This window comes from Amblyomma mixtum, chromosome 6, assembly GCF_055824585.1.
Source record: "Amblyomma mixtum isolate Tamu chromosome 6, ASM5582458v1, whole genome shotgun sequence".
NCBI classification, from domain to species: Eukaryota; Metazoa; Arthropoda; class Arachnida; order Ixodida; family Ixodidae; genus Amblyomma; species Amblyomma mixtum.
The window spans coordinates 83,618,388-83,690,476 of NC_143017.1; the positions used below are offsets into that span (position 1 = coordinate 83,618,388).

Consider the following 72,089-nt stretch of genomic DNA (forward strand, 5'->3'; position numbering starts at 1 on the left):
AGGTGCTAAGTTCGGCTCTATACTTTTACATTTCTGGAAGGCCCTAATTATGTTCATCATGCGCTACTGTTACAATAGTATACCTCATCAGCTTAACAATAATCATAAAAGTTTAAAAAATATCTGTATAGTTATAGGCGGTTAGCGTTGATCAATGTGCCCGCTCTATCAGGTGTTTCGCAGTGGACTATTTAGTTACCTCTGTTTGTCTTGGTTTATTTGAATGATCTTTCTTACCGCACCTCCACCCGAGTTGGATTTTTCGCCGATGGCTTGCATATACTGCGCAGTCATTTGTCTAGTGGAGTGTCAACTAATAAAGAATGACCTGAACTGCGTTTTTGTGTGGCACCACTAGTGGAGGATGGCTCTTAACCTGTCCAACTGTTATCTCATGAAATTTACCGCAAACCAACAGTTTATGCTGGCCAATTATGTCAGGGATGAAACTCTCCTAACAGCTACAACGAAGTACAAATACTTATGAGTTTTCTTTGGCAACTTGTCTTGGAATTGTGATGTTCCTTACCAGATGTTAAAACCGAGTCGTGTGTTACATTTTCGCATAAGGCAATATTAATCGAGGAGGAACATTACATGGGCAATTTGTGCTTCCGTTTTCACTAAGTCAAACGCATAAGAACATGAACTCATTCAGGCGCTTGCTGCGCGTTTCGTAACCGTTAAATATGACTCCTCGAACGTATCCTCTGGTATTTCAAGGAATATTTCCTAGCCTCCATCTGAATGAAGTAGAAATGACCTACGCTTATTTTCCTCGATTCTAGAAAATGCATTAGCAAAGAAACGTATTTAGAAAATCCAACGCTTTTATCTAGAACACATTCATAAAAACGACAAACGCACTGAAGGACAGTTTTTTTTCCACGACACAATGCACAAGAGGAATGGGTTGCTAGAGAAAATTGCCACAACGCCTCCTTGATCTTTTAGCCCATTCAGTTGTGAAGTTTCCTTCTGAAATGGTTCAACTATCTTCAATTTAGGTTTTGCTACCTACAATTCGCCCGAGCTGCTGTGATTTATTTTTTACTGGAGGCTGCAAATCTCGTACCTAAGCAAGGCAATTCTTTTTTATCCACTTGTCGTCAATAAAAACCTGTCTCTGTGATATCCTCAGTGCTTTAATTTCTCTTATTTCCTTCTCTCCTCACAAAAACACTCGTAAAGGCGTTGTAGGCATCAGAACATATAAATAAATCATTTGAAGGCAGTTGAACACGCAATAATTATTCACGACGGATAACCAGGCGGACTTCACGCCGTGTACACGAGAGCTGGACCGTGCCCCTTTGAGCACGTGCTCATTTAAGAAACGTAAGGTCGGACAGTCGGTCCCTTTCCTGCACTGTTGGAATCGTGATCTCGCCTGAAGGGAACTCACTCTTTGTTATTTCTTGTAAAAAAAAATAAGCCATCGCATCGTGGGGCCTCACTTACAAACATGTTTACCGGACGAAGAGGAAGAAAGGACGAAACGATGAAATATAAGATATAAGCAGAGATGAGTCATTTTTCTCCCGTTTCTTTTTGTCATAAAGCTCTCTTTGTTCCCGGTGACAGCAACAACTGAAATAAAAGACCAATTTCCCAAATGGCCCTGAATAATTTGATGGAAAAACTCCACCATATGTACCGAATTTATTCACTGGTGGAGACGCATGAGATGTTTATTGTTTCGCTTTATTTGATGGCGGCGAAAATGACAGTGTCGAGCATCGTGCTCACTACTGTGATCGCATCGTCCTATCTTCACCAGACCAAAGCCATAACAGGTGCCGTTAAGATAATCACTCGACGCAGTAAATGTTCAACAAACACAAACCTTTTCTTTCAAGTTCCCAAAAAGGAGCAAAATGTTCGCCACCATCAATCAACACGGTTGCCCGAGGGGCCAGAGGAGACAACGGGGTCGCCGAGGGCGTATCGATGCTATCTCTCAAACGAGCCCATTGCGCAAGAGCGTATTAGGGGCATCAATAATGCCGGAACTGTCACCTCTGCGTTTGGGCGTGTTATCGACGAGGCGGTCACGCGTGACACCGAACGGCAACTTTTCGAGCACGTTCCCGACGAGGGTGGAAACGCGTCCTCTTGGAAAACTCATGGGAAAGAAGAAGCGTCTACGTGTTTGGTGACAGCGGTCGCGTGGTTTATTCTTCCAGCGAGCCTCAGGCAGAAAGTTAGAAGAGTTTGCCAATCATTATCACGACGAGACAGGCGCCAACACGCAAGCGTGAGCTTTTAGACAACGCTGTGATTTTATCACCAAACATTTGAAGATTGTCACTGGCAATGTCTGTTTGTCTTGTTGAGCAGCGTTACTGCTGCAAAGATACAAGTCAGCTCCAGCTTTGAGACCTTCTATCCCACCTTTAACTGTGAAGTGAATTTCAGGGCAATTGTTATTAACGTGCACCGCAGGAAATAAGCATAGTTTAAACATTCCTTTAGCCGGAATGCGTTAAGCCACACCTACTGCCTACAGAGCTTCGAGCACATGCATTTTTTACTGACAGGGTTGTCAGTCTTGCTCGCATGTTTCCATGAAGGGCTGCGTAAGCGGCCGATCCCTTAAAAAATCGCGTGTTAGAACAGGCACATCACTAAATGAGTTCAAACTATTGCCAAACTTTACATCGCTAGAAGCGTCTTCTTTTATCACCGCTAAAACTATCGGTAGCAAACTTGATCAAGGAATATGAGGTTTTGAACTATGCATTTTATACGCGTAGGTGATGGTCTCACATCGTGATGTCTGGTCAGGAAACACAGCTAAAAAGACATTCATAGGTCAGTCAACAGCGTTCAAAGATAAAATTTAGGCGTCTCGGGAGAGTTGCGGCAGCTTGTTCCAAATGCAGAAAAAGACTGGACGCAGTCAGTAATATATGCATTTATTTAGCACAAATGGCATGCAAGCTGCTATTGGTCCTGCGTAGTGTGTGTTCGGCATGGTCTGGTTTAGGCGAGTGGATAGGTATAGTTTTTTTTTTATGGTCGATATCTTGGCGTCGTCACACTTGATCTGCTGACCACTTACTCTCGCATGTTCGACGATTCCTTTCGTGTTTACACGCTTGTTTCGAGTTGGAGTCACCTGTTTGGTGTCGTATCCTTTCAGAATATATCGGACACGTCGAACAGTGTTTTTTTTACAACTATTCTTTTACTCAGGTGTTCGTTTATTTTTTGTGACGGGCGGCCATACCTCCTAAAAAAGGGAATATGTATACGTTCTTGTATTGCCCCCTTTCTTAGTGATTTATATTCAGCATTACTTGGCAGAGCCCTTTCCTGCCGCCTTTTTGACTTAAAGGAAGGCAAAGCTTTTAGCTATATTCACGACTGTTCACTATTTCTCGAGTGTGATTTTGGTTCTTCAGCGTCACTTGCCACTAACACACTAAACTTCGGTCACGCAGGCTTTTCGTCTCTCATGAGTTGTCATCAAGGAATCGCATTCGATTCTTTTATAGCAGCCCTTTATTTCACGACAGTGAGATAGACTGTAAATATGAACCACGCGCCAAAATGCATCTGGTACTATATAATTTTGTACATCGCAAACTCATCTAGAGGGCAATTGCGAAGTAATGCCTCTAAAATGCCAATTAAAAAATCCAGTTCCCTGCTAATAACCGCAAGCTTTGCTACTCAAGTACAGATGCTAACTGAAGTTCCTTTGCATGCCTTTGTAAGTGTTGCCAGAATGCTTCCAAAGGACATCTGTTCTTCTCAGCTTTTTTTCACCTCTACTTTGTATGAAATAAACTGTGTCACTCCGTACACTCACGGCTTGTTCCATCACTTGAAGAACATTGGTCAAGAGGCACACGTCAAAGGCGTTTTTTCGTTCCCAGAAAAACAGCAGAAACTTCGCAAATTTACAAACCCAGGCCTTGCAAAAAACGCTGGGTGTGCGATAAAACATGCAGCGAAGTCTGTTGTGTGTACGGAATCGCTTGTGTGTAGCATAACATTGACTTGAGAAAAGAAAGATATTGATGAAGGTGGAAGATAGCTTAATGAACACATTTGGGAACATCGTTACAATATAAATTAAAAGAAGCGTGGTTTTCTTGTTGCTCATTGCAGGAAACGCTAATTTAAAAGCAAATCTAACCATGATGCATACAGTATCGTCACCAGCAATGCTTGCAGAGTTACTCGCGAAATCATTGAAGCTGAAGTCATAGATACGTTAAGTGACACGTGCATTCGGATACCACCTGTCGGGTTATCTCGAAAAGAATTAGATTAAGAAGCCTGTGCCTGCCCAATGTTTCGCATTTCGTCTATAGTTATCGCAAGGCGGTTTACAATAAATTGTTTTGAAGTTAGCGCTCGTGTGTGCTCTTTCTTGTCCCTCTGTTCTGTCGCATTACTCTGTATGTCTTTTGTTTCGTCTATGTACTATGATTCCCTCCTTTACTTGCTTATGGAGCCCCGCTACCAAGCTACTCAGTTTATCGGTGTGGTAGCCAGTGTAGCTTAGAGTAGCGGTGAAACAACCATGAAATCCAGATCAGCACGTGAGCGGTCATAATTCTCAAGGGAGTCCGGAAGTATGGGGAGCATACTGCGCATGTCCCAGCGAGCAAGCGATGGACTGACCTCGTAAATGTAAAAGACCGACTCCCTCGAATCATGATCTCTGGGTTTGTTTGCGATACTCCTCGCACGAAAAATTTTGCACCGCTTTACAGCTCCCGTCAAAATTCAGGGGGCACTTTTTCTCTCTGAAGTGCTGCAAGGCGGAAACTTTTCATTGCGCACTGGTTTGCTTTGATTTCTTTATTTTTGTATTTTTTAATTTTCAAATTTTTACCTGTTTTATGTAATTTTCCTCACTTTTTATTTCTTTACTTTTCTCATTTTTCTGTTGTTTTTTTTTAATTTGTCCGTCAGGGAAAGGAAGTAGGTGGGAGTGAACGAAAACACCGTATTCATCTCACTCGTCTTTGTTCATTCCACGCCATCGAGCTGGCATGGCGGAGTGGTTCGCGTGCTCGTCTCCCACTCCGGAGACTGCTTCGATTGCCCAACTTGACAATTTCCTACTCAGTTTTATTTATTTATTTATTTTACTTTGAGCATCCCTGTACCATCCCTTTAATTGGTTGCATGGTTACTAGCCAAAGTACAATTGTCCCCGTTTGAAATTCGCGCACTGCGATATCACGATCATTTCGACCAAATAAAAGCGTGATATTTCTGTCGACAACTCCTGACGTTGCTTTTAAGCTGTTTAACAAGGCTACCTATCACTTATAGCAGTCCAAAGCTTGGGATGATTGAAGACATGAAGCAATTGCTTTTTCAAAGGATTAATGCTGTGGATGCATAATATGGCAATACTGCAGGCCTCACATGCGAGCCCCTTCGGCTGTATACTTGCGAGGGGGATGTCATAAGGACAACAAAGTTTTTGTTGAAAGGCCTTAACCAAAACCAGAGGGACTAGTGAAACAAGAACGCAAACACGAACGCAATCGCCTCCAGGTAAACTTGAATGATGCGAAGGAAATGACAACGGGGCAGTACTTTTAAACTCGGCTAAATCTGGGTTCTTTAATTATCCAGTCAGCATCAAGTGCAATAAATGGAGCCTATGACAGTTCGTATTGTATTTCTGTCAAATTATTAAAGACATTCCAAAGGGCTACAAATCCCGGATGCGTCGATGCAGCTCCTTCATTGCAAAAGTGGAAACCGTAACGCTGCCGAAACCCAATTTCTTTTAATTTGATAGATGCTAGTCACCTATGAATGCCTTCATTGCATGCACGTGTGGAGTTCTAGAGAGGCAAGGGTGCGAAAAGGCCCTCAGTTTTTGTAACACGGATTGCATTATTTGGTTTTGATTTTTTAGAATAAAGGCTTACGCAGGGGCAGATATCCATTAATTTATCTGACTGAATCAATGGTCCGAACCATGCCCGGCATTAGATCAAACGATCCACTTCATTCCGACCAGCGGGCGATATTATGCATAACGAGCAGCTGCTTTCATCCGGGAAGCGCTAGCTTTGGGCATGACAAAAGTTTTTTGAAACCCATGGGCCGCCTTATTGGCTTAGACGTCTTACTAGGGCTGCAATTTGAAATAGCCTGACATTTATTTCCTCCTACGCATAATTAAACCTGTCTCCTCACTTCGCCCCCCTCCCTTCTGCAATCCCTTCACCGTATGCTACTTCCTTTATGCTACATCCTTTTTCCACCCCTGTTCTTCTTTATAACTCAGCCTTCTTGGCTCGAAATAATTTTTGATAAGTCAGCAGAACGCCCACTCTTCACAAAATCACGAACCCCGCGTAATGGCTTTTGTCCCTACTCCTTTACAAGTCAGTGTCGTTTATTAAGTAATTATGGTTAAAGGCACACAAATACTTGCTCGTTCCTATTTTTCTGAGCACGCTGTCTGTTCCGCTCTCTCTCATTGACCTAATCCATTCTTTTTTTATGTTCAGGCTAAAGGACCCCAACACCTATTCCGCAGAAAACACTCCTTTCTAAACTTAGCCATAGTTTTTACATCCTGTTTCTAGATTTAAATTTGGGAGAACAGGTGGTGCTGAAGAGACAAAAACTTGGGGAAGCGATGGTCTCCTGTGACTGCGCTCTTTGTTATCTGCATGATGAAGACCCAAAGCTGGCAGGCGGGATCGTTCCACACGGATAAGGAAATGAATTGAGGTTTTTATAATAGACTCACTTAAATTAAGAATCAGTGGTGTTAGCGTATGAACGTCAAGCTGAGAAGAAGTAAGAAGCTGTGGTTTTGGAAGCAATGTACGACTGCGTTCTACTAATGGGGAGTTGCGGACACAGTTGATAGCCTAGTTACATCAGCACATGAGATACGTCCTGCGTTGCCTACAAACCAAGAATCAGAGCTTTTTATTGAGATATGTTATTGTCACCTCTTACTTGTCTTAATTTGCATGTTCTCTTCTCCTTGTTACAGCAATTTTTTAACTCCGTTTTTTTTTCTTTCTTTTCTTGAACTATTTCCCCTCCGTACTCTTTTTCTCATCTGCGCAATGGTTGGCGCAAAAGTCGGGCTGGGAGCAATACAGAACAGGCTATATCTGCAAGCAGACATTACGTAGCGCTGTAAATATTCTCGGAGGTGCGGCTCATTTCCCAAGAGGGCGCTATGTTTCTCTACAGAGGCGCAAGCCACGTGTGGAGCGGACTCACATAGACGATGAACTCACTGCAGAAGAGAAAGATGGGGGGTGCAAAAAACAATGCGTAAAAAAAAAGCGTGGCAATGTTCTCCGGAGAAAGAATCAGAAAGAAACACCTAAATAAATCGCAACCAAGGATGCGCAGCCAGCCGTCTCAGTGACAAACTGTTGCGCCACAATCCTGCATGTGTCGTTTCCAAGCCACGTACGGCCTCCGCCAGCGGTTGCTTGTACGGGGGGAATAAACAGGCGGGTGCAAGCAAAAAGCCAGTGCCGAGAAACTTCCACATTTCTTCCCGTTTCGCACCCTTACCGTGGCTCATGTACTAACGGCAAAACAAGAAATAATGCAGCAACAAAACAATGAAAAGTGGTATGTTACTGCGCCGCCACGCATGCTCGCCTTGGCAATTTCAATCGCGGCTGTGCCCTCTCAATCCCCACCACTATTCCCGCAAAACTGGCCCAGAGCACAGTCTGCCGCTGACATGCCCCGGCATTTATCAGATCTCTGTAAGCCCCGCTTTCTATCTAATCTGAACACCTCCTCAGCTAGACTCGAAACAAAAGGCGCTACTAGGATGGCTGGCTGCGGCGACGGCCGCTCCCTGTCGCCTGCGATGTTGTTTGAAGCTTCCTTGATCATCGCTCTTGTTGCTGGAACTGCGCTTGCTGCCTTGCCATTTCTGCCCACCGTTGATGTTTGAGCCGCACCACGCTTAGATGCGCTTCTTGGAGCTTCTCTCGCGCCACCTCCACCCTGCTTTGCGATCATGAAGCAGTGGCGTTCACCGCTATGCGTCCACCCGGATACTTTGCGACCTCTATTTTTTTTTCTTCCCAGTTCCAACTCCTCCTCCTTGTTCTTTCCATCCTTTCCTCGGCCAGCCCATTAGCAAAGAACGAGAACCAAAATATAGCAGTCTCTGTCATCACGGGGAGCGTGTGCGCGCGACAAGAGTTTTGTTGTATCACCCCTATTCTTCGGAAATCTTACGCCAAGCAGCCATCCGATGTATTTCTGAGAAAAGAAGGGCCGAAAGACAACCTCTATTGCCAAAGGAACAAAGCACAGGCTAGACCGGCGTGGACTGCGAAACGGCTGGTATACACAAAGTCCATTTATTCTATTTTTGTTTTTATACTACCCTAAGAGATATCGTTAAAAGACAGGGGCTGCTTTCGAGCCCGGACCTGCCACTAATTCTATGCCGGCCAGCATTTTGATTACCTTTCCCTCTCTGACTTCGTGAGGACGCGGGTTGTTCGCCGAGTGGCATTTATCAAACGGGTATTAATTACGAGTCTGTTGGACCTCGTTATCTTTTGCATGTTCTCAAGCATAGTTTAAGCAGGGTTTATAACGATTAACGAAACGCCCCCGGAACTATAGAAAGAGGAAGAGCTTTAAATAGGAGCCTAGATAGAGAACCTTTTTACGACCCGTTTATTTAATTGGCTTGTAACCTCACAGCTAATCGTATAAGTAACGCACTCTGAAGCCCACATCGAATTGATCCGTTCTGGAGCCAGTTTAAAGAGAGTTAAGGTAGTATAGCGTTTGTAGTGAATAGCGTTTCGTTTTATCTGCTGCTTCTAGGCGCAACAAACAGAGCACCTGTCAGGCTTGTACACATAAAAACAAAGTAAAGTAAAAGTAGGAGCCAGTAATTTCTTCACACTCGATATTCAAGCGCACTAGATGTAGCATGACATTGTGATAAACGTCTCTATTTTACCCAGTTTCTTGATGTGAATATTTTGCCACGAGAATCATGGGAATCGGTATATAAACCGTTATTTTATTCTTTTATTTTTACACTTTTCAGCTACTGTACAGCATCATAGCATTTTTAATATTTGGACCCCGAACATATATGAAAAGAGGCTTTAGTTGAGGCCGAGTTACTATGATATTTCTTATTTAATATAGTATCCGGTAGGGTGCAGGTAATGCCGTTAATTAAGTGGAAACACCAAAAACAACCAAAGCGCTCAAAACAGAAAGATTGTATACCTTGAAGGTGTAAGGAGGCACCCATAGGTTAAACAAGGAAGGTAGCACTCTTCACTTAAGACACGTGATGGTCATTCGTAAGGCAATAACTGTGCGGCCGTCCTTCGTCCAGCTGCTGAATTCGTACTGATTGTTAGGACAACAATTGCGGCTTTATCCTTCCGTTTGCTTTCTATATCTTTCTTGCATTTTTACAACAGTTTGACTAAGTTCTCCCTAGCGACAATGCACTAGTTTCTCCATGATGTCGCCGAAGAACGAGGTGACTGTTAACCATATTGTTATGAAGAAGACGAAGCTGGCAGTGGCGAGGGACGGAGTGCTCGCGCTAGGCCAGCGGCCATCAATCCCCCGCAGTGGGTACGCGCCATTATCTAGAGGACAACAACAACAACAACAATAAAATCACCTCTTCTCCATCGTTCATCACGCCTCATTCTTCGGCGTGCCGCCACGTAGCATTTGGTGTTAGGTGCTGGGGTCCCTTCATCGCCATCCTGGTCCCGGAGCTTCGGCGTTCTGCGCCGGCCGTGGTCGTCGGCCGTGCGAATCTGGTCCGCGCCGCCCGGCCGAGCCCAGGCCCACCCGACCTGAACCGACCTTTCACCCCAGCCCCGTCCCCACCCGGACCACAGGACATGACGAACAGACGACGTTGCCGCCACCTTAATGACCCGACCGACCCAAGACCCTGCCCACACATGACACCGCCCCATGCCCCTGCCGTTCGGTGCGTCCAAGGACCTGGGCCGTCAGCTCCTGGCACCCTGCGGCCCGAATGCTTTGTGGACCGGGACTCATCCGTCTGTCATCTCATCCACCATGGCGGCCAGCACTTCACCACCTTGCCACTTCTTTTCTGCCCTGGAAGCCATCGCCGAATCGCGCATCCCTTCGTCCATGTCTTCAGTTTACGAGCGAGACGATCGCTCGGTGGCCCCGGATAATGTTACGAACAAGACGAAGCTGGCAGTGGCGCGGGACGGAGAGCTCGCGCTAGGCCAGCGGCCATTAAAATCATCCCTTATCCATCGTTCATCACGCCTCATTCTTCGGCTGGCCGCCACGTAACAATACGAAAGGCACACTCTTACACTAGCGCACTGCCACTCTGCAAAAAGCTTGTTTTCATGACAGAGTGGGATCTAGTTTCAAAACGTCCATAAGGCTCATCATAGCTCTCCGCTCTTCTAGTTGCAGTAGAGCACATTGCTAGGCGGGTTACTGCGTAGCTTGAGAATGTGAAGTCTTTTCTGGCGTCGGAGCTTGCAGCCTGTTCTGGTAATGTTTTAGAGCGCAGCTCTTTGGCGTCCGTTCCTGGGTTTCGCGTCGTCATCGGCGTTGTCGTCGGCCTCGTAACCAGCTCCGCCCCCCTTTCATCCCCCCAGCGCTAGCAGCGACCGACTGATACCGCTGGATGCCGCTGACGCCGCTAGAGAGTCAAGATAACGTGACTGCATAGAACACCGTCGCCGCCATGCAGAAAGAGGAGGAAAGGGTCCCCCCCCCCCCCCCCTGTTCTTGTGTGGCGGATAGGGTGCTCTTCAGTTGCCGACGCGCCGGTTATTTCGCGTAGGCCCCGGCACGTCGACGAATACGTGACCACCTTCCCACGGCTAGACCTGGTTCTTAGCGCTGCGGAAGCGAGGGTATCATATTGTTTGTGTCGGCATCGGCGGCGTTGTCCCTGAAACCAACTCCGCAGCTGGGGTTGACTCACTATCGGCGTCAGCGGCATCAGTCAGTCGCTGCTATCTCTTCCCTCCTCCCTTTATCGTGTTGTCCGCTTGCTGCGCGCGCTTCTGCCCCCATCGTTTGCCGCTGGGTGTACACGCCGCCCCCCTCCCCCCTCTTCCTGCGAAAAATAAAAAAAAAATTCTGTGATAGCGCATACATGTGTTGCTCGATTTCTTTGCCTCAATCTATCGAAAAGGTGAAACAGCTTATTTGCTGCGCTCAAATTTCGCATTAGGAAGTAACGTAATCGTCGGTAATTTTTTATTTTTTACCTGTGTACTTTTAAAAACATGCCACAAGAACATGAAAAGGCAGATGCCCTTCTTCGCACAGTGAGCTGTGATGCTGCCGTCAAACAACGGCTTATAGCATCTAACGCTGGTCAAACGGAATGAATAAAGCATGTGAAACCGCAAAGAGTGCTGAAAAGGTAAATTAGAATTTAAGCCAGGCAATTTGGCCGCTATACATTGCACAGAAAAATCAAAGCAGAAGTGTAACGTCTGCATGGCTAGGAAAGACAAACAACAGGAAATTAAAATTTAAAAGCAAAAACCGCAAGATGAAATCTTTGAACCTGTGCTTTTTGTACTGCACATCCAAATGTGATGGACTGTAAAGAACGTTCCTATTAATGCTGGCCTTCATAGCGCAGTTTAACACAAGCGCTCACAATGCAGCATGTGGAAAGTGCCTACTTCTAGCGAGTAACGGAATAATAGCGGGGTTTTTTGGGTAGAGCGATCATTACCAAAATTATTTTGTTTTTGCTTTTTCACAGCAGTTTATATTTGAATAAATGATGGGTGAAACAATACTCGTTTCAAGAAATGAAAAATCACCCCAATTTCTCTCACGTCACCTTTGAAGGCCAGTAAAGATACATCTTTACAAAGTTTTACCAACAGCAGAGATTTTTCTAACCAATTAAAATAAAAACCATGAACTTTTTGGGATGTTACTTTTATATTTGTTGAGGTTAAAAATATCTTCCAAAGCAAAGTCAAGACTTGTGTTCGCAGGCAGCATTCATGTGGCTCTATAAAGGATGTTCCCTTCTACTATGATAAACCAGCGCCTTCGTGAAATGTCAAATTTATGGCTCAGAGCTCGCTCTTCTCAGGCAATATGGCAGATGAGACAAGCTTTCACTCTGCATATAACATCCATTGTCCATTTTTGTAAGAATTTTTCATTCTTGCTATTATTTAATTATTTTCTTGAGACTTGATTTTCTACAAAGAGTAGGTTTGGGAGCTCTTAGCCGGCAAGTAAAATAGCGCTTGCGAAAAGTGTGTTCTGGCATTTCACTTGAAGTTAAGCAGAGAGGCATCACTAGAAATGTTAGACAGCGCGAGTAGCTTTTAAATCAAAGGCAGAGAATTTATTCGGCGTGGAAAGAGCTCTTGCATGATAATCTGTGCTGACGGTAGGTTTGGGAAAGAGTGGAGTTAAAGTAAAGGTGTAAAAAATAAAGGTAAAAGTAAAAAAAAATAAAGATATGCAGTCATTGAACAAAAGCGAATACGGAAAAACTATACAGCTTGTGAACACGGGAATTGTTCGGGAAGTGGGAAGAGGGAAAGTGTAGTGCACATTGATTACGATGCACAAAAAGGTTTTGTAGTTGTCAGTCTATCCAATATCCTCAAAATAAGCAAACAAATATTTCAAGGAGCGGCTCTGCTATGTGAGGCAGATAGCGGGAGCTAAACCACAGTGGTCTATTATTCTCACTTGTACCAGATACTTCCTCTGACACTCGTAATATGCTCGCTTGTCTGCGTACGCTGAACCACAGTTGTCACTGTGTGGAGTAGTCGCTTAATAAAAGTGATAACAGAAGCTGCTTGTAAACGTGGAGTTCTGTCGAAGGCGATGGTACGCAAGTTCCAGGTGCTAAGAAAGTCTACGCCATGGTATAGATTTGAAGGTTTGGCTAATAGAATCAAGAAATGCATAAAAGCTGAAAACCGATTCCGCCGCGGAGGCTCAGTGGTAAGGCGCTCGTCTACCGAGCCGGAGTACCCGGGTTCGAACCCGACCGCGGCGGCCGCGTTTCAATGGAGGCGAAACGCAAGAGGCGCCCGTGTGCTGTGCGATGTCAATGCACGTTAGAGATCCCCAGGTGGTCAAAACTATTACGGAGACCTCCACTATGGCACCTCTTTCTCTCTTTCTTCTTTCACTCCCATCTTCCTCCCTTCCCTTACGCCGCGGTACAGGTGTCCGCCGAGATATGTCAGACAGATACTGCGCCATTTCCTTTCCTCAAGAACCAATTTACCAATTTTTAAAGCCGATCCGTTTCCTGAATGGGGTATTTTTTCCCATTCGGGTCGCGTCAGACTTTGTGAAGAAAAACTTCCTGAAATTTTGGTGCGTGAGAACTTTGCGAGCCGCTTCACGTGCCTTTACGTTGCCAGTAACTCCGCAGTGTGAAAATGAAATAGTGCAAAGTAGCCTGTGACTCTGGCAAGCTGATGGAAATATCCAGTGTCGAGGGGAACTAGCTGGTGGACGCTTTTTCTAAACAGGTATCAAAGGTTCTTTCGAGTGGCCTTCGAATGAGTCAATACCTTGCATTGTTTACCTGTTCGGCAGCTTGTGTGATTCCAAGCAATTCTACCGGTGTAGCAGACGTCGTTTGCTGAAAGGTTCAAGACAGCATTCGGCCTGTAAAGAGCACGTAGAAACCACAGAAGGAACTCTTCTTTCAACCTGGGCCATCGACAAAGATTTGGGGTTCAGGCGTGTATTTTCAGCAATGTACCTCCGTCATTAGGCTGATAAACTGCGAAATATGCATAGACGAGAGCGTCGAGCGAGGAAAAGACGGTGGCAATTATTTTGATCGCTATACCGAAAACACGAATGGCACCGTCGAAGGGAATAGTAGCCCGTGGACAGAGGGCTTGGCATCGGGACAGGCATCGCCCGTTTCAGAAATGAACAAGCTCGGGTGCTGATGACCAGTTTCAGCGAAGCATAACACAACTTGACCGAAGGCATGACTAATGCTTTCCTACACCAAGTGACCGACATACGCAGAAGACTAGCATAACCAAGATCATACGCTTATATACCTCTATGTGCACTTTCGAAGTTAGCCCAGCATTGCCCCAAAAGAGACCATACTCGAACAGCCGCCTTTTTCGAAAGTACAGCGACTGTTTATCTTCTTAAAAGGCTAAACAAACGTCCGCTGCGAACCAACCGATTATAACGAATCAAGGCGCTAGCCGCCTCTGCCAAAGCCCCTACAGTGTATCGACGTTAGAACGCCAAGTCATGCGTGATCAAGACCAGGAAAAGCTGCGCGAAAATGTCATGCAGCCATCGATGAACCCAAAAGAAAGACGGCAGTCATTTTTGCGTAGAATACCCCTGATTGAACAGCGAAACCAAGAGAGACGTTTACTTTTTACTTTTTATAGATCAGTCCCTCGACCGGCCTCCTTTGCGATGCCCGGTGGTTCTCGTTCATAGATGTAGAGCGGGTATTGGTAATTCGAAGTCGTTGAAAACAGTTGAGAAAAAACCGCTGTCAACGCACCAGATGGTCTGTTCGAGTTCAAGGTAATTTTCTTTGAATTTTTTTCTGCTCCAGCAATGGTATAGAGTTCCAGCAATCCCAGAGTTCCAGCATGGTCCAGCAATGAACCATAATGGCTTCCCTCAAATGGAAAATTTGTCTAGTATATTTCTCGATCGCTGCAAACTGATGATCAGCTCAAAAGGCTTCGGGCTGTAATGGAGGCCATAAAGTCGTCAGGATTAACATTGAAGCTAGAAATGCCATTTCGTTTGTGAAACGGTGGTTAAAATGAAATAGCTCCTGTTTCGTGGACACATAAAAAGTAGGATTAACTAATTCGGAGAAAATAGCTGCTGTCGCCAAATTTCCGCAACCAGAAGACAAGAAAGCAGTCTGGGATTTCCTAGGAGTCTGCGCGTATGAACGACTTTTTGCCAAGAGTTTTTCACGAAATTCCGTGTAGCCAGATGTGCCGTTGAAATTTGAAGCTCCCTAAAACAACTACAGCATTGCCTTTATACGCAGAATGTGTTTGGACACTTCGATGAAAACGCTGAAAGCTAGATACATGCAGACGCAAGGTGTGGGGCCTAGGCGCCGTTCTTCTTAAGAAGAAAGAGGGCCCCGAGATAGTGATAGCGTATGCCAATCGTACTCAGTCTTAAATTAAAATTAAGAATGGTTTTGAGGAAAGGAAATGACGCAGTAACTATGTCAGATAACTCGGTGGACATTCGACCCGCGCCGTAAGGAAAGGGATAAAGGAGGTATCGAACGAAGGAAGGAAGGTGGTGCCGTATTTAAAACCTGCTGAATAATTTCGGCCACCTGGAGATCTTGAACACGCACGTACATCGCACAGCACACGGGCGCCTTCTTGCGTTTCTCCTCCATCGAAACGAGGCCGCCGCGGTCGGATTAGAACCCGAGTACTCAATGTCAGAATTTCGCCCGTACTTGTACTGCAGTCGTTTCAAAGTCGTGAGCGATCATCGCGTTCTGTGCTGGCTTGCTGTGTGAAGGCTACATCTGGCCTCCTCGCTCGATAAAGCTTGAGTCTCGAAGAACTCGAAGTCACTGTACACTAAACACGAGTAGAACGCGATCGCTGCTTACAGAACGCGCCCCAAAGCAACCGCTTCAAGAATCACGAGTTTGAAGAACTATACGCGCTACGGTCGGAGAAGCCTGGCTTTTAGCCACCTTTAGCTAGCGGTTCATTGCACTTTCGTACAGGAGCTTAGTCAATGCGTATTCAGAAATGCGTAAAGAACCATTCAATGTACAAAATAAAAGAGAAACCCTCGTCTCAAACGTGATTTATTTTCGCATACCGCTCAGCGGACGTCTTCTGGATCTTGTACTACCTGATGTCCTGTAGCTCGACCTCTGACCTCTAAAGAATGGCACTAAGCGCGGTCAAGTAGCCGATGGAATAAAGGGAATGAAAATTAAGACAATAAACAGCTGGCATTTGGTGCATCTTCATGGCCCAGGTTTTAGCAAGGGTCGTTCGAGAACAGGGATTTGTGCGGGCAAAATAAAACGAAGTAAAAATAATACTGCCCAACCCGCCGTTTGAGAAGCTAATTTAGTTTTGGGATGATAAAAAAGAAATAAAAATGATGTTGCTCAGCCCAGTGGGCCTCTTTCTACCTTCACTGTCACCGCTTGCAATGCGACTTCTGTCTTGGCTTTTTACTTCTACCATCCGACTCGCATATGGTGATCCTTATGAACCTCTCACGTCCGCAAGTTCTTGCAACGCCGCGCAAACCAACCTAAATAAAACCACACCCGGTTCCCGTTGCCTGCCACGGGACGCAAAACATGCTGCACGCATTGAGGTAGGCTGCGGTGCTGCGCAATCCGATATAACCGTCGCGCTGTGAGAGATGCGGCAAAAGCCCAGCTGTTGAATAAGCCGCTGTACGAAAGGCAACTTACGCGCCAATGAAATAATAAAATTAGAAACCGATAGAAACTAAAAAGGAAAAAATAAGATAACGTCCTTTTCGTTTTGGTTGGTGGGCCTATTCGGTTCACAGCTGCCAAACAAATTGCGGCTGTCTCCACGCTCGAGAAAGAGGGAAATGCAAAAAAAGGGAAATGAGGAAATAAGGACAGCTGAAGTGGGCTTCAAGTTTTTGTTCCCACAGAAAAAAAGAACGATAAAGTACGGAAAATCGGAATAGGGCAGCAAAGGTAGAGGCAACAATAGCAGCAGTCGATGTCGGTGCTGCTACCAGCATATTGCGCTGACAGATAGAAACATCGCGGCGGAAGGCGCACTGCAGAGTTGGAAACAGCGGCGACGGGAAGATGCAGAACCAGCATGCGCGGCAATGTTGGTGCTGATAGCAGCATGCGGTGTTTCTACAAAGCTCCATAGGAAAGAATCTCAATATATGCGGATGACATCTGTATCTGGGCATCCGGAGTTACGCGCCCACAAGTTCGAGCGAGACTTCAAAAGGCGTCAAGTATTCTTGCGGCCTACCTTCGCCAGCAAGGCCTACAGATTTCAACCGAAAAGTGCTCGCTGGTTGCCTTTACACGAAAGAACATGTTCCTTATACCGTATGCATAAAAGGCACAGCAATACCCTACGTAAAGAGCCATCGGTTTCTGGGAGTAATCATCGACCGAAATCTATCATGGACCCCTCATATCTCATACATGAAAAAGAGACTGACAGCGATTTCTCACGTTCTCGCCTTTCTTGGGGGAAAGTCGTGGGGAGTGTCGGTGCGGTCGATGATGCAGCTCTACAACGCCTTATTCATGGGATTTCTTCGCTACAGCCTCCCGGTACTTGGAAATATTCGAAAAACAAACATACGAAGTCTGCAAAGCGCTCAAGCTCAAGCTCTCCGGATTTGCCTAGGATTGCCGAAATGTTCCTCTACGGCCGCATCTGTACTTTTCGCCCAGGAGCATCGAATCCTTACCTACTTAACAGTTGACGCACTGAGGGCACATTTCCGGCACATTTCCCGGGTTCCCTTTCACCATCTTGCCAGTCTTCCTATTACCAGGCCGCGCACATCGTTTACAGACATCATTGACGCACATCCCGCCATTCTGCCGTCCCAGTTTACACCCGCCTCTAGACCGTCCTCGCCACTTTGGAGCCTGCACAATCCCCGTGTGCTTCTTTCGATACCTGGCATCAGGAAGAAGATAGACTTATCGCCGACAGAACTACAACAAGTCACCCTTGAATATTTACATGAGCACCATGCAAACCGGGTGCACGTTTACACCGACGGCTCAGTGAACCCTACCTCTTCTTCTGGCTCCGTCGTCATACCCGCAAGCACTACAGAAATTAGAGTTAGGACAGGTCACCGCACTTCTTCGACGGGGGCAGAACTCACCGCTCTTCGTGTCGCCATTGAATACATCAGTCAGCAGCGCCCTCAGCGGTGGTCTATTTTCACCGATTCGAAAGCTGCCCTCCAAGGCTTACAAGCTCCTCTTCGACGTGGAGCCCATGAGCAACTGGTCACAGAAATTCGACAGCTACATCACTCTGCCATCGTCAAAGGACATGACATTATCTACCAATGGCTACCGGGGCACAGCGGCATAGCAGGTAATCACCGCGCGGATGAGGTCGCGCGAACTGCTCACGACGACGGCGATTTTGTGTCGATCCCCATTTCGAGATCGGATGCAGCGAGCAGGCTTCGCGCACTTGCGCGGGACATCACACTTGCCGCGTGGAATTCCGGCCAATTTTGCAATTCCCGTTTACAATCCTTGGACCCAGATCTGAAGCTCCGGCTACCATCAGGCCTACCATGACGAGAAGAAACTTAGCTGTGTCGCCTCTGGCTTGGTGTAGCTTTCACCAACCACTACTCATTCTTAATCGGTATGGCTGATAGTCCTGCATGTTCCATCTGCGGGCATGACGAGACCAGAACCCACATTCTTTGTGACTGCCCTGCCAACACCACCGAAAGGCAGTCTCTAAGCCGTGCGCTGGAGCGCCTAGATCCGCGCCCTTTCACGGAAATGAAGATTCTCGGCCACTGGCCGCGGCGGTTGTCGGCGGAGAAGGCCTGCAAGGCACTGCTCCGCTTCTTGAGAACTTCTGGCCTGCACGATAGGCTGTGACTTTAACGAACAGTGACGTTTTATAGTGACTTCAATTTTCTGTTACTCTCCTTTCTCTTTCTTTTTTTTTTATCCCCTCACCCCTTTCCCCCGTGTAGGGTAGCAAACCGATTATTCTTTCGGTTAACCTCCCTGCCTTTCCTCGTCTATATCCTCCTCCTCCTCCATAGGAAAGAAAAAAATGAGTAAAATTACACAACCCGAGCCTAAAGCAAAAAACTAGAAAATAAACTGAAGTAGTTGTGCCAATACGAGCGCGAATTCGGCAGTAGCGGGAGGGGGCGGGTGGAGGAAATTTCTTCCATGCTAACGCTGTAGGCCTCGGCCCAAAGGGACAGCAGCCATCACTCGCCTTTCCGCATGCGTTTCCTCGCACGCATGCGCGCCAAACCATCAGCGTGCGACTGTGTCGGCGGTCGCACGCGCTCATACATGGACATCCACATACGCACGCACGCACATCGAAGGGAGGCAGCTAGAAGAGAACGGCGTAAAAGCGGCTACTGCAAGCTGCTGATGGCATAATCGATAGCGGTGCCTCGCGAGCTGGACATTGCGCAATGTCTGAGCGAATATTTTGAAGCGCGCCAACGTCCTCGCTTGTACACGCCGCCCAGGTCATGTCTGGGATGCGTTCAAAGAGGCTTATGTCACCGGCTTATGTTGGGACTCTTAGCAGCGGCAGTAGCCAGGCATTGGCCTGTGAACCAGAAAGGAGGTGGGACCTCAGTCTTTAAGTCATCTAACGGGGGCAGCGGATTACGCCTCCATCGTCGACGGGGCCCGGATCGACCAAAACGGCTTAAAGGAAAGACTACTACTTTGCCAAAAGGGTAAGAGAAATAGGCCGGAAGAAAGGTGGAACGTGGGCGACAGTTTTTAGAAATGGGTTCGCTGCCCTACAGCTCGTTCTACTGATCCCGGTGGTGGTTTCGCCAGCAGATGTTTGCTTGTCCCGCGCACATGGACTTTTTGCATCCCTTGAAGCGGCACTAAAGACTTCCGCGGAAAGAAGACGGAGAACAGGAAAGTGAAGCACGGGATTTGTCGGCAGGATGTGTTGCTCACTTGATCTTACAGAGTCTGATATTGGGGCATGAAACTCGCGTTTGCCAGTCGCCGACCGCGGAATACCCTTTTTTTTTCTTTAGTTTAGTGCTATCTAAGCAGCAGTTTGAAAAGGAAAAAACAAAAGTAATGATTGGCTCTTCGTTGCTAGTAATCCTCAGAGCAGTTAGTGATAAAAGGTGCTCAGAGGCAGAAAAGGAAGCTGAATAATTTAAGAGACATGAATGATCCTATGAAATCCAAATAAGTACTAAATTTCAATAAAAGCATGTCTCCTGTTTGACTAGGAAACACCTCATTATGCGTCCTCATTCCGACGGGTCTGGATTCCTTGTATTTAACTTAAAACTTCCGGAAGAATAAGATCCTAGCAGTTGGGTTCCGTTTATTTTTTTATATTCTTCAGTAAATGTTGGCGCTTGTGCGCTGCTCTTAAAATGTGCGCCTTGTCAACAAGGCCACCGATTTGTGCTATGGGAGAACGTTTCAGGCACCTAGACGTATCATCGAGACTATCGGGGCCCCCGAGCGAAAACAAAATCTTGAGATGGATAATTTGAACAGTTGCGGCCGCAAAGTATCTTATTGCACGTTCTAACAATATTGTCGAGAAGAATATCCACATCGTTAATGCACGGAAGTTCTTACTCATATTCAGAGAGCTTCGTGCCTTTGTACACGTGAAGGGGTGGTGGAAACATGCAGCGAAACCTGATATCAAGGAAATATTTTGTTTTGTTTTTCGGCAAAGTTAGCGAGGCTTCCTCTCGATCCTTTATTCGCAGCAAAATAGGAGAAACCGGTTTCCGCAGGGTGTCTATGCGGAGACCATCAATTTCGCAGATGTTTCTCCACCAATTCTCTTCGAATCTGGAAATCCAGATTAGGGGTACGCTTCAGGGAGCGAACAACTTGCGCCTCTTCCTTGGGGTCAGTGCACCAAAAACATCGTATTAAAATCTCGATATAGCAACATTCTTATTTAACGAATGTCAAATCACGACAGTAAAGGCGGAGGAAAATAAAGCAAGACCCCCCGTCACCAGTAATTCAAACACTGCCTAAGCTTTAGGTGCTTCATCACAAGAAAATAAATTCAACAAGAGAAATCGCAAGGTACAAAAGATAAGCAGGTGAAACTTAAAGGTAAATCGCCGAGAGTTCTTTGTTTGCATGGGAATATAGTTTCTCAGCAGACTTCATGTTATTTTTTTTTTGCTTCTCCTGGCCCTTTTTTTTTTTCATTTCGTCTATCTTTCTTCGACTTTTTTGTTTCACCCGTTTTTTTTTTTTTCATGATGGTCCTAGAGATCTTGCGTGAAAAGACGGATGCACTCTGCTCGTCTTCTATGATGCACCGTGTGCTTTCCAAGACATCGTCCCATCTCGAGCGTCGGCAACTAGGTTGCGCCTGAACAGAAGTTTCTTTTCCTGTAGTCAAGAGGCAGAGACTCTCAGTCCTGCGTTGCCAAAAAAAAAAAGGAGGAGTGTTTTTCTCTACGGCTCAAGCATAAAAGTGCACTCTTCTTCACTCACGGACAGCCCGCTCTATTGCGGCGCGAAATTTATGCTCTGTCTTACGAGTATGGTTTTAGTACATTCATTGAATTCCAAGAAAGCAGTGTAGAAGGTTTTCCGGGAGAAGAAATCGGATGAAAGAGAAACCAACACTGTTCCCACTTTGAGTTATTGATAACTTCGCTCTCGCCCTACCATGAGCTTGCCTCAATTGGTAGAGCGACTGCTCCGGTGATGTGGTGGTCCCCGGTTCGAGCCCCGGACTAAGAAGAATTTTTCCTTAACTACGAAGTTTCTGAGAAAGCTGTATTGCCTTCCTTTGTAGCCGTATAGTTGCGCTCGGGTAAATGTCAATGAGTAATTACTCCCTTATTAGAAAGTATAGAGCAAAGCAGGTAGAGGGAACAAGCCTTGCGTCACTTTCCAAGAAGCAGATTGGTGAAGAAGCGTGGCTTGTGTTTGCTACATTGTTGATGTTAGCACGTTTGGGGTCTTCATTTTTATTGTTCCTTTTACATAACTTGGACTTTGTTTAAGGCTCAGCAGCGCAGTGGCCAGAGTTGATATACGTGAAAAAGCGACGGCGGCTAGTAACCATTGGATCAATGACCCCTGTTCGTTTATTGGGTGATGATTTACTATTCCTGGCCCATGAAGGTTTATTAACGCCTTGTGTGTACCTAGTGTGTACTGTTGCTCTCCCCAAGAAAGGTCAGAGAGTAGCGAGCGAAGCCGTTTTTTTGTGCTTGTTAATCAGGTTTTATTTATCACCTATTGCAGGCCAGTAAAAGTCCTAAGCAGGAGTGGGGTGCATGCAGAAAATAAGTGTTACCAAATAGCTACAAAAGCGAAATAAAAAATAAACGACACAAGGAGGTAAGAACGGTTGCAATCCAAACAAAATGTCAGAGCAAAATATTTTCTCAGCTTGTCATATGAATATGTTGTGTGCATTCTTAGGTTGTCTTATAGAAATCAGCCTCGGCGCTTGTATAATTACATTTAACAACAAAAATATCGAAATCACACGTTTATGCGGAATATAAAAACTCTGTGCACACTCCAAAAATGAAAACCAGAAAAACTTGTCCGTGACGGGCCGCTCTCTGGGTGCCATCAAACCAACTAGTGCTAGTATATACGCGTCAGATACGCTTACCTTACAGTGCACTTTTATTTTTTTACATCCTTTTTATATACATAACATCGTCTGTGCAACCTATGTGCCATCAGAAGACAGAACTGCTCACTGTTTTCATATACAGTCACCTTTTGAGGAGCTGCACAGCCATAGTGGCATGTTAAGTACCTGTGAAATTTGGTTACTCTGTCTCAATCGGCTTCCTGCTGCCTCGTGTTTCACAATGAGATTGTTAATAATTTTGATTTAAATGCGCATTTTAACAAGTACAGATAATAGATCACTACGTCGTATGAACACCCGTGGCACACAGCATGCAGGAAGATCATAGAGAAAGAACTCTTTCATTTACTACTGATAAATTTCCTGCTTATGTTTTTAGTAGTCTGTTCACTTCAGCACTTTGTTTTGCTAACACTTTTTTCTCACGTCTGAGATGTATATCAGAGCCGTTGATCTAAGCTGTTCCTTCAACACCGTAAACAAGAAACGCCTCGCATTGCAGAGATATAGTAATCGTATATAGCGAAAATTGCACTCGCTTTTTACTATAGTTCACAGTAAGTGAATTACGTTCCTGCTAGTTAATTATTTTTGTTAATGCATACTATAATAAAGCTAGTTCAAAACATCTTTCTCTGAAAGACAGTGTGTTGACTGCTCTACAGCAAAGCCGTTCTTAATTTACTCATAAAGAGTTTCCACGACCGTCTCTAATTGATTTTATTTGTCATGGTTAAACCTGCATGAAAGCGATATTCAAAGAGACCCTAGCTTTAGGCTCTTGCCACGTTTCAGCAATAACGTGCATATATTCTAGTATTGCCGTCGACTTGCTCCGCGTGGCTCAAAGCCATTACAGGCATTCACGCGCCATTAGCGGTTTCTGGAAGGTTGCGAAGAGTTAATTGACTGCCTGCCACCCTTTGATTACGCAGTCCTCTCCGGCATGGCAGTTATTGATAAACTCTTTGATTAATTGATTATGGGTTCAAGCGGCGGCATACGCCGCGCTTAAGCGCTGCATTCCCGCAGGTCCAGCCGGAAGTGCATTCTTCTCTTAAGATCTCTAAGCTTCGCTATGCAAAGTTTTTCCAAAGTTGACGGTTTCAATAAATCGACATTCACTTGAATGTACTTGTCTTTTGCTTTTAAAAAATTGTGTGTGCAACTCCATCTTATGCGCCTTCTGCTCATCATATCAAGCGGAAACAGAGTTTAGACCGTTGAGTGCACGAAGAAATTGAAACTAAGCGTTTTATATCAGAAGGGTTTGTGAGCATTAGCTCCTATACATGTCATCAAGGACACTTCAAAGAGGGGTTTTGTAAGGACACCACGAACAGACATAAGAAGCGGCTTCATGGAATAATTATACTAATTTCAGGAATCACGATGCTTATAAAGTATGTACTAACATCGAGACTGCACTGATTTACGTGTTTTTTAGTGGATTTTTTCAATTTGAAAATGCTTTGATTGAAAGATTGACAGTGAAAAAAAAATTGAAAGTGCCCAAAAGCTGTTTTATTTCTTATAAAAACCGCAGGGAATACAACAGTGACTAAAAAAATGATGCAGAACTTATGGCTCTAAAAAAGCGGATACAATACCAACACAGTTATCAACTAGCCGAAACAGCCGAACATATTTTGGAATGACAAAGCCTTAAGCAATTCGCCTAGGTAATATTATCAAGGAGTACGTCTTCACAAAGAGCGAAATAAATGTAGCATCGTCTACTTCTACCAAAGGCCCTTTGTACTCGCCAACCCTAAAAGACTACGTAAAGCGCTTGCAATTTTTGTTCATTCGTGCACGGGATCCTCTTTTAATGAATAATCCAATTCTCGGTTCCGTGCCTACCTCCGTCCCTCCTCGCTGCTTTCTTGCATTCTTTTTTTATTCCTTCCTGAGCAAAAGTTGCTATTGTGACAGTACGTGCAACTGAAACATTTCCTTTCTTTGAGTACCCTAATGCTTCAGTTGTAGAAACTGGCCTTCCTGTTTATATAACTTCTCTCCCAACAATTGCTACTTAGGTTATGACAATAAGGCTCTAGCGATCATAAAACATACTTGAAGATTTACATTTTTCGTATTAATACGCCAGCCTTTAAGCTGCCGTCTTCCAAAAACCACCCAGTGCGTCCGTAACAAAATTCCATGATTGGTCTAGAGAGTGGTGAAATCATCACTGCTGTCATATTTGATAATATGATGACTTGAATGTTCGAGTACATTTCACTCGATTGTCATAAGAGATCATAGTAACCCCACCCACTCTTTACCTTAATTAGCCGACAAACCCTTACCATTTCATTTTAATGCACCGTTTAATTCCCACTAATAAGCTCTAATTCATTTTCTGGGCTATTCTTTCTGGCGGAATTGAGGCGGGGGGTAATCACTTCAAATATTTAGGTTGGGCCAACTGCCAAGTGCTATTGTACTTTCTTCTTTAAGAATGTGGTGAGTGAAGAAGACGCCAACTTTTTTTAAATACGCTGCTTGATGTTTGCCGAATTCCTGACACATTAAACCCTTGATTATTATGTCGAAATCAATCCTTCTTTTCTGCTTTACTTGAAATGGCGAGGTGGCTCAGTGGTTACGACGCTCGGCAGCTGGCCCCAAAGACGGGGGTTCGATCCCGGCCGCGGCAGTCAAATTTCAACAGAGGCGAAATTCTAGAGGTCCATCTACTGTGCGGTGTCAGTGTACGGTAAAGAACTCCAGTTGGTCGAAATTTCCGGAGCTCATCCCTACGCCCTTATGGCCTGAGTCACTTCGGGTCGTTAAAACCCCATAAACCATGCTTATGCATAGCCGGTCGCACAGCTTTTTGCTTTAGTTTTGAAATAGGACCTACTGCATGCTATCCACACCAGCGTTTCCTGAGCGACGACTTCGAAGAATTCACGACCACGCGACATGGGAGATTGTGAATTGTTTGCTTATGTTTAAGATGAAACGATGTATTAAAAACCTATGCGGACGACACACTACTCGTACACCCGGACACTTATTTCACAGTGCCACGTAGCTGCCGATCTGGAGGTATGTCAGGGCCCTACCATGACACCAATAGGCGAAACCACCAAAAAGGAAAGCTTCTACGTGTGACACTAAGCGCGAGTACGCGCAAGGCTTTTCTCATCGCGATTGTCAGCGCGGCAGTTGACAACCAACGCGAAACAGCCTCTGGCGCAGTTGACCCGGTGTTCAACCTCTTAGCTGATTTAGATAGCAGAGGACTTCACAAATCGATTGTGCATTTTTTTTATTAAACATAACGTGCACCAAGAAAGACGAATATTGTGTAAAATAGAAAACTGTTACTTTAAAGCAAAAAGAAAATATGTCTGTGCATCATGATTTCGTTCGCGCATTGTGATTACCTGCAGTGAACGATTCACTTTTTTATTTTTAAAAATACAGGATTTTTGTTTTATTTCTCGTGCTTCTGTCGCCAGTTTGATCGATTGGCAAATTGGCCCCAGCAAGGCTAATGCTATCTGCAGACAGCAGTAGTGGCATTGTCTTATTCAGAGCATTGAGAAACCGTTTCCCGGGGCATAAAATCTTTCATTGTGCATGAAGGCAAATCGAATAGTTACTCTTTCACTGGCGTGGCACTCTTTCGCACCCGTGAAATATTTGTGACTGGCACGTGGCGAAGGGCATAGGAGTGACAAATGTCTGTGTCGCGCTCGTGAGAAGGCCCTAGTAAACGATATCAACGCTGGAGATAAACTCAGTGCGCATGCGTATTTTTCGTCTATTTTCGTGATAAGGGTTTGAAATCCACGACGATGGATAGCCGCGCAGCGGTATTAAAGGAATGCCCACGTGTACATTACCAGTGAACGCCAGAGTACAGATATACATAGTACGACTGCTGGACTGTGTCTTTATTCAATATGTTTCCTGAGAGAAGTGTGGCGGCTTTCACAATGGTTTTTTTCTTCTTTTCAGGAAATTAGCAGCAGTGTATTGGTTACTTTGTTTAAAATAAAAAATCTACTAAAATAGTAACTTGATATACGTACAACAGAGAAGTTCATAAATTTTCTTTTTAAAACCTAATTCACTTATATATAGTGTAGAGCGGTCTATTGGTTTATAAATTATAAAACTGTTTCTGTACATATATCCAGAGTCTGCTTCGAATCAAAACGTAAAAACATGTTGAAGCGTGCCACATGATAAGTTCAGACCAAGTATCAAATTAGATTCTAAAATTAGCAACCAGGCCACTCAGATAAAAAGGAAAATTAAGTACAGAAAACGTACTCTGACAAAGAGAACAATAGGCATTCTTTGGTAAAACACTCAGTTGATGGCAAAAAAATACGCAATATAGAAAACAAATGCATTAAAAAAATTACATGACTGGTCTGCACACCACAGAAGTAAGTTTAAAAAGTATCATTTGAATAAAACTAAACGCACAATTCGCCGCAGTGCATGGAGAAAAAAATGTGCCATGAAATTTGAAATCAATACTCACATTGTGCAACCTTGCAGCATCTTTTGGGTACCTCTCAGTTTTTCTCGATAACACGCTTCGCAATCAACGCCCTTTTTTAGCGAGCAAATAACGGTGGTCAGCCACGAAACTGCCTTAACCATTGCTCACCGCTAGCTGCGAAGTGACGCCTTCACCTAGGTGTCAACGCTCGGTCTACACTACCCTCGTGGTTTTCATCATCTGAGCAAGCTTGAACTCCTGCGGACTTTACACAACACAAGACGTGCCAGGCTGCCCAGCCTCTTCTGCGTTCCCTACGACCATAATTAATTGACAGCCTCCCTTAATGATGGAAGCTGCCATCAGTTCCACGTGCCGCGCATTATTGTTTAAAGTTAACATTTCCAGCCTCGTCGGTGGCACATGCAGAGCAGTTGCGCAAACAGGGCTTCCAAAAAGTTGACTCCTGAAGGCCACGACCGCACATTTGAACCATGACGACTAATAACTTAATCCCCGGAGGGCCCAAGGACTAGGTGCTCACAAAGTTTCAGCTGCACCGCCTAGCGCGGCAATATACGAATAATGCGCTTGATTGCCGGCATTATCGATCTCAGACGACTGGCGGTGACTTCAAAATTCACTTTCTGCTAGTATGCCCTTTGCATTCACAGCAACGCTAACGAGTTATTAATGTAAAACAGCCTGATAGAACAAAGTGAAGGAAGCGTATAGATAGTGCAAAGACTTGAACAACAGAACCACAATGTAAGTGTGTAGTGTACGCCACGTAAAGCTCCACGCTATTAATGCTTTCCCAACGTGGCACATAAAATATGCCAAATGTTCACACACCGAGTGAGACCTTTCGTTTATTGCAGGAAAACAAGACATTACGTCGAATATAATCAAGTGGGGTGAAAAGCTTGTTTAGTTGACTATATTATGAACAGCGAAATTATTTATTCAGATTTAGTGTTCGAAAAACAATGGCCAGCGTTTCCAGCTTCAGTTATCGAAATGCGGCCGGCAGTTGTATCAGTCTTTGCTACGGCAAGCATAACAATGTTGCAGCAAGATAAATCATTAAAAATATGGCGCTTACCAATGATTGAAATGAACCATGTATTTTTTCGCGCGTTGACTTTTTACCTAAGCTAAAGTACAAAACTCTATCCGCAAAATTTCACTTTATTTCGTAATTTATTACCATATAACTTTTCTTGTTATATAGTAACTCTTCCGTGGAGCAACAGTCATATAAAACCAAGCTTGTTCCTTTGTTTGGCTTTCAAAACGTGCCAGATATTTTATAAATTGTATTTACATTCCACTTTTGGCGCTACGAGACCCCAAATTAGACAATAGCTTACACCGCCTAGCACTGTAATACACTCAGTGGAACACACACTTGATAGATTAGCGAGTGCAACAATGTTTCGAAAGAAAAAGAAACAAATGTGAATTTTCATGAAGCATTGCAATCAACTTGACTACCAATAGACTAGGAAAACTACAAACAAAAAATAACTTTCTGGCAAAAAACCACTTGCAGTCAATTGCTCGTTTACTGGCGCGATCACGCGCCTCAGTCATGTCCGTGTATCCACTTTACTTTAATCGTCAGATTTAATAAACTTTTCTTTCATATATTTTATATAAATTCTTCTGCCCCTGTTATTCAAGAAATAAGGGGTTTAAACTGCACTAGCAGCAAGCGCAGATGCCATTGAAGATGGCCCCAGACTCTCCAAAGCAATACGATGGCAAGGAAAATGTTACTTTCAAGAACGATGTTCTAAGTTTTGATTCCTAATATTTGGCAAGAAGGCAGTCAGTTGTCAATTATAATCACTACAGAACAAAGATGTTCGTATCGTGCATATTAATTACATCGCAAGTTATTCGCATAATTCGCATGTTTCCTTCTTGGGCTTGACTATACATAAAACATGCTGCCATCTTGAATGTTTAAAACTTTCTTCTCGTTGCTGCTGACTCACTTCATCGCGCTTCTTCGTATAGCCACATTAACTATGATTAATCGATGTCTAAAAGAAAAGATCTGTTATATATTACTATCTTTTGTTTTATGTAATCCATGAAATATCTCAGAATTTCTGATACTCGGCTGCTGAGGTGACTCAAATTCTGGATGCTGGAGCTCCATTTTGAAGCGAGCAAATTTCACGAATGACAACAATGACACTGGGCTGCTCGATGCCAGGTCACCTTACAGAATTTCGGATGGCAGGCTCCTCCAGTTCTCATTTTGCCTGTATCCTTCACCTCTGACCAAATGGCATGCTTCAGTTATGCGCCAATACAATCCTCATTCAGCCCCCTTATCATTTGCTCCTTTTTTTTCAAAAACTGACGCTTCATTTTATTTTATTTATCTCCACCTTGGCACTTACTGTACGGTGTTACGATGTGTCCCCATTGAGTGCTTCAGTCTTCCAGCGGTTCTTCATGGTATTCTCTTTGATTTTTTTTACGCTGACTGCGTCAATTGTCATAACAAATTATAGATATTTCACTTATAATTTGCGGCTTTATTTTTTTCTCAAAAGACGCTGTACATTTCTTTCGATACTCATGGTCGCCGATAGCACAATAGGCCATCAGTATTTAAGAAATAAAAAAAGTAAATTGTTTAATTCGCAAAGAACACTGGAACTTTTACCCCCGCCTTTCTTTCAACATTAAAGGGGCAAGCAAACTGTGGTTCTACACAGGCGCAAGGATATCGCAACAAATGTGCATACCGGTCCCGCTGTGAAAATATGCGCCGTTCTTGCTCATCAACTACTGAGGTCGGAACATACTTCTAAGGAAGGCTCACAGGCAGCAGACGGGTCCTTGATTACGGTAGCTCTTCAGAATTATCGCTACAGATTTTCAGGCCTTTTTTGACCGACTGTGGAGAAGGGTATCTAGACCATAAGCAAATTTGGAAAAACTTCATAATTTCAGGTTATGTTACTTCTGCAAAGATACTGATGTGACTTGTTTTTATACCTTGTTTATCCCACTTACACGTCATCGTCTCTATCCAGGCTGTTTTTTTTTTTTGCCTTTATTTGTTGCGCGCCCGGCTGGCCCTAAGCATTTGCTCAGTGAAGCTTCTCCTCATAAAGTACGTTTCTGCGGCAGAGCACGCTCTACAGGGGCATAAATTCTGCAGTGGGCACCTCTCTGATTGTCCGTTTCAGGAGGCTAGAAATATAGGTCCATGCGAACTGCAATCGCTGCATGAATCGCAGCAGGATTTCTTTGTTATCGAGCCACCAAAACTTTGTTAGGTTCGCCAACGCCACGACTGTAAGCCGCCGCGTTGGCTCAGTGGCTATTGTGCCCGGCTGCTGAGTCGAAAGACGCGGTCGAAAGACTTGGGACGTTAAACCAACCGACCGACAGACCGACCAAATAACAACCCCTGGTTCAAGTTCTATCGCCATCGCGTGTGTGTGATATCAACATTATGACTTGTCGATGTTGTCATTTTCATACGTAGTTGTTTGCTTCAAAGATATGTATTCATCCCTGTGAATACAACATAGTGAGACCGAGGTATGAATCTCGTGTTTTATCAGGCGTATGGCTGCAACCTTGACATTTCTTATTCGTATCCCGGCCGCGGCGGTCGAATTTCGATGGAGGCGTAATTCTAGGGGCCCGTGTACTGTGCGATATGAATGTCCGTTAAAGGGCCCCAGGTGGTCGAAATTTCTAGAGCCCTTCACTACGGCGTCCCTCATAGCCTGAGTCGCTTTGGGACGTTAAAGCCATAGAAACCATGAAAGAAACCATATAATTTTGTGTGTTATCAAACGCACGTCTTTTGCCGAAGCAGCGCAAAAGCCTCCGCTGTCAAAGTATACAAATTTGTCATATTATTTTTTGACATTCACTTAGCACATTGCCTAACTGCTTTAACTCAGGAAACTAACGAACTCGCGACCGCCGAAAATCAGCTGCCTACCATAAACCTGCCCCTTGCGCGCGAGGACATACGTGTGGTGATCCAGGACCACCTCTGATGGCAGGCAGCACCCCGACTCACGCATCTCAGGAGGTCACTCACAGCACTCACAGCATCAACGGCTGCCGCCCACTTACGGGGGCACATCGCGCGATGATCCTCCTTGCGCGCGTCGGATGCGTGTGGCGCAGGGAACGACGGGTGCGCCATGGACTCGCGACGAGTGATTTGTGTGCCGGATGCGGTGTGGTGGAAACTCTGGAGCACCTGTTCTTCCGCTGTACCGCGTTCTCCGATGCTCGTCGTGATATGCTCGCCTCTTACAGGGCGCTGCACATACTCTCATACGCTCTCACGTCGCTAATGTGGCTGCAGGGCAGTGAGCGCACCCGCGAACGAACAATGGTGAGCTTCTGTGCATTCATCGAACAGACGGCCTTGACGTCCCTTCTGTTCTCAGACAGGTAGTGACGCGCTGAGACCGAATGGTCCCCGCGTGCTACCTTGGACGATTATCAGCTGGATGCCACGCTCCAGCCGTAGTGTACAGTGTGTCGTGCGCGCATGCTCTAATTCCGGTTTGATAACGGATACATCACCCGCCCGACCTGTATATATGTTAAAATGAAAGGAGATTATTTTTTACAGTGTACCTCCCCCCCCCCTATCCTTTCTAGCTGTCCCCTCCCCTCTTTCATTTCATTTCTACAGCCTGCCTGCTTTCCCGATGTTTCCACTGCCCCAGCTAAGGGGCTTCCGGTAGCGATGGCAGATACCGCGGTTAGCAAAAATATTTTGCTTCCTTTTATTATTATTTTAAATAAACTCACTACTACTACTACTAACTTAGAAATACTAGTTTCCTATCCTTGGGAAAAAAATACAAATATGCTTAGAGCTCGTATTCAGGCTTCTCATAAAAGGAAAAGTGATAGCCCAAAGCAGGCGCCGGAGTGGAAGATTGCGATTAATTTGGACCGCTTGCAGTTTTTAACGTGTGCTCACATCGTGCAGCGAGCGCGCAAGTTTTATTTTGCCTTCATCAAAATACGGCCACGCGGCGGAGGTTGAGCTCATGACCTAGGAATCAACAGCCGAGAGACAGAGGTATTGAGCCACTCCGATGGGTTCCAAAAGCCAAACTGCATTTGGTAAAGGCTCAGAATGCAGAAGTGACTGCAATTGTAGAAATAATGGCCGCGGAGCACTCTGCACTTGTCAGTGGAGCGAGTGACATGTTTTTCTTTGCGCCTAGAGTCCAGCTATGTCAATCGGGTCTTTTGTTCAGTTTGGAGAGATAAGGGAGAATGGAACAGCGTAGAGGTTATTCAGGAGTGAGGTACTGGTGTGCATCTCGGCGCTGGAGAAATGAATGGGGGATACAAAAGTGAAGGAGATAAGAGAGCCTAGTTTGAAGCGACCTATAATGTAGGAAGTGGGGTGCAGAAAAACCAGAGCCTCTCCCAAAAAGCTGCGCGACAGGCGTTAAGAGCAGACGATTGCTGTAACTGGCGTCCGATAATCTTCATCTGCTTCACCGGTGACGATCAAAAAGGTGCAATTAAGAGCATACCAGTTGTATTTCGGAACTCAACATAAGCCATCCGCACAGAACGTGTTCAATCGTGCCCTTAAACCCAAAGCTAGGAAGCCGCCTCGGTGGCTCAGTGGTTATGGAGCTCGGTTGCGGACCCGAAGACCGCGGGTTAGATTTCGGCCGCAGTGGTCGAATTTCGATGGAAGCCATATGATAGAGGCCCATGTACTGTGCGATGGCAGGGCATGTTAGAGAACCCCAGGTGGTTGAAATTTCCGCAGCTCTTCACTACGGCGTACCGCATAACCTGAGCCCCTTTGGGACGTTAAGCCCCCATAAACCAAACCAATCACCAACAGCTACCGCAGGAAGAGCTATAAGCCATACGGGTGAGATATAAGTATAGGTTTGTAAAACCGCCACCAAGCCACAAGCGTCTCCGCAGTTCGGAGGGTAATAGAGAGGGTACAGTTATAAAACTTATTTAGCTGCGAGTAGGCTTTTGGGCTATACTAGCTGCGCCTTTGAACGCATATAACAGCATCTCTCCTCGGCACTATCATTGTTAAAAGCTTACAGGCATATGTCTATTGTAAGAAAACCTTCAAAATGCGTTTTCTCTAGTGTGTGAAGAACAGTAAAAGTAAATGCTTGTAAGCTACTGTCACCGAGCAGTTCACAGCTTAGGAATAATTGTCCGCACACTCAGTGCGCCGCAGAAAACGTACTTACCAGCCGCGATGGCTCAGTGGTTGAGGCACTCGGCTACTGAGCCGAGGTGCTTTGGTTCGATCCCGGCTATGGCGGCCACGTTTCAATGGAGGCAAAAAGCAAAAGTAGCTCTTATGTTGCACGATATCATTGCACGTCAAAGATCATCAGGTGGCCGAAATTAATCCAGATTTCGCCACTATGGCCCACATTTCTCTCTTTCTTCTTTCACTCCCTGTTTCCTTCCTTCCCTCATTGCGTGGTTGAGGTGTCTACAGATCTAGATGCGAGACAGTTGTTGCGCGTTTTCATTGACCATATAAAAAAGTTATTAGAACTGACTTGTGGTATGCTGTGATCAAGCTTATTATTATTTCAGATGAAAAACATGATTTTCTGAATGTATTCTTCTTGCAGCTTTCCTTGCCACTAGGATTTAAACTTGGTCCTGCTGTTATTTCTGTGCACATTAATGCAACCGGTATTCTTGCCATGCAAATGATTTCAAAACGCGAAATCGCATATTACATTTCGATAATAGGGCAACGAGCTGCTTGGTAGCGCTATATTATTTACCCAGTAATCCAATTTCTGCGCTTTCGATATGTTCCACTTTTATACGCCTCTCATGGTTACGTACACTCAGTGCTAATTCATTACGCTGTGCGCTACTTGTTTGGCTTATATGCGGTTTAACCTCCCAAAGAGACTCAGGCTATGATGGACGCCTTAGTGAAGGGCTCCGGACGATTTCGACCAACCGGGGTTCTTTAACGTGCACTGACATCCCTCAGAACACGGGCCTCTATTATTTAGCCTCCACCTAAATGCGACTGCCGCGGCTGGAATCGAACCCATGACTTTCGTGTGAGCAGCCGAACAGTATAACCACTGAGCCAGCTGAGCCAGCTGCCAGCTGCTAACTAGTATGCTGCGAACGTTTCTTGCAGAGGGAAATTTTAATATTGCCTCATTACACATCTACACATTTTCATTCTATTTTTTCCTAAGACTCCTTCGGCTTCATTCTCTCCTTGCTTTTTGACGCCTACGCTATCGTCACTACCACATTTTTTTCTGCCCAACTTCTTTTAAGATTTACAGCTCGAATTAAAAGCCTATGAAATTAGGCGGTCCACATTTGTGGTAGGTTGGTTTCACATCACCTCCAAGGCACTTTGAACTTCATTTTCTGCTACTCACGGAAGGCTGGGATCGTGTATACGAGTGAGTGAAGCCACGACGAAGGCCTACGCTCCTAGTGCTGAGACTGAGTCGCAATTCGATTGCTCAATCAAGGAGGTATCGCTAGTGCCTTTAGTCCAGGGGGCCCAGGCCTTAGCAGAAGCTAGGCGATGAACAAAGCCACGAATCTTACATGACCCTACCTTTGGCAAGCGCCATGACAGCGTTGAGATTTCGCTTTAAGGTCCGATCCCGAGAACGAAACGCTCCGAAATGAGTGCACCCGAATGACTGGAAAGAAGGCAACCGCGAAGGAGCTACGCGGTTCTTGAATAAGGAAACTAAAAGTAGAAGGCGATAAAGATAGAGAGAGAGGTAGAAAGAAGTGAGCGGGAACACGCTTTGTGGAGTAAAGAAGAGGAGGTCATGAAAGGAGTGGGGAGTCATCCCGTTCGACTACGGTGCGTGTTAGGCACGCCACCTGTCGTGACTGCACAAGCTCTTGCGAGAGTAGAGTGCATAGTGATGATTTATCAGAAGCCCTGGAAGACAGCTCATGCGATGCTTTTTTTCCACCTACCGTACCCAGCGTTTGAGCGAGGCGCCTCCTCACCGGGGAGATATCGCACTGTAAGTGACGTAGACCCCTTGGTACTCACCGCCTGGACGAGACTCGTGGAGACACCGCACAAGGATTCACCTGCACAAGGGCGTGAGAGTAACATAGAAGAAAAAGGATTGTACAGGCAGGATGGAGAGAGGAACCTGAAAAGAAAATGGAGCATGCGCACAATATTTCATGCTTAGCAATAAGAATGAGACGGAACAGCAAAGCAATGAACAGCAAGAAGGAACTAATTAGAAGGAACAGAAAAGCCGGTAATATGCTAACGCTTCACCAGAATCATCATTTCGTCTTCGCCGCCGCGGTGGCTCAGGGGTTATGGTGCTCGGCTGCTGACCCGAAAGACGCGGGTTCGATCCCGACCACGGCGGTTGAATTTCTTTGGAGGAAATATTCTAGAGGCCCGAGTACTGTTCGATGTCAGTGCACGTTAAAGAACCCCAGGTGGTCGAAATTTCCGGAGCCCTCCACTACGGTGTCTCTCATAGCCTTCGTCGCTTTGGGACGTTGAACCCCATAAACCAACCAACCATATCCTCTTCAGGCGCTGCATCTGCCACCAAATTTTCCACGGGCAGATACTGAGCAGGGGGTGCGGACATAAGTAAACGCACCACGCTACTGCATTCTAACTGCAATCATACCTTTCTTTTTGGACATGAAAAAACATTATTTGTTCATGAGAAAACCCATCAGTGACCGCTACAAGCCTTCATGTACCACAGTTGCTAGCTTCAATTAGACAACGCATGAAAAATGTCGGAAGGAACAACCGTGCTCCGTTTACATTTTTACTTTTGTCCACACATCTACATAGAAAAAACAGGCGTATATATTCGTTCCGGGCAGCTGGTAAGAGCCGTTCGCAACATTGATGTGCTACCGTCTCGCCGCTCAAATGGGGCTCCTACTACTCAGTGTCGTTGAGAATAACTGCATCTAGTTAAGTGCCAGATGACAGGTGTCGTGACAATAAAACATTCCGCACGACAGGAAACAAACGCTATCCCGCCTGCGGAGAGCCTAATTGGTGTCCCAGAACTTCTGTATTGAGTCTGTTTTAATTTCTGTAATACAAAGTGGCGTCACTGTTGCCGATGCATATTGCTTTTCGCGTGTGTCATGCAAATTTCAAAATATATATTGCCGTTTTGCGAAAAAATGTAGCCGAGTAATAAGAAGACTGGCGCGGAGACGCTTTTGCAGATTACTGGCATGGCAAAACAGTCCGTACGCATTTGTGCTGCACGGATGTGAGGGCTTCAAAACAAGGTTGTGTCTGCCCATAGCGCCAGCGAAAATGAATGAATGAATGAATGAATGAATGAATGAATGAATGAATGAATGAATGAATGAATGAATGAATGAATGAATGAATGAATGAATGAATGAATGAATGAATGAATGAATGAATTCTCTCTGTCGGAAAATTAGGAGGGGTCTGGTTATATGTGCAGAGGCAACATTCAATACATCGTTTTCATAGGCTTCTGAGCTGCGCTTCATATGTCAGTCGACCTCTCTTACACTACTCCAGGCAGGCCGCTCTCACTACCGTATGTCGTGACGAATATTGTGCTGCGAGTTTGATGGTATATGGTCTGGAGGAGGGACCATGTCGCCATGTGGTATATGCATAACAACTTCTCTCTCAGCGCTGCTACATGAAGTTTAACCTCTCCCATGAATTATGCTATAACAGCCTATGGAAGGGACATGCCTTTAAACTAATCTTCTTTATCATAATTCATCGGTGTTTTCAGGACAAACGTTTCAAATATATTCATTGCGACCGTAGTTGCCACAGATATTCGAAGGAAAACAAATACATAGGAATCGATGCGCACTGTACGAAATCATCGATTCGGTTACTATTCAGCATGCTGCATCTTTAATCAAAGAAACACTGCATAATCCAGAAGACATTCACCAGGCGTTTCCGGTGGGGATGCTGCCTTATGTAACTATTTTGTTGACCTTTCAGTAACTGTTCGAAGACGCAGTCCGTCGCTGGGACAAAAACTGCTTGACTTTTGCTTAACCATCAATGTGGCCGCTGCCTGCGGCCTAAGCGGTACGCAAACACCAAAGCTTTTTATTGAACCTTTGCAAAGGGTTCATTTTAACCTTGATCATTTAATGAAGACACGCTGAGCGACAGCACATGACTCCTTCTTGCACCGACGTCCACGCCGATAAGGGAAGGAGGTGACAGCATAGCGGTGACAGGAAGCAGGGGCTTATACCCTTCTTGCCGACGCTAATTAGGGCTCATAGTTTTAAACAAAGTAGAAAGAAGTCACAGATTCGTTGTGGTAACGCGTGCCTAAACAGCGTAAAGGGATTTTGCTGCACACGTTTTAACTTTATTTGTTTTCCTGCTAGCTCAGAAATGTTATTTTCCTCTTTGCATGGAATATTGTCTTCCGAAACTATTGGAGCAAAGGCAGTTCTTCGAAAAAAGTTAGCCTGGAATAAAGGTATACTCTGGAAATTAGCAGCCTCATCCGCGGCCTACGATAAATGTGAGCATAAGGTTCTCCTGACATATGCAATCATGTTAACAAGGTGAATGATGGTAACTGTTCCTCCTTGTCATTAAATTCTATGGCCAGAGAAAACGCTGTATTCCGCAGTAGGCACTATCCACAATGTTTGCTGCTTTTGTTATAATCAGCAAGATTATGTCCCTCTAAGGGGCCACATGTTGTGCTTTCATTGTTTTTATGCGCAGGCTTTACAAGATGAGAAATTTATTGGGCCCAATGACAACAAACTGGAACTGATATTTCAAACAAAATTTTTAAACAACAGAGAAATAACCCTCAAGTCATACGGTAAGTTGTAAAGACATATATTCAGGGAAAAAAACTTACTATGTATCAAGAGACGCATTGTGTTTTTGTTTTTTTTTTTGGCGCCAGAAAGTAATGTGACGTAAAGGCTTAAACATACCCGAACGTGTTATGTCCCAAGATTTTACGCGAAAGACACCACGAAAAAATACCAAAAGCCATCTCCTTGCGCAAACTGTCTACGAGGCAGTAAAATTCAATTAGTTTCGCGTAAACTTCACGAAGAATAATAACGAGCAGCGAAGAATGGAGCCTCCGAGAAGGACTGCTTAGTGAGCACATTAATGTCGTGAACTTGAAAGGAGTAGGAACAGAGAGGGACAGAAATAGAGGGAAGGAGGCAATAAGGGCCCCAAGAAACGTTGTTTCAGCGGTATTTTCTCTCTGCTGTTATTAGGTTCGCATTAGCCGGATACAGCGTCGATTTGGAAGCCCTGCCGAAGGACCGACAGGAAGAGAAGAAAACGTGACAAAAATCTGACCAGTGACCTCTTTAAATAAATGAGCCGCCAAGAAAAGAAAAATACCCACACTTTTGTCTGTGAACAGGGAAGCTTGACGGAGAGGGTGACGCAAAACAGACACGGCAGGAAGAACTGGTCTCGTAGCTCAAGACAAATGATCGCGAGTGGCCGAGGAGACGCATCCGAGAGCAGGCAACCTTCCTCCCCCCGTCCTTCTCGTCTCCAGCACCTTTTCTCTCTTTCTATCTTTTTCCCTGGAACGGTCCTAATTGCAGCCAGCCACGACCACGACCCGACGTGAGCAGAACCTCCTACGAGCGCGCCGCGCGACGGCTACGCAGAGCGCGCTAATGTCGTCGCTTTTCGCCGTCTGCTATCTCTTGGGTAACCGCGCGCGCCCAGCCATTTTTGAACAGTCGCAATTCTTAACTGCCACCGCCACTACGTTGCAGCCGCCACCGTGGTGGGGGCGGCGCGGCAGATCTATGCACCGCACACCATTTTCAAGACAGTTTTCACTTCCAAACAATTCAGAAACAGCACAATAATGCCAGTCCAGATCTCGCTCTTCTCTCTTTACCATTTTCGGTGATCTACCGGCGTCGCCCTTTCTACTCGCTTGGGAATGCGCCACCTTCGGCGCACCCAGAAGATCCCTTACAAAATTTTTTTTTAGACAGTATATAAACTGTCGGCAGACTTTTGTCTATAAAGTCTATAGACTTTCTAAAGACAAATCTTATCGACTAGTTGATACGCAATACAAAATGTACTGTAAACTTATTTCGATAGACCGTCTTAGGGTATGAATAGACAAAAGGAAATATACTGTATAGGAAGGCGATGTGGCTCATAAAAAGACTATGCAGCAGTCTATAGACCGTTTTCATAAGTAATGTACGATGTTCTACGCGAATAGTTTGGAGGAAAGGGGATGGCTGAAATAAGGAGAATTTTACAGCAAGGCGAAGCTGGTTCAAATGAGCTAGCCTGAGCGCAGTGCTCGTTGGCCCTATTGGGATGGCTTCACAGTAGGCAAGGGCGGCTGCAGTGGAAGCTTTGCGTGGGATACGGGGGCGCCTTTGCCGTTAATCCGTAATCAGGGACTTTTCGGTCTATACCACTTACACATGACGCAGCACGAGTGCCCGCAGGTGCCGACGCTGCCGACTTATTTCACTTCCGAGCCTTAGCGCGAAAGGAAAATCCACGCGCCCTCGCTTTTCGACCACTGCACCCGTTTTAGTTCGTGGGCCCATAATGGCTGGCTGTGGATCATCACCGTTGGGTCCTCTTTTCCAACAAGCCCTGAAATATTTTAAAACGTTTTGTCTTTCATTTGCGACGGTTTGCCGTTAAAATCAGTGGTGGTGCTGTTGTTCAGAATGCATTCTCTGTATGCTGCTTGTCTATGTGCATTTACTGTTCAATGTGCAGTGGCAAGCTAAGTGTTATAGCAATCGCACATGTTTTGTTGGTGTAACCTTTATTTTGCAATGAAGGATAGTAAGTTATCACTTAAGGCGTTGCGATCGATAGCTTTACTGCTTATGCGCCATCAGATCCAACATAACTGCGGGATGGCAAACGTATTGAATGAGGCGAACGCACCTGCATCGAGCGGACAAAGAGGCGTATAGTTTCATATAAAGTCCCACTTACACACATGTGTCGTTGAGGCGTACCACTGATTATCACGGAAAAATAATGAGTTCAGCTGTAAGCGCTGCCACTAACCCTGCAATCACAAGCTGAGACCATAATTCTTTCGAGCAAAAGTACTGCTATGTTCAACACAGTTTTTCGAGCGAAAGTGGTGCCGCTTTCCTCGTCATCATGTTTTGGAGCCTACTTTTCCATCAGATTGTTTCCCTCTGAGAGCTCAAATTTGGTTCAGCTGGGGAGAGGGTTAAATGAGTTAGCCAAATTAGCACTACTGCTTGGTGCACTACTGCTTGCAGGGCTTCTGTGTTTGGTAATCTCGAGCGTCTGTGCTAAGTGTTAGGCATCTGCAAAGAGCGCAGATATTCCTTACAATCTGCTAATGAACGCCGAGGCGAACCTAGCTTGCTGAAGCATTAAGTCTCTCTTTAGGAGTGACTGATATTGAATTAGTGGATTAAGGGATATGCTCCTTGTGATCTCATGTTCCCGTACTTTTTGCTTTTGCATCCTAGAATAATGCCTTCAATGGAGCGCTTTATTCTAAGTGGCAATGTGCGCTGAAGAAAGGTGATGCTAGGAATATCACTTTAAAAGCGGCTTATCCCGTCAGTATCAGCTATGCTAATGCCCAACTACACGTGTGACTAAAATACTGGGTCCTCAGGTCTTATATATCTTTTTTCGTTGTTATTTCTAAAATGCCTAATATATTTGCTGGAATGTCATTACAACAGTCGCATTCGATTTGACACTTTGAGCTGCACACATCAATCAAATAATATTAAAGGCCTGTATTCTAAGGGAATAACTCGTTGACGTACTAATATTATGGGCTGTGATGAACGTGTTCTGTTTATGCGAACTCAGCTGGAGAAACAAGTACATAGGGTCCACATGTGCAGGGTCTGTTCTAAAACTTATAGAAATATACCCGTGGTTTATAAAATATAAAACATTTTCGCGTTGCAAATTTAGTGACATTAAATAACTATTTCATGCATTAAGTTAAATTTATAAACTTGCTGCTTATAGCGCAAAGGACCTCTGACTAAATTTGGACATTCTAAATAGACTATGTCAGTGCGTCGGTCAGACCGTTTTGATCTATTTTTGAAAATAATAGAACAATGTGCGCCAAGAAATGGGGTGAAAATTGAAATCAAAGCCTATTCACTAATTCTTTTGACATAACCAACTTCCTAATCCTCTCCGCTGGCTTCGCTGTGATGGCACAGTGAGCTGAATTTCATTGGTTCATAATTCTGATTCACGGGCAAATGACGGGTAACCTCTCGTCGTTTCCTGGTTGCTTTTTCTGTTCTATTTTGTTGCGCTAGTCGTTCTAGAGGAAAAAAAACAATATCATTATTTCAGTTGCTTACCTCGGTCCATTCATGTCCCTATGTGGCATCATCATCAGCATCATCATCATAAGCCTGACTACGCCCAATGAAGGGGAGAGGCCTCTCCCATGTCTCTCCAATTAACCCTGTCCTTAGCAAGTTGCGGCCACCGTATTAAAGCAAATTTCTTAATTAATCTCATCTACCCGCCTAACTTTCTGCCGCCCCCTGCTACGCTTGCCTTCTTTGGGATCCACTCCGTTACCCTTAAGGACCAGTGGTTGTCTTGCCTTCGCATTACATGACCTGCTCAAGCCCACTTCTTCCTTTTTATTTCAACTAGGATGTCATTAACCCGCGTTTGTTCTCTCACCCACTCCGAACGCTTCCGATAACTTAACGTTACACCTATTATTTTTCTTTCCATAGCCCGCTGTGATGTCCTTAACTTAAGCTGAACCGTCTTTGTTAGCCTCCACGTTTCTGCCCCATAGGTGAGTACCTGTAAGATACAGCTGATGTATACTTTTCTCTTGAGGGATACTGGTAAACTGCTATTCATGATCTGAGAGAACCTGCCATATGCGGTTCCCCCCCATTCTTATTCTTCTAGTTATTTCCCTCTCATGATCCGGATCAGCTGTCACTACCTGCCCTAAATAGACATATTCTCTTACTACTTCCAGCACCGCGCCATGAAGTGCCATCTGCTAATCTCTTGCTACACTGGCAAGAGAACAGCAGAGAGTGTAGTCCCTATGTGGCATGGATGCTTTTATTCCTTTAGTTTATAGTTCACCTCTTTTATTTCGTTCTTTTTACCGCGTAAGCGGAGGCATTGTTATAGTGTACTAGAATATGGGGTAGTGTGTTCAGGGAGGACTCGCGGCTTTCGCTGTTGATGTCGAAAGCCACGAGATGGCGCCACCAGATCATGGGCTGTCACTGCATGCATTCCTCCCGATACGCGGCGGTGCGTTCTGTATATCGCACAGAGTATTTTTGGTCCTTTCAAAAGCGAACACTTCAATAACATGTCCTGTAAATGTTTGTAATTGTACATGCACGACAAATAAAATTAAATGCGATAGGACAAGTCGCACACGGAAGAAAAAAAAAGAGCAGTGACTAGCAGACGGCCGCAAAACTGCCAAAATTGCGGAAAAGCAGCTCCAAATTGTTTTCCAATAGCTGCATTGTGTACAGGCGCAGAGAACTTACAGCGGGTACTGCTGCCGATGGAAAGTTTGAACACAAGGTTGATGAACGAACTATTGTGCATACTGCAGCGAGCAGGAAACGCGACCTCGAAATCGTGACCAATTCATGATCAGACGGCTGCGGTGGCATACTTATGAACATCGTGTGATTTTCGCATGCAGTTTTTCCTTTTCGCCCTGCCTCTCGCGACTGTTTGATGCCCTTGACAAAAGAATGACAAGTAGCTCGGGTTATTGGGAAGCAACGTCGGCACGGCGTCCGGCGTCAACTCTGGTTTCCCTCGTGGTATGCGGACTCCTCCGTTTATAACGTGAACGCATTCTCTGAGAATGCATTTGGCTCGAAGTGCAGTTTTCATACCGAGTACGTTTCATCCAGGGTCTTGTCTTTCCGGTGCAAATTCCGCTCCCAGATCTTCCTGCGCGCTTCATCTTTTGGAACAGCGAAAAGCGACGGCTGCTCACCCTTAGTCCAATGGTAGCCTGTTGTGCACACAGGTGTAAAGCAGTGCCGTTGCCGCCGACGATTCGGCATTTCTTCACTGTCGGACGGCCAGCGGCAATTATAGCACGAGAAAGGGATCACATGAAAAACTTTCTGTGAGCCGCGTACCACGCAGCCGCGTCAATGCAAGCGTATGCGTCACTAGACAGTTTTAGTATAGCGTTTGCGTTTTTTGCGTACGCAACACGCAAGATGTTTGCGTACGCTAAATTCAAAGCGCGATCAACACTTTTAGGTGAGCGTTTGCGGACCGTTCCGCAATAGGCGCTAAGTAGACATACAACATCCAGGTTCAGCCCCGTTTGGGTAAGTACCTAGCGCCACCACACATCGAAAAAAAAAATTGAGGTCGTTTTGATCCAAACCAAGCCAAACTCTCAAAGCGCGCGCTTTTTCGTTTTTGTCTGCAACCTCTGCTATTTCGGGTGATTTCCCCAGCCTTCACGACATGCCTTCAAGCATCCTGTGCGATCATCGCCTCCTCTCTGTGCTTACTTGGGCGGAAATCGACGACCTCATGTTGCCGCATGCGGAGCGATGGTTACTGAGAGGAGATTTTTCAGTGGACTACTTGGAGTACGAAATGAGGCGCCAACGGGAGTCGGAGCTACTGCGATACCGTTCCCGCCACGGACTGCTGGACATAGACAACATCGAGAGCTCCTTATTCAAACAGCAATTTCAGTTTGAAAAAGACGACATTACCGAACTGCTATGTGCTCTGATGGTGCCGGACACTGTTATTAGTGCCCAGAACGTCAAGGTGCCTGGCCGCGAAGCACTCTGCCTCACCCTTCGTCGGCTGGCGTACCCCAATCGATGGTGCGACCTAGAGCTCATCTTCGGGAGGCACACTTCGGTCATGTCGAGCATAACATCGAAAATGCTCAACCACATCGTCACCAACTTCGGGCACCTTTTGAATGACATTAACAACCATCAGTGGCTTTCCTCTCCCACTCTCAGGGAATTCGCTAATGTAAGTCAGTTTTAAGGCGAAAGCCTTTAATGCCTCGTACTGGGAATACTGGGAATCGAACCAGGGCCTTTGGCATTAGTGAACGCATGGGTTTCATAAATAAAATAAAAGGAATAAAAAATAATAAAACAAACAATAAAATGAAAAATAAAATAGAAGAATAGATAAAAACTAAAGGAAAAGAAACAAAAAGGAAGTAAATGTTAAATGTAAGATATAAAAACAATAAGAATAAAAATGAAAAAAATAAAATAAAAAACCAAAGAAACAGTGCGCCAGGAAAGGCTTTCGCCTTGCAGCACTTTAGAGAGCCAAAGTGCCCCTTGAATTTTATCACTCCAAAAATTAGACATATTGCGAAAGTGTCAATAGTTCCACGTCGCAACGGTCCATAAATGTGAGATACTACAATATTAGGATGGCCGCTGAGGCTACCTGACCTTTTTAAAGCTTTTACTATTAGCCATTGCTAGATCTCGTCTTCTCTGTTATTACTAGGTAGTTAAACTTTTTAGGCCCTTTACACCACTGATCACGTTCCACATATTTATTAAATCCCGCAGAAAACATTTTCCATACCTTGTGCTTGGCGCATGATGGCCTTAGCTGCCTATGTGCCATAAAACCCAACACAACACACACACACACACAATATTAGCAATCACATCAGCGCTGTGTCGTCCGTTTTCTTGTCTTTTGTGCTCGTCTTCGTTCGCGCTGTTTATTCAAGATGCTTAACCAATTAGCCCACCAAAACGTATTAATTAAATAGAAACCTTACACCTTAGCAGTGTGAGGTTACTATATGGTGCGGGGGCAGCAGTGCGCTGTTCATCTTTCTTTGGCTGTAACCAAAGATGAAGCATAAGATCAGTCGGTATGGATCGCCGCATGCAATTTGCCTGAGCCGAGGAAATAATTTATAGCGCAATTTCTGATTTTATCATGCAGGTTCCGTTACCACAGTGTGTTGTGCTAAAATTGTAAAAGCTCACATTTATGGTTTGTTATGGTCTGAAGGTTCATGTATGCCCCACACGGTTATTGATTAATCATTTTTTGTTGCTACAGGCTGTCAAAAACAAAGGTGCACCTCTGTCAAACTGTGTTGGATTCATTGATGGCACTGCCCGTGCCATATGTCGTCCCAAAAGGAACCAGCAGGACTACTTTTCGGGACACAAAAGAATGCACTGCGTGAAATATCAATCACTGATGTGTCCGAATGGTATCGTGTGCCAACTAGATGGACCTTATCCTGGAAGACGACATGATGCAGGTAAGTCACTGGGCTAGATTACGCAGTTATGGTTGTGTAATCTGCTGCAACGTGTCACAGCTTTGAAACTCATGACCTGGCGGACAAAAACATAGAATCTATCATACTACAAGTTGCACTTAGTGACAGAGGTGAACCGTGTTCCAAAGCCAGATTGATTTCAGGAGGCCTAAAAGTGTTCAGAGCTAACCTTGCTATGTACTTTGACTACAGGAATGGCTCTAGTTTTAGGTTTCTGTGCACGTGCCTTTATGTGCGTTTTTGTGTTGCAGGAATACTGGAGGCAAGTGGTGCATACTCCAAAATTGAAATGCTTGCCAGCGAGGAGAACTTTGTTATCTACGGAGACCCGGCGTATCCGTTGAAACCACTGTTGCTGAAGCCCTACGGAGGTGCTTTCCTGACACCTTGTCAGCAGGCGTTTAACCATGCGATGAGCCAAGTTCGGCTAGCGGTTGAATGGGGATTTGGGAAGGTCGCCGCAGAATTCGCGTTTTTAGATTTCAAAAAGAACCAGAATCTTCTGAGACAACAGGTGGCACAGATGTACAAAGCTGGGACTATTCTCACCAACTGCCACACCTGCATGTATGGCAGTCAGGTGTCTTCATACTTTAGCCTGTGCCCTCCATTGCTGAAGACTTACTTGACCCCATCTGCTACATAAAATGCCACTCTAATCCCTTCAAGCACCAATCAAACCTGCTGAGAGAACAACAGTCCTGCCTCATTAATATGACTCCTGTTAATATGGACGACATGAATTATGGACAACTTTTCTGGGGATTAAACTTTTTTTAATGTGTTCATACCTTGTTAATATGGAAACTCGCTGTGTGGTGAATGCACAAAGAAAAATGCTCAGAGCCCATAGGGGCTTTAAAGTGAAAGGTTGCTAAGTCTGCACTCCCTTACCATTTGCCATATTGCATAAACGGCTCTGAAGGAAAGTAGGTATTCTAATTCAGCAGCTCTTAGCCGACAGAGTCGTGAGGCCCTGGGATGTGAACAGATGTAGAAGGAACCAGTTCGTCTGGCCATGAGACGCCATGAAGCATATACACATATCCCTACACACGTGAAATGGTACATTATTTTGAGTGTAATGGCACTCAGGATAATACACTTTGGAAATCCCAAAACTGTGTCTCATCTCGGCTTCAATGATCCCCATTATGCACAGAACCATACCTTAACCATAACACGTATTTTTTTCTTTGCGATTCGTTTGCTCGGGAACCAAAGTGTTCATATTAAAGAGGCACGACTGTAACAACGTTTAGCTTGTATCCACATAACCTTGACACAGTGCTTGAAGGGACTAAGTGAATGGGTCGTTTCCTCATGTGCAGTCACACTAATGAAGGTAATGAAAGTACACGACTTGCAGGTGAAATGAGGAGTGGTATAGAATGAAAGCAATCATTTTCCACCATTGTCTTTGTGTACTTTAATTTATTTAAAGGAGGCATGCAAAGATAATATAGCAGAACCTGTTTGTGTAGGACATTGCACTTTCCCACAGTTGTCTTTGTGGACTACAGTTTATTTATTTTTGTCAGCAGGCGGTCCACGACGTTCATCATTGCCTGATGTTGGGCTGCAGAGCGATGACGTTCTTCTGCAAGCTGCTGTAGCAGTTCTTCTTGCATCCTAAGCTGTGCTGCATGCTTCTCTGCTTTGCGGCTTGCTTCCGCCTCCTTCAAACGCACCTCAGTGAGGGTTCGCTCCCTTTCCCACGCAAGCCGGCTCTCCTCAAGAGCCAAACGCCGTGATTCGAGTAGATTATCTTTTTCTTTCATCAGCATATCATGCCTCATCCTCTTCTCTAGAAACTCATAATCTATACTGTCTTGCTTCCTTTTCCCTGCAGAGGACAATTCACAAAACCTGTTAAGCATGCAACTAATGCAAATTGCTTCACAGGAACTTCATACACATGAGCTAAAATTTAGAAACACAGGTGAAACCACTGTTATTAACATAGCTGGCACACGAGCAACCCTTCGCATGTGAGGCCAATGTGAAATGGAATGCCTCACGAGTCGGCACCACTCTCACGGAAAGGTCTGAAGAATGCGGATCAAAGGCAACAAAGAATACAGCTCCTTTGCTGACATCCCTCTTACTTGAAAAGTAATGATGTAAATGCTTTTTGGGTCAAAGTGGTGAAGCCTGCATGCCTCAATGTTTTTCACTGTCACGTCCCAGGTGTGCTGGTGTTATCACTCCTGAGAAAAGAATCATTCATTTTGTTACCCTTCAGTGTCATGTATGTGATTAAACGAGCTATGCTTTCACTTCCCCTTGATTTGTGTTCAATTTTTGCGTCCAGGGATTTTAGAAAGGTTAATTGAGCCAAACTAACACCAAAGTCCTACAAATTTCCGTGTTTCTTTGTGTTTGTCTCTCAATGTTTGTCTCTCGGAAATCCAAACAATGTTCTTGTTGTCGAGCAAGATTTAGGGCTCATGTGTACACGTTTGTGACCAGAATAACAACGCTGATATTGGAGATAATAAAAAAAAGCTCTCGAGTGGCGAACCTCTATATAATGTGCCATAGAATCCTCGCATTGCTTACAGTCAACAGTGTATTGCTATGCACTTGAGAAGAATGCACTTGTCTCATTCTCATTTGGCATCAAGCCTTCGTATAATCTCTAGCTGCATGACTTCCTGCTCAAGTTGGTTCTGTTTTGCAATAACTATTTCAGAGTGCATATTTCAATCAGTATTAAGGCCTGCTAATTTTGCCTCAGTCATAGTGACAGCAGTCCATCCATATTCAGCTAGTGAAGAATTGATTCTGGCAGACCACCACTGGCAGCAAACCACTTTGATTAAGAAGTGCAGTGATAGATGTGCGGTTATATGAATTGTAAATAAACCGTGCTGCTTTCTTTCGGACTCTGTCTAATTTAGCAATGTTAGATTTAGTGAAAGGGTCCCAGATTATGACGGCATATTCTAACATAGGGCGAATAATAGTGTTATATGAAAGTGAACGTACACTGGCGGGGCCGAGCTTCAGAGCACGTCGGAGGAAAAATAGTTTGCGTAGGGCATTAGCTGTAACGTTGTCAACGTGCTCTGTCCAGGAGAGGTTATTGCAGATCCGCAGACCTAGGTATTTGTAAGTATTCACTTGAGAGAGAACTTTGTTTTTAGCAGTATAGTTAAACAAAAGAGGCTTCTTTTTCTGGGTTATACGCATGAACACTGTTTTATCATAATTAACGCACATTTGCCATTGGTCACACCATGTTATTATCTTAGTGAAATCGTCATTTAACCGTACTTGGTCCTCAGTAGTAGTAATCTTTTCATATAACACACAATCGTCAGCATACAATCTAACAGAAACTGAGATGTTATCGACAATGTCATTAATAAAAATCAAGAAGAGGAGTGGCCCAAGAACAGATCCTTGGGGAACGCCGGAATCAACGGGAACTGGAGGAGAAGGGGAATTATTTACTACTACAAACTGACGACGGTTTCTTAAGTAGGCTGTAATCCATGCGAGTAATTTGTCATTTTTTAGTACATTACCTAATTTGTGAAGAAGCTTGTTATGCGAAACTTTATCAAATGCTTTTTTAAAGTCCACAAATATAGCGTCAGTCTGCTTTCCTTCATTTATTGCCTGCGCAAAATCATGTATAGTTTGTACTAGCTGAGTGGCAGTGGAAAATCCTCGTCTGAAGCCATGCTGTGCATTAGTTAGAAAATTGTTTTGTTCAAGAAAATCTGCTATCTATTCTTCTATTCTTCTTGTGAATAGAAGAATAGATAAGAATAGAATAGATAAAATCTATTCTTCTTGTGAAGTTCATTGTGAAGTGGTTATTTTGTTATAAGTTGCAATAATGTAACCCTTTGGAGTTTTGGTTCGTGGAAATATTTATAGGTGCAACCAGCTTGTACTAATAATTTCTGTGCAACTGATGCACCACAATGCCTCCCGTTGAAAAGGTGTATCATCTTTTTGCAGGGCTGTTTATTTCTATAAGAACACGTCTTGCAAAAGTATTAAATGTGGAGACCCCGCTTACCTCGCTGCAGCTCACTTCGGGCAGCTGGCCGTGAGGAAGTACTGGCTTCACACGAAGACTGGCTCTCAGAAGCTGCTGCAGCAGGCTCTTGATCACTGCTCCCGTCAGCGTCCGGTAGGCTGGCGCGGGGGGAAAACTGCTCCAAGGGCCCCTCTAGCTGCTGCAGATTCATATTGCCATCTTCGTCGATTACGAAGAGCTGAACCCGTGACGCGCCCGAGTCATCTTGGCTGCCTGAAGTGGAGCACAAAAATCCAAACACATTAATCAGCGATGTCATGTAAATTTAATGACTAGATCTGCAGGTGGCCGCATACTTACTCGGTTGCAACAGGCTGTCATCAGTGACATCCAACACGACGCCATCCGCAGCAAAATCCCGAGCCCGTGCTCCAGGGATGCGCTTTGCTGGCACTGGGGGTTCAGGCCTTGCTCGCCGAGGCGCTCTAATTTTATGCCCGCCCTCCCTCACTATATCTATTATCTCTTGCAACAAGGGTTCCCTTTCGCTGTACTGTTCTTCAGTTCCAGACCTGCGTGTACGGGAACAGCTTGAAACTTTGGCACTCTTCACGTTTCGACTATCTTTTCATGCAATCAAAACAACTTACTTGCGCAGGTTCACACGATCGTTGGCCGCGTACTGGCTCAGCAGCAGCTCGGCACGTTCGCGCACAGCGCGAGCTGTGAACGCCTTTGCCGAATACTCGCCAAGAGTTCTTGCGATTTCGGCCCACTTGAGCGGGTTTGCGAATCGGTTGCATTCGCGAACCTCGCGCAAAAGCTCTATGTCATCCGCCACCGAAAAGCGCGCGCGGCTAGCGGCCATGGTTGTCACGTGTACGAAAACGAAACTAAAAGTTCTGAGAAGTGCTAAAAATGGCCGCTGCCATGACGACAGTGTACACAACCTGTCGTTAGGCTTACGGGCTTGAAAACGGACTGCTATCTCAGAAGTACCAGAAAGTTATCGCACATAGCATTGCGTCCCAGTGAAACGACAGAAAGCGGAAGCGAATACCACCATTTATTGCCAGTTGAGCGCCGAATAACTCAATGACGAGGTATTTTAGAACCGAAGCGGGCAAACAGGGCGCCGCCATGTTGTCTCCGCAAGCCCCGCAAAGACGCTACGCTATTTCCAGAAAATTGCGTGCGTACGCTAAACGCTAAGCTTCTTTTAGCGTTCTGCGCATGCGCATTCTACATGCGCTATTTTATTGCGTACGCAAAGGTTTTGCGTACGCTATACTAAAACTGTCTACTGACTAGCAGACGACAACGAAAACGCGCCTTTTCCCGACAGGCCATGGCGGCGCTGCTGTAGCATGGGCTGTCGGGTGGCATGTCGGCTGTCGACGCGCGCCGCGACACGCCAATGCATGGTGAGCGGCGGCGCCTGAACACACTACCCCATATCTAGTACACTATAGCATTGTCTCGGCGGAAAGTTGCTTGGCTTTTCAGTGCATCTGCCTTCCAGGGCTGATAATCGTGTTTCACGCACACAGCGACGCCTGATGAGGCGTTGTCAACTGGTTCAAGCTAGCAAGCACTAAAAAAGCAGCGCTGTGTTTTCGTGTGAAAGTGAAAAGCCAATCAAAATTTACCTAGCAAGGCGGGGCCATGTCGTAGGCATCTGACGCGCACCGTGCCTCGCCTCTAAAAGTGGGAGAATAAGAGGAAGTTCTCTTACAAATACTTGTCACTCGTACGGACAAGAGAAATGAAATCGTTGTGGACATAACAGAAAGGCCTCATAGGCGCCATTAGGGGTCGCTAAATACTCGGGTATCACAAGTCTGCGCCTCATGTTTCTATTTTGTATTTCGGTTTGCTTAAACTATCTGTCGATGCGCGCATAGTGTGAACCATCTCAATATTTTAATAATAACACGTGTTTTGTCCCTAAATACAACGGAAAAATGCTTCGCTAGGTTCCACCGCTTGCTTATTCGTGCTGTAGTTCAACGCATGACATAGCATTTATAGGTCCATTTTCTCTAATGAAGTTTACCTTGACAGAAGCCAACACCCACAGAAACCAAGGGGCACAGGGGATTTTTTTTAAATTATTTATTTATTTTGTGGGGTTGATCAATTTAGAATATTACTGAATATGTTATTACTGAATTATGCTAATATTCTAAATTGATCAACCCCACAGAATAAATCAATAATTAAAAAAAATCCCCTGTGCTCCTTGGTTTCTGTGGCTGTTGGCTTCTGTCATATTTATAACGAGCCCCTCATTCCCCTTCCTAAGTTTACATTGGCTATTTGAAATAATTGCAAATCCGCATCGTCTGCTGCGACACAAAGCCAAGCAATCCGCATATACTGTAATGATTCTTGCGACACATCTACAATAAACGAAGTTACCCTAAGAGAAGTTCGCCGCCACTTGCACTATAGAGTGGTCGCATACCATGAGGAAGCGAGATGTACCAGAACCACTGCTGTGTATGCGGCTCTACTTGGCTGTCTGTTGCTGCAGAGGATGCACATTTCTACTTAGTTCTGGCTGACTCAAGGAAGTAGTGCACCTGAACCAGTTATGAGAGAACAGGGGTCGGTCCCTGACTGCCACGTCACGCGTTGAATTCCTCTTTGAATAAACAAGCTGCATAGCAGAGGAAAGAATCTTACACGTCGCGTGTAGAGATGCAACGCGTGTTATTGTTAAAAATTTGGGAGGGTGTACATTGCATCATTAAAAAGTGTTTTTACATCTTATTACTGTTCGCGCATAATTCATTGATTAATCCTTGCGGAAATAAATATCTTCGCACCGACAATGGCACCGCAGTGTTCTTCTTTTCAAGCAGTGACGATCACTTACCTAAACCAGTGATCATTAAGCGGGTGTCAACATTTTTTCACAAAAACTCTTTTACATATTCAAATATGGCATAAGCTCTCTACAGTGCGCCTTTGTACGTGAATTAAGCCCTTTGTGTTAATTATTAGAAGGCGATACCGAAAGTGTTAACGAAAAAAAAACAGCAAGAAAACGCGGTTCATAAAGAGGAACAACTTTGACGCTGGCTTACCATTGATGTTGTTAGCGTTCGTGTTTCCTCCTTGTACGCGTCCCTACGTTGTTTTGTCTTTGCTCGCACGACTGAGAAAATTGCCCGAAATGTAGCATGCAATGCACTGAAAAGCACGATGAAGGAAGAGCACCGTGATCGCGTTGGCTGCTGACACTAAATAAGCAAATATCAGTGCCACGTGCTGACAGAACGCAGTTTAAGGAAAAGAAGGTGAAATCCGGACATCGCGACGAAGCGACGACGACGGCTCAACCGGACAGGAACTCCGCGCATGCCTGGAAAAAGTATCAAAGGTGTTTCGGTCTTAACGCCTAGCAGAGTGCCCTGTGAACTCCTGGACTCTACAGCCACGCGTTCGTGGCAGAAAAAAACAGCGTCCAGACGCGAGGAAAGCAGCTATGACAAAGTCATCGAAGCTATACCAGGATCGCCTTCGCAAGCGGCCGAGAAAGGAGTAGCGAGATACATCTTTTTCCGTGCCGTCGCCAGCCCCGAGTGCAGCCAGACATTCATGAAGTACTTGGATATTTGTTGGCAGATGAAGTTTTATTTGTGGATGAGGAAGTTGACATTGATTATTTTGTTGCCGTCGTGGGCGACGGCACAGCAGCAAAGTGTCACGAAACTGGCGCGTAACGACTTGTTGACAAAACCTTGGTGTCTATGCTTGGCGACAATGTACGGAACAGTACGCTTGCATTCTTACAGTATGCTAGTTCAGGCGTGGCATGAATAAGACCGCAATTTTTTGTGCGCAATAAAAATCGAAAAGCGACCCACATTTTGTTTTGTGGTTTTCAAATATGGCTGTTTGAAAGATAGCGCTGCCCTTTGCTACTTTTGCACCCAATAATTAGTCAAGTTTGGGCTCCTAGATGAGTTCTGGAACAGTGCTCTAGGGCACTTCAGCTTTTGCGCAGCAGTTTTTTGTGAAACTTGGTCACTAACACTGAAGTCTTAAGTTCTTGGCGTTGATTGCTGTAATATTCCTTTTGGTTTGCGCATTTGGCAGTACGAGCTACGAATTCCGATAAGAGCAGTAAGGAATGGCGAAAATTCTGAAGAGATAAATTTTTCATTCCAAAAACGAAGCACGTTCTGATACATGTGGTCTTTCTGGCGTTTTCTTCCTCATAATTTCTCAAGGCACACAATCACTTGATTAAAACACATAAGGCAGATAACGCTTATTAGAGTCCAGAGACGCGAAATATATTGTATGTCTACATATTGCGTTGGTCAGATGGTGTACACAGTTGAAGTTTTTAGATTGCTTATGAAAGTTAAAGGAATGACTATAACGTGCAATAGTTTGAGGGAATTGTGCTTTATTTCAACGCTGTGGTGCATCGCTGGAGGTGTTGTATTGACCGATTCTTACGAATAACACCTACTTCGTGGAATACTGACCTGCAATGTCATTTCAGAACAGAACATTTGCCTCATGGTACAGAACTATGACAACGAAACTCAATTGAGTATAATCATTAAGCGGTCATAGTAACTGTTGTTCAACAGAGGCAAACAAAGATAAAGTTCTTGTCACAAACAAGAAACTAACGCTGGACCTAGACACCATTAAACACACGCGAAAAAAGCTCCACAGATGCTCCTATTGTAATAACAAACGTTAGTGACTTATTAAAGCGTTGTTACCACACAGTTTTGCTCACTTGGACAATTGATAGCCAATTACCAAATAGTGGATCAAGGGACAACACAAATCAAGAAGATCAAGGAGGGATGGAACTCCAGCGAGAGTTGTGCAGTTCGTCAGATGAAAGAGTTCTGGTGCGAAACACGAAATATCCTTAAAAGAAGATGATGGCTTCTGTAGCAGATGAAGCTTTGAATCACTGCTGAACGACGCGAATGTCCTTCGTTGAGCAGCAGCAGCCTGCCTACACAGCCGAGCGGTGACGTGATGGAGGCAACGTAACAAAAATTGCGGCCACTTTCCGACTTCCGCGCCCTGTACACAGCACACAAACTGTCAGGACCTCACGACACCGATAATTTTGCACCAAATCCCATCTTCGGACATGAGTACACTAAGCGATCAAGTACTTGTGGTCACACGCCTGGTAGAGACACCGGCGAGGTGAATGCGGCGAGCAGGACTACCATTTCGGCAAAAAGGCCGCGTACACGGAGGGAGGACCTTCACCATGAGGACATAGTAAAATTACTGGCCCGTTGTTTGAAGGTGTTCGCTTGTACAGGGCATGTAAATTCATGTTAGTGTGATTTGTCCAAAATATTTTTGCTGATATTCAGTGTGTACTTGTGGTATTGCCGCTGTTTCTTGCCGAATTTTCACTCGTAGAATTTTCCAGTGGTGGCAGGAATCCGCACATGAAAACCAGAAAATGAAACAACCTTTCTTCAACGCAAAGAAAAGAAAATGCCCGAAGCGCCGAAAAGGCTATTGGCCGACAGTAAAATCTTTAAGCCCCACACTAATAATGCTCTAATAAACAAATGCAACATCATGGCATTAAAAGATTTAGTAATATAGGTGCAATTATTCGAGAATAAAATAACCATTCTTGTTATTACCCTCTCTTAAAGCACCAGTAGTTGACGCCAACTTCACCGTGGAAGTTCAAAAGAAATGCGTGCAGAAACAATGCTCTACTGTGCAGCACGTTAGCGGTCAAGCAACGAATATGTTAAAAAAATATCTTGCTAAAGGACTTATGCGTCTTACTGGGAGCTTAAAAAAAAACTTCAGGCTCCGCGATCAACTTTAGGCTCTGAGATCAAAAACAATGAGGGCGAAAGAGTAGTCCAGCGACAAGCGTCATGGGCAAAGGTTAGCGTCCCCCCCCCCACACCCCAACATTCTATCTCTCATTATTCTCATCTTGTAACTGCAGTCTTGCTGTCTACCTTCGGCTGTAAACGTGATGGCTAGTTTGATCCGTGTAAACTGATTGCCTCGAACAACCCTTGTGGGTTCCCTCCTTGACAGCCTGTGCGGGACATATTGCTGAAGCTATTACTGAAAGTAAAACTTGCGATTTACACCTACAGACCTCTATAGCCTTCTGACTTTATTCTACTGAAATTCTTAATAGCAACGAGAATGCAATCGCAATAAATAACAGACTGGTTAGGATAGGTCTCTCGCGGTAGCCACTTCGGCGCTTCACAACGAGGCTACGCCTAAATTAAGCAAGGATTAATGGAGGCATTCCTACAAAAGCAGTTAAGCACAAATGCTCTCTAGCCAGTGTCTTCTCAAAACCGAATATGTCTACAATGATTTGTGCTCTACTTAAGACAAGATAGCAGGTCAACTATCTTGCCCTTCAATAGTCACCAGGCAGGCCAACTGGTTTCGTTTTTTCTTTTCCACTGAATTTGTGGTATTTGTGGTACTTGTGGTATTTGGTACATGAGGCTTAACATCCCGATATTGCGGTTCTAAGAAGTGGCCAGACATCGCACAACACATGCGCGTTATTGCATCTTGCCCCTATCGAAATGATGCCGCCATGATCGAGTTTCGACAACGCTACTTCAGGATTAGCAACCGAACGACATAACAGCTTAGCCATCGCAATATGGCGTTCTATGAATAATCTGTTCGAAAACATGTATATCTGGCGCTGACAGAAGCTGTTTTTGACAGCCCAAATATAAGCGAACTGGCAGAGAAAATGCGTGGCCTTTTGACTCAGCAAGAACGGTGCAAACCATTCTAACTGCTCTGCCTTGTTTAGGTTCCCGTTTTCTCAGGAGTTAAGGGACACAAGTTCACTTTCCCGGTTATGCGGTGCCCTCACGGTAGAGTTAAAGGGTGATATGGATGGCGCATTGTACGGCAGTTCCTTCTTGGCAGGCCCAAGTATCCGAGTTGCAGCAGCAGACAACGCAGCTAAACACTAACAGGGCAGGACACGAGGGACACAGCGATGACTCAGGCGTTCCTGCACGCAGTTGTGCGACGAGCGGTCTGAAACATCAGGTCCGTCGACGCCTTGGGGCCGGGTCACAGAGCGCTGTCCCAGCTGGGAATACCGCCGACGCGCAGAGGACGACCGCGTGGGACCGGGACCGTGTGACGAGTAGAATGCTCCTTCACTGCCGCTGCCGCCGCTGCAGCGCCGACGAGTAGGGGTCCGCGCGCCGTCTGCCGTGTGCCGGGATCGATGGGAGCCACGGACTGAATGAGGGCCCCAACAGCAGGCTGAGCAGGCGAGGGGCCATCTTCCTTCTCTTGCGCCCTCTAGAGGCGCCCGCTTGAAGAGACCAGGAGGGGAAAAAGTGCTCGGTGACTGCCCCCCCCCCCCCCCCCCTATGAAGTGAGGATTCTTTTTGCCGTTTTCTCGCTTGCTTTTCTGGGCCGCTTGACGAGATCAGATACCGGTGATTCGATCCGCAACCGTTTCGATCGCCACGCTTTTTTAAGGCGCTCAAGAGTTTGCCTCAGCGAACCTGAGCTTCCTGTCCCTCCCACTTCTCATCTCACCGCCGATGAGGAAGACATACGAGCGCTTTCTCCGGCTCTTTCTTCGTGCGGTTCTTCGGCTTTGATCATTTTCCTTCTTTTCCTTCCTCCTGTGCTTATTTCCTGTGTCTAATTTTTTGCTGCCTGTTTTCTCTAATCGTTGTTTTTTTACGGTAAGGAGAGCAGGTGAAATAAAAGCGACTGCTGTAAAGCAGCAGACCAGAGACTCTTGAGTGCACCTGAATGCGCTGAGATGCGGGATCAGAGAAAGGTAAGATAAGACAAACCCGTCTTGTGCTGCGGTGTAGTCCGCTGTGCCAAAATTCTTCAAAGAGCATTTGAACACTGTCGTTTCTCCGGATAACTTTCGGTGGTAGTTAAACGTAGTATGCCCTCACCCCTGCCAGTTGCAAAAGCGTACACGACTCGGAGTGGACGACTTGGCCAAATTGATAATTATTAATCTCTATACAAAACAGTGATTTATTTTCGATGCATTTGCTGAAGGCACCAGTTTATCAACTTCGGTCGAAAGTTTATTTCTTGATAAGAAGCTTTTTTTACGGGCATCATAAGCACAAAACAATTAAACGCAGATAAAAGAGACTGCTAACGACTTCTTATATTAAATACAAAATCAGTTGCCTCCTTAGAAAACACACTGCGCATCCACTTCCTGGATTAAAAGTGTAGCGCCCAAGTGGTTCTCTTCTATGCTATGTAGTGGGGCCCCTGCAGCATCCGTCGAAGTTTCAGAGGTTCGAGGAATACAGTTTCTGTCAGCTAAAAGAAAGTTTTAACAGCGGCGATGCGCAACCAGCCACACATAGCAGTCCAGAACCAAAACCATTCTGCTCTAAGCCTTTTACGCTGATCGTGCGTCAAATGAACGGTACACTTCATAACGTGCCGCTCTTGTATGCAAAATTAATTTGATCACAAGTAAAGGAAAATACATGCCAATTGATAACCTCGAAATCATTTTTCTACAGAGTTTCAAACGCCTTGGTAGTGTACTTTCTTCCTGCTTTGATATTTGCGGCGCTTTACAAAAGCACAGTTAAAGACAACGTTCAGTAAAATAACTTTGGTGAGAGATCTTACTGGAGTGTGCTTTTTATTATTCCGATCCATGGCAGTCCCCGCAAAGAAGGTAATTATTGCAGGCACCTTGCCGATACAATAAGGTGGTTGTTTTCATTTTTATCTTTGACGTTACTGTGGAGAGTTGTGCACCAAATTAAGCATAATTTATCCGCTCACTTGCATGCCCTTTATTAACAAAAGTTGCTCAACGCAGATCATTTGTATCATCGAGAAAAGTGGAAACAACGCCGTCGACAGGCAAGCTTTGTTTGTTCCAAGATGTCCTTGTTAGTGGCTGGTTTACGTTAGAGTTTAGACAATCCACGAAGTTCGCACTGGGCTGGCACTTTTAAAAAGGATTCGCAACTGAGTGAAAAACAACTGGAACGCATTTTCGCGCTCTCAGTGGGAAAGCGAGCTTGCTAGCATTGGGGTAGATAATCATAGAGTGGAAAGCCTCACCTCATCTTTGCTGGTCAAGGTGATAATGATTATTTCCAGGTATATGATGTAAGGTCTGAAAAATTCCCCACCGATTCTAAATGTCTAGGGGTAGAATAACATTGAGTTCTGGCAGTGTGCGGTACGTAACGAGATAAAGAGTCAAGTTTTTAAGATAAAGATTCCAAATTTCTAAGAATGTGCGGAGACTGTTCAATGAATTTCCGCGATAAAAAGACGATTTCAGATTCCTCTTTAGCGAGCCTTTAAAGACTGCACCATGGAGATCTCTACGATTTTCCACAGAAAGAATATGCTCTATAGTTGCATCTGCGCGTGATAGGACGGCGGCAGAACGCACTATGAGATTTTCAAGAGCTAGCTAATACTGCAGTTGGCACCACGAAGATCGAGAACTAACACCTCCACAAGTTAGGGTAAGAAAATATTCGAGCTCTTTGAATTACTATGTTGCAGTGCCTAAGCAACCACATTATGCAAATTGCCTTCCTCCAACACACCTGACAGCACTCTCTCCAGAGCATATGAACGTGGTTTCCACATACTGTGACAAGGCGTTCAGTTCGTAGCTTACCACACCGCAGTTTACACCGGAAAAGAAAGCTTAATTTAGAAAATGAACAAGGAGAGATCGGCCTCTGCTGCAAATAAGTAGCCACATTGTGCGGCTGTGAGAACACTGGGGACGTACGAACACGGAAAACACATGACGAATTATTCTAGAGAAAAAAGCGCGCATAAAACGGGACACATAGTGAACAACTGCAGGCAAACGAGCTGACAGAAACTTAAAGTTTATTGCTCTGCTCTCAGTAAATTTTGGCATAACCGCAACAGAAATGTGATGGTAGAGAAAGTATCATCACTTTGTTCATGATGGATTTGCTGCATAACTTTTTTTTTTATCAAAGTCAGTGATGTGGTCGTTACAGACGCCGAACCTTTCTTGCCAATGTTGTGGGATTCCTACAGTCTGCACTTATGCTGTTAATTAAATGTCCCCAGAGCATTGGAAGGTTCAAGGGTTTGAGTACAGTCACATTATTACATTTTATACACTGCAGTGCTGCCTGACCTTGCCTTGACTGCAACAGCGAGTTCTGTTACTTGACTGTCATTGAAATAATGTGAGAGAAGCCAACAGCCACAGAAACCAAGGGACACGAGAGATTTTTTTTTATAAATTTATTTTGTGCGGTTGTTCGATTAAGAATATTACTGAATATGTTACCGCTTAAAGCTAATTGATTAGAAAAGCAGAAGAAAAAATGACATGCCACCGGTGGGATCCGAACTTACGACCTCCGAATTACGCGTCCGGTGCTCTACCGCTGAGCTACGGCGACGGCGGTCAGTTCTTCTGCTTTCGGGGGTATTTATGTTTACAAATAACCTAACCTTTAGAGTGTTCACCAGCGCCACCCACGCTCTTAAGCGGCGGACGTAGCACGTCCTGAGTTACAGCTGATGTGACGTAGAACGTCATCGAACGGCGAGAGTGGATGCTGTGTGAGAACCCTCTTATGCTTCCTATGGCGTCAAGTCTGCCAGAAACGAGGCCCTCGCTAAGCAATTAAGCAAACAAGAGAGGGGAGATGAGGGGCTCGTTATAAATATGAGAGAAGCCAACAGCCACAGAAACCAAGGGACACGAGGGATTTTTTTTAATTAATTTATTTTGTGCTATTGTTCGAATAAGAATATTAATTAGGAATAAATGAATTTAAAAAAATCCCTCGTGTTCCTTGGTTTCTGTGGCTGTTGGCTTCTCTCATATTTATAACGAGCCCCTCATCCCCCCCCCCTCTCTTGTTTGCTTAATTGCTTAGCGAGGGCCTCGGTTCTGGCAGCCTTGACGCCATAGGAAGCATAAGAGGGTTCTCACACAGCATCCACTCTCGCCGTTCGATGACGTTCTACGTCACATCAGCGGTAACTCAGGACGTGCTACGTCCGCCGCTTAAGAGCGTGGGTGGCGCTGGTGAGCACTCTAAAGGTTAGGTTATTTGTAAACATAAATACCCCCGAAAGCAGAAGAATTGACAGCCGTCGCCGTAGCTCAGCGGTAGAGCACCGGACGCGTAATTCGGAGGTCGTGGGTTCGGATCCCACCGGCGGCATGTGGTTGTTTTTTCTTCTGTGTTTCTAATCAATTAGCTTTAAGCGGTAACATATTCAGTCACAAAATAAATTTATTGAAATAATGTGTTGACTTTCCTTCCTTCAGTTGACGATCAGAGTCTGGTAGAAGAAGCTTACTATACATGAGATGCAAGACAGCAGCAGATGCACATCCGCTGCTAGAATCCTGCGCAAAAGCGATTATCTGCAAGAACTTTCACCAGAAGTTCACTCTTGCTAGGATATGACCTTCCGCCACACCTACGAGACCGCAGACGTGGCTGAAATAGTATACCGCAGGCGAAGGTGACAACAGGCATAATTCGAAGAGCGACGACTTTGTAGAAATTCACTGGCAGACGAGCGCATTCACCACGCGAAGGACTAAGAAAAGTGTCCGTGAAAGACAGCGTGATTTGCAAAATCGTTTTGCTAAGCTACGCTTTTGATTACGTGCTTAATCTTGCCCTTGTAGGCATCAAAATGAAAGCCCTTTATTAATGCGAAAGCATTACTAGGCTATGTCGGCTGGGTCGTGTCTCCAAAGCATGTCATCTAAACGTGTCGGCAACGATTGTGTCGCTCTCAGAAGACATAAAATAAAAAAAATAGTTGTAAACGAAAGAAGATAATGTGAGAATGATGTGTTAAAAAGTTTGTCATTAGGACGACTAGTTAATTAGTTCGAGCCAAAAATATAAAAAAGTCGGGTTATCACGGATGTATATATAGTGAGTGGACGGGAAGCTGCGCCGATTTTGAAAATGGCTGATTGATATAGCAGAAGTATAATTAGAGTCATGCAATCGATAATCACACAATTAGAATAGTCGATTAATCAAAAAACGCGCACGCAATTAAATAGACTATCGATAATTAAAATAATTGATTCTGAATGGATAATTTATCGATAATTGGTATGCGATCAATAATGGAAAAGCGATCGGTAATAAATAGTTGATCTATAATTGATAATTGATTATTTAATTCATATTTGATCGATAGGTGATAAATAAGCAATAAATGATACGTTATTAGAAACTGATAATAATTAAATAATGAAAGATAGTTGACCGATAATTGATAATTAATTTATACATGATAATAACTGATAGCTGCTAACTTATCGATGCTAATTAAGTAGTGTAACTGGGCGAGAGGAGAAATGAGAAAGTTTGAATGAAATGGTGAAGTTTGGCGGCGAGAGAGGCTAACAGAGGCGTCCAGTGCTGAGGAGGCGTCAATGATTTCGCATTCTCTAAATGCGGGTTGCCGCAGTGGTCTAATTTTTTTTTTTTTTGAACAGTTCATACGCTATAACGACACAAGATAGCAACAACAGAAAACACAGCAGACAAGCTTGTCATATCGCTACCTTCATGCATACGTCAGAAATCGGCAGCTGGCCCTAAGCCTAACTGCAGCAGAAAAACTGCAACACGTGACTCCGATCTGAGATAAATTCAAGTTACTTGTGTTTAGCGTGATCGTGCACTAATTCATATGTTGATACCAATAAAAAAACGTCTTTAATCGACGGCTGCGCCGTTCCCTAACCTTTTTCAGAATTTCGGGTACCTGAACCAAGTTCGCGCATTTCTTGTGGCTACAGAACGTTACACACAAAGTGACTTCTTCAAAGAAAAGGTAAGAAACCGACGTAAATGACACTGCAGTTCCGCAAGATGTGCCTGGGGACGCATGTTGCTAGTCACTAGGTTGCGAGAAAGAAACCGCCCGCACGGCTTCGTAAACAACCACTTTTCCGAACGTACAATGTTCTATGTATTGTTCATTATGTTTAGGGCGCTCGATTTTTTAGTTGCCAGTAAAAACTTTTTTGATGAAATAAAGTGGTAAGTAGAATATGCACCTTTTTAAAGCAATAAATAAATATCCATTATTAGTCCGCTGAGTACTTCCGTACAATGAAAATAAAACCCAGTACACCCCGTACAAGGCTAGTGCAAAATCACCCGTGCACTGAGATCCATGCCCACTAGTATCCCGTGCCTCATAGCCCACAAAGTGCACCGTTCAATGCCCCTCGTGCTTCCGAATGAAATCAATCTTTCTCTCTTTCTCTCTCTCTACGTTCTGTTTATGGTCTGGTTTCTGAATTTGTGGGCGCCAAGTGACATAGTGTAGAAAAATATTCGCCAACGAGTATCACAGCAAAAACACAGGAGGATATTTAGTATCTTTTGCAAACGCAGCACTCGAGAAGGAAATACACACGCTTGAAGGCGGTATTTTGTCAAAAAAAAAAATATCTCAGAATTTCCGCCACAAAATTCAGTGATAACTGATGGTGTGTGTATCACCATTTCTTCTCGGGCCTAGGGTAAGCCAGTGGCCTCTGATTTTTTTTATGAGAAAACAATGCGACCTTACTAAAAACTGAACATGCTGCTCGTTCTTCACCGATTCTGCGAATCAATGACACATGGACCGTGGGTACTGGAACTCTCTCATTTTCATTACACAGAGTCATCTTTGAAGAAAAAAAAAGAAAAGGCTGCTCTGCTTATGCTTAGTTTCTCGCCGTCGAGATCGCAGCTTTGCGTTTTCACACTCACTGCTTTCAATTCAAATGAGCATCGATCAGTAGTGCTAACGAAGCGAAACATGTGCCGCGCATTTTAAGGTACGCTTAGCTGGAGTGGGAAGGAAAACCAACAAAAACGTAGACTGTATGAAAACGGCAGTCTGAATCATTAGCATTTCAAGTGAAGGTGGTCGAAGAGCCATGAGCATAAGGAGGGCGACGTGCATGTAAAACCTCTGCTCCGATGAATATTTATAGAGATCTCTACACGAGGCTGTAAACTTTCACAGTTGAGCTTTCTGTAAAATGTGAAAGGCAGAGTTGTTCGAGGAACGAGGCGCTGACGCTGCAGCACAGAGTAAAGACATGATTATTGGACCGGCAAATATCATTAAAACTCAACGTACACGTAGCGCTGAGCATTTAATCACTCTTTTTGTATGTCGTCTTTCCAGGAATTTGAAGCTCATGTTCTGAGCTACGAATGGTCAGTTGAGCATGTGCAGGGTTCGACAACTTTCATACGTGACTTAGCATTCTCCAAGACAAGAAGATAGTGGTCTTGGGGAAGTTCATTGCAACAAATTTAAAAGAAGATAAACAGAAAGTTTTTATTAACGTAACGACAAGCAATTTCGTAACTTGTTTGCGCGTACTATACACGCTCAACCTGTTTGAGGCCGTGTTTTGCCTCTTTGGCAAAAAGGCAATCATGCGCAAACTTCCTCCTAGTGAGGTAACAACAGAAATGGTGATTCCATTCCTTATTTTGTTCTCCCGCTGAAAACGAGCACAGCAAAGTTCTGGTGAAATTGTCTGTCAAGAATTTTCAGTAGTTGCAGTTTTCCTGCGCGACTCTTCACACCCATTCTCTAACGCATGCACCGGTCATTTGATCTACAGTGTACATGCAAACTCTATTCGACTCAAAACGGTACAGTGGCCCCGTCGCAGCGTTAAATTATTAGTGAATCTTGAAGAAGCGGAGCTACCTGCAGTCATAATTTTGAATTTCAGCATCTTCGTGCCATTTTCTCTTTTCACTTTCTGCGCACTGAAATACCGGCGCTTTCTCCATCGACCCCACCCACTCAGCACTATACGGCCTCACGTCCTCACTTCCTCACATCGGGCGCGACACGGCTGACTGACCGTGACCGCGCTAGTTGCTTGACGTCGGAAATAATCTAAGCAATAACCATTTCTTAACTGATATGCACAACCCTGGGAAAGGGAGGAGGGTGGGAGTTCAAAAAATTCGCCGGAAAGGGCTCACCACTTTTCGAGAACGGTTGTACGTTGTCCGCTGAGTGTGTATATACGCCCGTGTGTAAGTGTTACTGGCCCCAAATTTTCGCGATAACAAAACTTGGCGGTTCGGTTGGTTTATAAACTATGATGGTTTATGCACTATGGTCTATAAACTATGTTCAAAAGACGAGTTACTATATTAACGAGAAATAAAATGACTGAAGAAGTTTCGGACATCGCAAAAACTGTCCATAATTCGAATTGTCCGTAGTAGCAAAGTCGTTATCAAGGAGGGATGAATTTAATAATTCTGCTCTGAGATTTCCATGCCTAAATAATTGATAACTTTACTAAACTACAAGGCTAGAAAACCAGTGCAATAAAAAACAAGTTAGCGAAAATAATTAAGTTTTGGTGAATTTATTCCAGGAATATAATTACTAAAATGTCTGATTTGTGCGCATCCGATTCTTGACACCTGAGACCGTATCATCTACAAACTAATGGCTCACTAGAGCACACCAACAGAACACCCATCAACTTGGTTGCTATGTTTATCGCCGAAAATCATAAGAACTGGGTCTTTTCGTTTCATCTCGTATGTACTGAACACCGCTATATGTGAAGCGACATGCTACAGTCCAGTCGTTCGCCTTTATGCACGTTCTTATGAACATACTCTCGACATCAACCTCACCTTCTTCACCGATGACGATCCAGGCGTAGTGGACTCTCTCCCTGGTTGAAGAGGCTCGCCTGTTGGCTCACCTTCGAAGTTCTTCCGCCCAAAAATGTTCAAAAGTGGGCTACGATGACCGCTGTCAGGATGTCACCTGCATTCCCGGTGAATTTGTCTGGCTTTCGAGGCCAGTAAAGAATCTTGGCTTGAGCAAAAAAATTCTGCCCTACTACACTTGCCGTTATGTTATCGTGGACCGAATCAGCGACCAAAATTACCGGATGGCACGCCGTACCACAGGTGGTTGACGTTCTGCCAGAACAGAAGTTAGCCACGTTGATCGAGTGAAACCTTGCCGCTCTCGTGAGAGCTCCTGACTGGCCCAACGGGCTTCGCCTATGAAGGGGTGTTCTTTGCTCGAGGGCGACGTCGAACGAACCGGGAAGAAAACAACAAAGCACAAGCTCTAGCGTACCCGCTCAGCCTTATCTGGAGGCTCTAATCTTGCTTGAGTCTGGCTCATTGTTCCCTGCCACCAAACAGTTGCAAAGTTATGAACGTAAACCATGAACAAAAGCACCGATTCACTATAAGAACAACATTCGCTAAGAACCTACCAGACGCTGCAGTGCTTTAAGCTTTTAATTTTCCTAACTTATTTGATCTTACGCTAAATATAAGATAATAGGAACAGTGCACGTTCATATTCACGCGCCTAGAATAGACGACTAGTTTTACATGGCCTTGAGAGGGTCCTCGCGAAAAGTAAAAGTGCAAAAATTTACGACATATTAAGTACACCGCTGCAACTGTTTGCTTACAGCTGGCGGTAAGGTGGCCGCAAATCGCACAGGACGGAGTTAATTGCAGAGATATGAAAGAGGCATTCGTCCTGCAGTGGATGTAGTCAGCCTGATCGTGATGATCATGATCAGCAGAAACCTCCATACAATCGGCCTCTCCTTTTTTGTGACATAGATATCGCATGATATCTATTTTCAGTGGAGACAAATAATATTTTGAGACTGAGGCAGGACGCCTGAATTGATTCATCTGGGTTGCTCTCGAGGGAGCAGTTACGAAAACATATGAGCGTTGTTGAGAGCACCGATGGAAACATGCGAGCGTGAATGAGGAGGCGGTTCTCACTTGTTTCTGAGAAAACGTAAAAACCACGTCTAAAGTTTGCACGATTTCTGCAGAGCCATTTTGTGACCTTAAAAAGCTTAGGCTCATAGGCTCTTGGCTTTCGAGAGATCCTGGAAAATTTTTATACTATCGAAAACAGTCGCAGATTTCATATTAGGGGAGTTCACGTCCACCGTGAAGTCGCTGGAACCATTGATTGTGAACAAAGGGGAGCTAACCAGTGAACAGGCGTGAGCACTATACTGTCTGGATATTGCACTGAAGAGTAATCTCCTCTGCGCATGATGAATTCCAGACGCGAGCATCTCCGTCGGACTGGACCAGCATTGTTGAAAACAAGTCTGCATCACGTAAACGATACCAGCTCCATCCCTCTGCTAAAACTGGACAGCGTAGCACGCTTGCGTGTTGCGCCTTCGGCATTCAAAAGTTGATAACGGTAACCAGGCGCGCTGCCACTGGGATTCGATTGTCGGCGCTCATTATGCAAAAAATAATGCTCTGTTTGTGCCGCAACTGAGGCCTTGAGATTAGGTGCTGCTTAGAGTGGTGTTTCAGAGTGAGGAGGTGTTGCGTTCTGTACGGAGCGTTCACGCTGTGTTTGGCCATTTTTTTTTTTGAGCGCTCCTGAGGAGGCGTTCCATAATAACGCTCGTACGGCGTGCGAAGCGACCGTGCCGATGTGTCTTGGAGCGAAGATAGATCGCAGTATACCGCCGCTCGCAAAGAGACTGTCAATTCTATCTCTAAGCATATCTGTAGGTGACCAAAAGAAAACAACAAAAAATAGAGGCGCGATTCTACAACGCCTTTAAGTTTCTTCGTTCAATATGGACGTCCCTTCACTGTCGGGAGAGTGGAGGCGGTATGAAAGGGATTTCTCTGGGTAAATGGAGGCCACCGTCGTTGTACATAAAAGCCAAAAACTTTCCATCTCCTCGTATTAGCTTATGAGAAATTTATGTAGCATGCTATGTGCAGGTGTCTGGGGATGTCCTTTCTTGCTGTAGTGCTCAGGTTTCTTTCTGAGGTATTACGTTTGTGTATAATCGAGTATTAACGTTACATAAACAAAGGGCGTTAATATTCTATTGTACACAAACGTGAAGTTTCACCCGATCTTTTATGCGGGGTGTTTCAAGTTATTCAATGCAGATTTTTCTTTTAAAAGCAAAGAAAGATGGTCCGATGAGTGGCGTGTATGATTTATGCGAAAATCCACATTATTAATAGAATAAAGCACAATGAAAATAGCAATAATTAAGTACAGTTAACTAATCACCTTTTTATTAGTTTTAGTGCGGATAGGTACACTAGAACTTCAAAGCCGACAAGATGGAGGGCGAGCACAATTTTTTTTTTTGGATTCGGCATCTCGCTTCGAAATGAACGTAAGAAAAAAAAAATCCTTTTGAGACGTCTTCAAGTTGGCTTTCCCACGTTGCGCTGACAAAATTGGTGTTCCTTGAATCAAATGCCGACTCAGTTTCCATTTTTCAGGACCTATATGATGTCAGGCGATTGCGTGACGATACTGCGTGCAGCGACACCAAAATCGTTAACACGTAACGAGGTAAAGCCAGCTTAACGGGCTGCAAAACGCTCATTTTCCTAAGCTCGATATCTCGAAGAACGATGCATATTAAAAAATTTTATAAACTGGGTAAGCCTTCTACGTCGAAGGCCTTCACTTTCTCGATATAAACTTGTGTCCTAAAATCCAAAATTGGAAAACAGATCAGTTTATTTTGGCCGATTACTCCACTTTTTTTGCATCCTATTACGTAGATAATGTCCACCATGCCGTATAATCAACATGCTCAGACCGCGGTAAGCATCTTTTACAATTTTTAAAAGAAAAATCTGCACTGACTAACTTAAAACACCTTGTATATATGAAGCATGCAGCACGCAGTGTGCAGGAAAATACGGCGCTAATTCTAAATGGACACACGAAATGTGCAGGCGCACATCGTTTGCCCACTGAGAAAAGCCATTAATCATGATGCTTGCTGGGCAATATTTTAAAAACTAACAGTGCCACATACAAGTGCATCTAAGCCAGGTTGTTTGCCTTTTCACGGGAAAAATGGCTGCTTCGCTACTTAGTGCTGCAGGAGAGAACGAAGGGTTGACGAAGACATCAATTTGAGATAGTTGGTGAACACACATCGTGCATGGAACGCAATGGCGCAAGAAAACCAGGGCCAGAACACGCAAAAGGGTTTTGTCTGCAAGCATAGATCTGTCCTCTCCAAGTTTCCTGTAGCGTTCCCCCGTAAGTGCAAGGTCTCAATGGTCGCGGCCACTGTTGCTACTGCAGGAGTGGGCGATCGGCGTCTTTATTCTCACTTCCAGTGGTCCAGTAAAAATCTTCCGTGAAGTGGGCTCTATGCAGAGAGCGAAACTTTTGTGCCATGCATAGCCGCGAGCTATGTAAGAGCGCGTCCACTTTGCGATTAAGTAGAGAGATGAGTCCTGGCAGGAGCCCTTCACACTCGATGAAGAACAAAACGCATTTTGAAAGTGACTTCAGATAGCAAACATAGGGGCATGACAGTGAGCTTTCGGTCAGAGGAGTATTGAGCTCTGCCTCGATGTCAGCTTGCAGTGGCCCGAAATTTTAGGCCATATCTTTAAAGAGTTCGAGCTCTCTCTTAGCTGACTCATTAGCCTGAATTAGTGCTCCGCAGTCAATGTGGATGAGTTCTGTTGCACTTATTGTTACAGAAAACGATGCCTATTAACCTAAGTGAAGCTCAGCAAACACAATCGCTGACACGGAATATTTTTTTCCAGATGAGGCCACGTGAGCAGATCTGCACACGTCGATCGCAGTTGTCAGGAATTATCCATTGGTTCACTGAAATTGGTACAAGAAATTAATTATCTACTGATGAATCACCCTCGACCACGTGCGCAGTTACCACGTTTCGGAACTGTACCGGCCGTTTTGCCAGCCGGACTCTTGCCATTTGCTTGCGCTAGACTACTGTTTCACGTATATACGCCATGAATGATGGATGTCTGTGCTTTTCAAATGCTAACGTCCTCTCTGGGCGTCATTATTGAGCACAGGGCAGGATTCCCTGTAGTTCATTCAGTAAAACTCAACCAATGCCAGTCGTAAGAATATATAACCAGCTAATGTAAACGAAGAAGGGTTTAGAGACATGCTTTCCACAGAAGTCAGAGTTACTTTTTTTTTTAACATGAAGAGTTCTCGCCCTTATCGAAAAAATGGGATCTCGAGGCTCTAAAGTCAATATAAATGCCGAAAAGCCGACAGAATCGCACCGCTTGACATTTTACTACTGCCGGAAGCGTGGCGATTCGGTTACGAGTTAAGTCATTTGTGACCTATTTTTACACGGACATGTAAGGAAAGATGGCTGCGTTATGAGGCGCTGGCTACCGCTTCTTGTAAAAAGGAGGAAATGACGTTACACCTGACGATGTAGTTCTCAGCAGAACGCAGCTACAACACACACTACGCAACACACAGAGCACAATGCACGACATATAAATGCTTACAACACGGTCAAAAGAATCACTGTATCCTATATCTACATCCTAGTAATGGGTACATATTCACTTAAAAACAATAAATAAACATTAAACAGCAAGCATATCTATAAGATAATTATAAGACCAAAATCACATGCGCACAAAATCAATGCAACGGTATAGGAGTAATTTCACAATAAACCCCAAAGAGCAGTTGACCACCGCGGTGGCTCAGTGGTTATGGTGCTTGGCTGCTGACCCGAAAGACGCGGATTCGATCCCGAATGCGGCGGCTGAATTTCAATCGAGGCAAAATTCTAGAGGCCCGTGTACTGAACCCCAGGTGGTCGACATTTCCGGAGGCCTTCACTACGGCGTATCTCATAGCCTGAGCTGGTTTGGGACGTTAAATCCCCATAAACCATAAACCATAAACACAAAAGTAATACGTTATATTGATAGTAATAAATAAACACCCGTCAAATTTGTAAGTTCTTTTCGAAACGCACTTCCCCTAAAAAAATCGTTTTCTCTTTCTAGGATCCTTAGGTTTAGCTTGTTGTTTCATTTCGCCAGAAAGAAAATTGCAGTGAATTTAGCATTTACAATAGATGGCGCCTCCACACGCAGTTTAGGTCTTCTTGAGGTTAGAATACGTGAGGCGTCCAAAAGTAACGAGGTATTTCACATATTTCGATCGCACTTTGCCCGCGCCCACACCAAGCTTTGCGCCAGGTCTGACTTTGCATGAAAGAATATCAGCAATTCCTTATCTTAGATACTTTTCCGACCAAGATAGCGGACATTTGAATAACTGTGCTTCAACATCTTCGGTGCGCTCAGGCTGCTAAAAACGGCACAAAGTTATCCTAGGCTTCTCTTGCAATCACACAGCTCATCCGAACATTCAACAATGCTCACTGTCAAAGAAGAATCCACGAGGTATCTCACAGCATTGTGCAAAAAGTGGTGTCGGAAACATCAAAAGAATAAAGGACGTCATCAAGTGTCCTCAAATATCATTCGAAAACTTCTGTTGCTGTTTTTTTAGCAGTATCAAAACACCAATTACATGACGCATAGGAGGAATGTGGCTGAATAGAGGGATGCTGAAACCAACCCTGAAGGGCACAACATAGGTGTATGATGCCAGCGGAGTATCGAACCAAACCTAAATAATTATGCGGCTGATCTGACATAGCTACGCCTATTTGCTTCCTGAGAAGAGGGCAAGAGAGCGATATCATTAATCGTTGGTTTGACACAACAAAGGCCACGGTTTCTACGAATTAATTCGATTCGCTTAATGTATTTGACTGAAAGGATGTTTGAACCTATCGATTTCAGAATTCTTTCTCTCTTTCACTGTATGTAGTGTGCCCGCCAGGAAAATGTACGATCACTGTCATGTGCAATAAGCATTTCTGTGCATTACACCGCTGATATTTCAAACTTAGCTTTGTGACGTATAAACGTGGCTTTTATGGAACAGTAGCCGCAATGGTAGCAGACGGTATCAAAAAGGTTTCCCGTATTACTTTTTAAACTGGGAAATGAATTGCAATAGGTATCGTGTTGACTATTTCAGACAACTCAGTTGTAGCAATAGGACATTTTCGGCAGCCTTTACAGAATTTATAGAGAGCGATTGAGCTCCTAGCTGCATCCCAACAATGTTTGGCCTCCAGATGCGACAAGCAAGAATAGCGCAACCGGAGCGCGCACGCAACCTTATGAAGCACATGTCACTCAGCTCATACCTGCTCCTCTCGGCCAATGTACTCACAAACGAAGGTAAAAACATGGTAAGCACGCTACGATAAAAAAATCTTGGAGACCATTCAATGCATTTCCAAGGCCATACTTTTGTCTCTGTATTTTCTGCGGCTCTGCGCGTCATAAACGGATACCTAAACAAGCTTTGTCCTTTTAAAGTCATTTCTACAACGTGTAAGCAAAATATGAAGCACAATTGTGGCTTTAAATAGAAGTCAGTCGCCATCCGATGGTGACATACTGCGCATATTGGACTTCCTGTTGAACCTGCTGACAACAATTGATTGAGAGACGCAATCTCCGCTGTTTGAGTTGTTTTTTCAATGGCCCCAATAACAAACTTTAGATCAATAAAGCTGCTTTCAAGGTTCACCATTCTATCTGAAAATATTTTTTTTTATTCATAATATCCGCTTTTTCACTCAGTTGAATGGCTGTGATTCAAATTACAGTTTCAGATACTCTTCATAAGAAAACTACTGATCTCCTCTTCATAAAAGCACACGGCTTACCCACTTGTATACATTTTAATATATCAGCGTTGATGCACCATTATATCGGAATACCTCCAAATATTCAGCCCATGATCCGTTCAAACGACTTACTCTAAAGCAGGTTAAAAAGATAAAGGTTATACCTCGTTTGGAACTTAGATAGTTAAAAGAGGCGCTAAGTTCAGCGCTGTTTCCTGAACAGAGCGGCCTACCAACACCTTTTTCCAAGAACTCATGGATTTAACGAAATCTTCAA

The 72,089-nt window shown here is 44.6% G+C and overlaps 2 protein-coding genes across 2 annotated transcripts; one reads left to right on the top strand and one right to left on the bottom strand.

Moving 5' to 3' along the window:
• Positions 1 to 43,381: 43,381 nt before the first annotated feature.
• LOC149339573 (uncharacterized) lies at positions 43,382 to 46,043 on the top strand. The gene is made up of 3 exons (XM_089550516.1): positions 43,382 to 43,912; positions 44,984 to 45,191; positions 45,464 to 46,043. Exons 1-3 carry the CDS (start codon positions 43,382 to 43,384, stop codon positions 45,856 to 45,858), a joined length of 1,134 nt encoding a protein of 377 aa, XP_089406642.1. The 3' UTR covers positions 45,859 to 46,043.
• A 686-nt stretch (positions 46,044 to 46,729) lies between these two features.
• LOC149339574 (uncharacterized) lies at positions 46,730 to 49,300 on the bottom strand (the record flags this gene model as incomplete). Its single annotated transcript, XM_089550948.1, has 2 exons — positions 46,730 to 47,058; positions 49,249 to 49,300. Coding segments are annotated over 2 exons (381 nt in total), but the record flags the coding sequence as incomplete, so codon positions are not given.
• Between the last annotated feature and the right edge of the window lie 22,789 nt (positions 49,301 to 72,089).

Bases quoted from the DNA above. Each gene is read 5' to 3' on its own strand.
- LOC149339573 (XM_089550516.1), top strand. From the start codon at position 43,382: ATGCCTTCAAGCATCCTGTGCGATCATCGCCTCCTCTCTGTGCTTACT. The intron at 43,913-44,983 runs GTAAGTCAGTTT...TTGTTGCTACAG, and splicing joins CTCTCAGGGAATTCGCTAAT to GCTGTCAAAAACAAAGGTGC. The intron at 45,192-45,463 runs GTAAGTCACTGG...TTTGTGTTGCAG, and splicing joins TGGAAGACGACATGATGCAG to GAATACTGGAGGCAAGTGGT.